General features: G+C 42.1%; 2 protein-coding genes across 3 annotated transcripts; one reads left to right on the top strand and one right to left on the bottom strand.

Moving 5' to 3' along the window:
• Positions 1-19093: 19093 nt before the first annotated feature.
• LOC110735154 lies at positions 19094-43890 on the bottom strand. Its single transcript, XM_021915320.1, has 10 exons — positions 43727-43890; positions 42301-43049; positions 41839-41869; positions 40808-41660; positions 39474-39768; positions 39149-39373; positions 28085-28258; positions 27362-27568; positions 19872-19985; positions 19094-19653 (listed from the first exon to the last, which is right to left on the bottom strand). Exons 2-10 carry the CDS (start codon positions 42994-42996, stop codon positions 19309-19311), a joined length of 2940 nt encoding a protein of 979 aa, XP_021771012.1. The 5' UTR covers positions 42997-43049; positions 43727-43890; the 3' UTR covers positions 19094-19308.
• On the top strand, positions 20281-26941 carry LOC110735155. Of its 2 annotated transcripts, none has more exons than XM_021915321.1 (2): positions 20281-25749; positions 25830-26941. In XM_021915321.1, the coding sequence occupies exon 1, from the start codon at positions 21187-21189 to the stop codon at positions 23785-23787; it is 2601 nt and encodes an 866-aa protein (XP_021771013.1). In that variant the 5' UTR covers positions 20281-21186; the 3' UTR covers positions 23788-25749; positions 25830-26941. The 2 variants fall into 2 exon arrangements, with proteins under 2 accessions (XP_021771013.1, XP_021771014.1); XM_021915322.1 differs by lacking the exon at positions 25830-26941 and having other exon boundaries at positions 20281-25203; positions 25298-25813.
• Positions 43891-72089: the final 28199 nt, after the last annotated feature.

Below are 72089 nucleotides of genomic sequence, written 5' to 3'. Positions count from 1 at the left end.
AAAGTGGGTCAATACCAAACTTACATGTATATTGTGAAAACACAATATCTTACCCTCAACCTCTTTCCAATAATGCAAACAAAAACCTTCCAAATTCCTTTGCAAGACACTTATAGGTGAAGGACATTTCATGGCAAGGCAAGACATATAAATCTCAAGCACATAAAACTCAACAAGAGCTTACTTTCAAGTTAACATGCTTCTTCTCTTCAAAATTAGTTCAAGTAACATTTATCATGGTTTATTCATATGCTTCTGGATTCCTATCCACCATTACTAGAATACCAAGAAATCAATCCATCTAAACCTTTCAAACAAGAAATTAAACACGAGATGGAACTCAACTAGTTCAAGCTTTAATCATTATTCTTACCTTAGTTGATCCACTCATCAACTACACAGGCCAGACCAAAGCTTAAGAGACAAAAGCAACCACATGATCGATCAACCAAGGTTAATAAGTTAATACATGATATAAACTGTACTTGAGAAACTTCACATACATGATTTGTCGTATCAAAGTCACATAGACTTACACACATAGCTCATAGTTCAACATATGCATCACCCACACATTTACATACTGGTCACGCATACCATATGAAACGTACTTTACAGATAAACTTCATAGTTAGAAAACCCCACATCACACACCTTGTGATAATAAAACCCGACTCCTGTCAAAGTTTCAGGGAAACACTACTAGTAACTTGGGTGGAAAACACTTTACTAGCATAACAACCCGAACTATAAAGCTACCCCACATAGCAAATATTCACATGATATAAAATCAACATTGTAGACATAGAAACTTAATTTCCATTCTTACCGCATGTGGAGTCCATAACATTTAGACTTGTACAACCTTACTAGTCCTTGTCAAACCCCTTTCACTTTTGCTTTCAAGCACGGAGAAAACCCGATCACTTCTAGAACTTCTACAAGAAAAGTCAAATGCTAGTCCTTAGCATTTATACACATTTCAAGTTCAAAAGATAAGCTATACTAAAACCACAAGAATTAACAACAATAATTCTAAATCCCCTTTTTAGGCTAAAAGGGAACCTCACAAGCTTATCACAACACACTCCATGCTCAACAAATATTTTTCAAGATTAGGGAAATAACTCAACACACACACTATCAAAAGATACGAAATTAACAAAGCTACATAAATATAAAAGGAAATACACTAACATGATGTATCCCATCAATATTAAAAAGTCATTAGTGGTATCTTGCTAGGTATCACTAACGGTACATGAGTTGCAATTGTGCCTCGATTAATATGATTTTATATGGTGTGTTTGTTACTATTGACTTAGTTGTTCTTCTTGCCTTACTTGACTTAGCTCTTATTTAGTTAATTACTAATTAGGTTTCCCTTGCTGTCGTTTGACCTCTTGTGGGTAGATTTGAGCCCATACATTATTGAAAAGAACTGCTACAAAGGATGCCTCGAATGCTTGGAAGGGAATAGTGGAGAATATTGACTTTCTTCGCAAGGGCATTAATATGGCTGTTGGGAATGGTGATCGCACCTTTTTTTGGAAGCATTAATGGGTGCTTAATCACCCCATCTTAGAGAGGGCTGATCCAACTCCTCCTACTTCTCTACATGACCTTCTAGTGAAGGAGTTTTGAGATGCAAATACAGGGTGGAAGTATAGATTATTTGCGGAATATTTGGATGCTGAGACTCTTGATGCTATAGCTGCCCATGAGATAGTAGATGATGAAGATGCTATTGACTCTTTTTATTGGAATGGAAAAGCATCGGGGGTTTTTTCGATTGGTTCAGCTATCAAAATAATTCGTAGAAGCGAAGATGTGAGTGCTGACCAAAGAAATAGCTAGGATAAAATCTAGCAAGCTAGGGTCCCGCAAAGAATTCGTATGTTCTTCTGGCTGGCAGTGAGGGATCGTTTGATGACAAATTCTAATAGGTTCATTAGGAAGTTAACTAATGATCCTACTTGTGGCGTTTGTGGAACTGATGAGGAGAGTGATGAGAGGGGATTGAATTAGGTCGTTGGACTAACTATCCCTCTACCAAACAATATTTATATACCTAAACCTACACTAGACAAGTCTAATGGTAAGTAAAGAGTCGATCCGCAGAGACGGCTAAACTATCATCACACTACCACCAACTAAGCTAGGTCAAAGAGATATGACGAGAGAGAACTAAGAGTAAAAGGGAAGACTAACAACTAAGGAATAAGAAACTAAGAGATAAAGTCACTAGGGAAGGGGAATCAACCATAATTAATGTGACGAGCACAAGCATAGCAATTAGCATGGACATTCTCAATAAAATGCAAGGGGCAAATCTTAATCATCTAGGTTTCTCCCGAGCACGCTACACAATCAAGCACCCAATCCCGGCCGAGGCTCGTGATCAACTCATATGGTTCACTTCTACCTAAATAGCTCTTTTCCAAGCAACTAAATAGGGTAGCAATTAGATCATGCATTCAATTAGCCCAAGTGAAAGCAAGCATTAAACACACCTCAATGAGCACATTCAAATCATTAAGAATTAACCATACGCACCACTATACTAACACTAATCAATCGCAAACAAACATTATCGATAATTTAATTAGTCAAGTTGAAAGCATGGAGAATTGTTCAAAAACCTAGGTCACTCCCGCACACACTAGGCCATTAGACTCTCAACCCCCGCCTATAAGGTCGTGGTCAACTAAGCAACGAAATTCTTCTATTATACTAGCTCACTTCCGCACAACTAGCATAATAGCAATTAAATCATGATATCGATTGGCTAAAAAGACACCAAGCATTAAGCCCTTCATTCTTAGTTCAATACACCAACAATCCCAATCAAAACGTCAATAAAATGTTCATTTTGTACATTAATCAACAATCATCCCTAACCCTAGCTAAGAAACTAAACTAACATGATTGAACTAACTAGACGTAGAACTAAGCTCATCTAAACTAACAAAAATAAAGAAGAAAAATCAAGAAACTAAATAAAACCTAACTAGCAAGAACAAGTAAACTAAACCATTAAACTAAATAAACAAGAAATTAGGGAAAAATTAAACTAAGCACAAAATCAATTAAGCAAAGCAATAATTAAAGAAAGCAATTAAATTTGGGATAGAGAAAAGAAAACTTATTGGATAGTTGAAGAGATTAATCCTCCATTGTCACATTGGAGCTTCAACTCTCAACCCTCCATTAAAGCCTCTAACTTTCTCCTTCTAAACTACTCTAATCTACATTACAACCTAAGAAAACAAAGATTAAAGACTAGATTAAGCCTAATCTAATTGATAAAAATGATAGAGGAAGCAAGGGGTTTCATCCCCTCCAAGAGGAGAGAGAGAACACACCCCAAGCTGTTGCCCTCTGTTTTCTTTTGTGAGCTGCATGATGTTGTTGTAGCTTCTGCCTTCTCCTTTATTTTCTTTCTTTTGTTGGGCTTTTCTTGGGTGGAAGAAGAAGGCATTGGGCTGGAGAAGTGCTGAAGTTGAGCGCTCTCTCCTTAGGTGTGAGAGCCCTCTCACGAAGCTGGTAGAACCCGCGCAAGCTCATTGTAGAGGGCTGACAGCATTTTGCATTTTTAAATGGCCATAAATTCTGTTCTAAGAAGCCTCTTGGGTCGTGAAACCTACCGTTGGAAAGCCCTTTAAGTCTAATTTCCAACGCAATTTGAATCACCTCAATCCAGTGTGTAGAGTAAAAGTTATGGCCGAAAGAGTAAGAAAGAGTCTGTCTGCGCTGAACTTACGGATTTTCAGACCCTCTTCGCCGCGCTCGCGGGTTATTGGGCCGCGCTCGCCGGCCTTCTGGCCGCGCCCTCTCCTGGACCTCTCCAAGGCATCTCCAGAAAACTTGGGGAGGTCTTTTGAGTCTTAGAGAGCCCTTTTAAAGGCCTCTTACATGGCTCCATAGCGCTTGACTTCTCGAGGCTCGTGAATGGCTTCCCGAACTTCCCTCTTCTCTCGACTTCCACCTTTTCGGCCTACAAAACATAAGAAATATCCCAAAAGTAGTACAAATAGGCAAATAATAGGGGATTACGAAGGATTTAGCGTAATGATTGGAAAAACGGGGAAAACTGAGCGAAATAGGCTTAAATAGGGAAATGACATGGAATTGAGGCCTAAATAGAACATAAATGCCACTTATCAGAGAGCATTGATCATATTCTTAGAAGGTGTCCAGCTGCATGCGATGTGTATTCGGCGTAAACTTGGATGGAAGGAAGAGGAAGTGCGTGGGTCTTTGCCTTGCCAAGAGTGGTTATTATCTCATTTGACTTCCAATCAGACGACTGCTACTGAGTTTAGGGCCACTATGTTTGGGATTTGTTGTTGGTGGTTGTGGAGTTGGAGAAATGAACGAGTATTTGCTCGTGAGGTTTGTTTAGGGTAAAAATTACCCTAGACACGTGGCCCAATAAGGGCCTGACACGTGTCACCTCCCTATAGCAACTTGGGCATCCAACCAATGGATGCCACGTGGCATTGTACCCCCAATGGGGGAGCAGATCCTCATCTGCTATATATAGAGGAATCTACCTCATTTATTGGCATTCATAAATACACACACAAAACCCGAGCAATATTAATTGCGGAATCTCCCGGAATCCAAGGGAACCAGTTTACTTTCTGCACGTAATCTCATCCGGAATCATACTAACTTGACCTTCGGAGGCGGAACTCCACCCAACCGGAGTTTCGTGGTTTTGCAGGTACAGACGTCAGGCGTGCATTCCCGGTGCTGTAACTCTCCCGTAGGACACCTTAAAAAACCCCAAAACATTTGGCGCCGTGTGTGGGGAGAGTACCACTGAGATGACATCTGTAAATGTACCAATCGTAGAGGGCAGCCGGCCCACGACTGACCCTGAGGTCCATACGGACCACGAAGGCGGAAGTGGGGACGACTACAATGTCGAAACCTATATGGCCCTAGACGGGTCTTTCCGTTCTGGGCGTACCCGTTCCAAAGAAAGGAAGGAAAGAGGTCAATACAAAGCTTGCCCCAACAACCCAGGCGGTAAGCATCCTGGACAATCCCAGGCGGCGGAGGGGTCTGCCCCCGTCACCAGAGACGAGCTCATGAACCTCATGACTAGTTTCAAAGGGGAAATCACGGACATCATCAAGAAGTCAGCTGGCCCCAGCAAGGGCCAGTCGGCCAAGAAGGCTTCTGTGAAGAAGCCAATTAAAGGTCGGGTGCCTACTCCCCACCCGAAGCCTAAGGGGGTGGATGGGCCCCTAATTGACCTTTCAAAAATTCGTTTCCCTGAATCAGGGCAGCGAAAGGCCATCCGACAAATACAGCTGGATAGGTCAAAGAAGACCTTCTTTGATGCCCGGTTGTTTATCCAGGAGAAGAGAGGTCAGAGCATGTCTCAGTCGGCATCTACGTCGACCTACCCAGACAGTTTCCGCAATTCTTCGATTAAGCATTCGGAAACCCACCCGAGGAGTCAGACGCACGGCACGTCCGTTCGTACTGCTCCATGTGATCCACCAGGCCCCATATGTGCCCCATCAATCATATGGAGCCGGATCACCCTACATGCAGCTGTCTCCCTTTGGGGGAATGGCGGCAAACACCATCCAGCCTATGGACTGGCAGCTCCGGCTGCTAAACCTAAGGGAACAGCCTTCGGCTTTCTCCCGGGAAATAACCGAGGCAGCACAGCCGGCCAAGGTTAAGAACGTGTTGGTAGGTGCCTACGACAGTACCACCAACCCGGAAGACCACTTGATGGCCTACACCAACCTCATGTACCTACAGGGGTTGGATGACGCTGCCTGGTGTCGATGTTTCCCAGCTACACTGAAGGGCATAGCCCAATGGTGGTTCGGCAACTTGTCGGCTGGGTGCATCAATAACTTTAAGACGCTTGCATATTTGTTCGCGTCCAACTTCTCCATGAACATCCCGGCCAAGAAGACCAGTCTCGACCTAGGGGCTATCCGGCAGGGTGACAAGGAGGGACTTCGGTACTATGTCAGGCGGTTCAATCTGATGAGAATTCAGATACAAGGACTGTCTGACGAAGTTGCGTACACAGACTTCTTCAAGGGTCTGAAGGATGGGTCGACATTCAAGTTCGACCTAGTCCGCAAGAGGGTTGCTACCCTCCAGGAGGCACTAATGGAGGCTGAAGCCTACATACAAGCAACGGAGCTTTGTGCCGTCAAGCACTCGTCAGAACCCAGGCGGCCTGACATAAAAGAGAGTCGGTTCCAGCAGCTGGCCAGAAAAGAAGAGAAGAAAAGAAAAGAAGTCTGGGCAGCTGACTGCCCAGGTCAGTCATCCCAGAAGAAGCAAAAGAAGTTGGAACCGTATGTCCCCAAGTATGAGTTCAACAAGGACTGCTCCTCCATCCTCATGGAGATAAAAAACAGGTTGACCATTGAGAAGCCGGCTCCTTTGAAGAGCGCTGTCAAAAATTGGGATAAGAGAAAGTATTGCCAATTTCATGAGGACATTGGCCATGACACCAACGGTTGCTACAGCCTAAGGCAGCTATTGGACCGTTTGGCTGATGAGGGGGCTTTGAAGTCCTATCTGACGAAGTCCAAGGGTAACCCCAAAAACGGTGGACAATCGTCTAAGAAGCCGGTGGTGAGCTCTGACACAGATGAGGAGCATATCTACACCATTGCAGGCGGCTTCGCTAGCGGTTGTCCCACCATCCAGGGTTCCAAGGACAGCATCAGAAAGTTGTCCACCTCAGAGGACGAGGGCCAGGCGTCGAAAGACGTCTTCCCAGAGGTCTTCATCTTTGAGAAGGATAGGGGTACGGTCAGGCGGCCCCACGATGACCCCATCGTCATCGAATATAAAGTTGCCAATCAGCGAGTTGGCCAGATCCTTATCGATACCAGGAGCTCGTCTGACCTGATAAGCTATCGCTACTTGGCGAAGCTAAAGTACAAGCCCAGCAGTATGCACAAAGCTCCCCACCCCCTAGTCGGCTTTGGAGGTGGGGTAGTGCATCCGGTGGGCAGGATCGACTTACCCATCCGGCTGGGAGGCAAGGGGGAAGGACGACACATGGTCGTCAAGTTTCTAGTAGTCGAAGAGCTGACTGCCTACAACTTCATATTGGGGCGTCCGGCCCTCAATGAGTCCAAGGCGGTAATCATCCCCTTTCTCATGTTGATAAAATTCGAGAGGGATGATGGGTCAGTAGGCTCCCTAAACGGGGACCAAAAGGCGGCTAGAGAGTGCTATCTCTCAGACGTTAGGACGACTGCCCATGCAGCCGACCCTAGCGAGGAACCTACTGACCTCGATGACAAAGAAGCCGGGCCTGTCCATAAGGCAGGCGGTACAAAGAGAAAGGCGGACCAATTGGCCCCCGCCAGAAAAATGAAATAGCAATCACTAGCCAGGGAAAGGCCGGACGACTCCCGACCCCAGTCGGCTGGTGAAAGCCTTGATGTCGTCCTGGACGACAGCCGTCCTGACAGAACAATTAAGGTTGGGACGATCGCTTTTGAAAAGTTGGGGGCAGACTTGCTCCAACTTCTGAGAGAGTTCAAAGACCTCTTCGCTTTTGAAGTGGAGGAGATGCCAGGCGTCAGCCCGGATCTAACCGTCTAAAAGCTAGCCGTTGATCCCAAAATAAAGCCAGTTAGGCAAAAGAAGAGGGATCATGGCGAGGAAAGGTCTCAGGCGGCAGCCGCCGAGGTCAAAAAGCTCCTCGACGCTGGGTTCATTCGGCAATGCTACTACCCGGATTGGGTAGCCAACGTTGTCCTTGTCAAAAAACCGAATGGTACCTGGCGGATGTGTGTAGATTACACAGACCTGAACAGGGCATGTCCAAAGGATAGCTACCTCCAGCCGTTGCTGAAGTGCGTTACCCCAGAAAGGGGAAGATAGGTGCTAGAGGATCTGCATGCGGGCTTTTATGCTTCACACATAGACAGTAGAACTCTAGCAAAGAGAGCCAGACAGCAAGGCTATTTTTGGCCTACTCTTGAGGCGGATGCCATGGACTTAGTGAAAAGGTGTGACAAGTGTCAGAAGTTTGGCCGGCTCATACACCGTCCGGCAACCGATCTGACGGCTATCTACAGCCCGGTTCCCTTTGCAAAATGGGGCATGGACATCTTGGGTCCTTATACACCCGCCTCAGGCGGCAGAAGATATATTCCGGTGGCTGTAGATTACTTCACTAAGTGGGTTGAGGTCGAGGCGGTCAAAGGCATCAAGACAAAGGACGTCATCTCCTTTATTTGGAGAAACATCATCACCCGGTTTGGGGTGCCTATGTCTATGGTTTTTGACAATGGTCATCAGTTTGAAACGCCTGCCCTCAAGGATTGGTTGGGAGATCAGGGAATCTCGCATTGTTTTGCATCTGTTGGCCGGCCCCAAGCAGACGGTCAGGTTGAAGCCTTCAACAAACTCATCTCAGACGGCATAAAAAAGAAGATCGAAAGAGCCGGTGGCCTATGGGCGGATGAGTTACCTCACGTCCTTTGGGCCATCAGAACACTGAAAAGGGGGCAACCGGTGAAACCCCGTTTCTCATGACATATGGCACTGAAGCGGTTTTGCCAATTGAACTCTATGAGCCAACACTCCGAGTCATGCTCTATGACGAGAAGGCTAACTGGGAGGCCATGCGCCTAGCATTGGACTCACTCCCAGAACGCAGGGGCAACGCTGCCTTGCGTCATGAGATATACCGTCTGAGAATGACGAGGGCTTACAACAAGAGAGTATGCAAACGACCTCTCAAAGTTGGGGACTTCGTACTACGAAAAATGGAAGCCACTTGCAGGGCAAATGAGCAAGGGAAGCTGACCCCCAATTGGGAAGGCCCCTACCGGATTTATGATGAAGTCAGAGGCGGCACCTACCGCCTGGAAACCCCAGACGGTAGAAAGCTACCTAGAACCTGGAATATAGATACCTTAAAGATGTACTATTTCTAGGGAGATCATTTTTTGTAAATAGAGTAAATGAATGAGAGAAATTCTTTATTTCAATTTCTTTTTGTACACCAAGGTCCCAATGTGAACAAAACATATGGGCATCGCCTAAGTCCCAATGTGAACGAACACATACGGGCATTTTCTAAAACCTACTTGTGTAATGCACAACCAGGCATCCGTTTGCCCAAATTGAAAGCGAAATGCCAAGTATCTAACTTAGACGTTTAAAGGCACCGAGCCAATATATTTAAACCGCCTGTTCTACCCATGAGCAGGCATCCGGCAACGCCCTTCCGGGTGAAATTGTCGAAGAGAACATCTCCCTTCTGGGTGGTACATTGTTCTAAGCGTCAACTACTCGGACGGTGTTAACCGACTTGGTTAAGTTTGTTATCGTTTGATTGACCTATTGCGAACAAGCTAGCCGGTATTTACCCCAGGGTAATACAGACGGCAGATATAAATCTTGTGGGGCAGACGGCTATTGCCAAAAAGCAACTCAGCCGGCAACTACGCCCAAAACTAGTGGCACTTACAAAAGATTCACTGGCTGCTACCCCAAGGTACCCCAGTCGGCGAAACTACATTTTAAGTCACAACCACTGTGGCCCCAAGGCAGTCCAGGCGGTAAGGCAGAATTCTGCCACCAATCGGCCTTGACTCACAATACAAGCGGTCGCATAGACCCCCGATTTCATTCTATCGCTAGCACAACTTTAGCGGAAATCAGCGCCTTAGCATGCGCCTGACCTATCTCCGCCTGGCCTAAAACCTGTTAAATATTGCTCTGGATAAGTATGGGCGGCTATTTGCTTAGTTTTTGCACTAAACAACCACCCACCCAGGGGTAGGCATGCATAGTCAACACATCCGGCAATATTATGCAAAAAAAAAAAAAAAAAAAAGAGCAAACAATGGAAAAAATAGAACAAGTGTTGCAAAGATGACCGACTCAGTCGGCATATAATCATATTAACATCAAGATTGTTCAATTGTTAGCCGGACCCCTTTCCGTTAAGAGATACAATAAAAGCACACGACATGCAGGCCGGAAAATTAGAAGACAAAGAGCTTATGGCTGAGGCGGAAGCTGATCCGGGTCCTGCGAGGTGGCTCCTGGGGCAGAAGGGATAATCTCTTCTTGATTCTCTCCCCCTTCTGAGTCGATCTCCGCCTGCATGGCCTCGATCTGTTTCCGGACCCACTCCTCATAAGGCTCTGGAGCCGGCTGCTTCGATTCCTCGGCCTCAATGGCAAGATCAGCGTATTTGTGGGCGAGCTCCCAGACGGTATACTCCGTGTCTGGATGAACCAGGGACCAAGCCTTTTGCATTCGAGTGACGCAGTCTTGCTCATTCTCTTCGATGAGCCGACTCTGTTCAGCCTCTAGCGTAGATTTGAAGTTGTCGCTGGCCTTGGCCGCCTCCTTCTTCAAGCGGACATTGTCAGCAAGGAGAGTTGTATTCTCCTTCCTGGCCAGCTCCAGAAGTTGGGAAGAGTCGGTCATGCTCTTCAGTTCCGCCTCAGCATTCTCCTTCGCCGCCTAGAGGTTGAAGATCTTGGTGCTAGCTTCATTGAGAGCCTGCTGCAGAGCTTTGATGGAGTCCGCCTGTTTCATGATTATGCCTTTAGTCTCTAATTCATGCATCATCATGGAATATTGGGAAACGTTATGTGCCTCAGACGCATCCCGTTTAGCCCGTCTTACCTCCTCGCATTTGCGGGCGTAGGCCTTCTTCAGCCCCTCCACGCGCAGCATTGACTGCAAACAACCCAAGCGGTGTTAGAAGAGGTCAGACGACATAATAACTTGGAATAAAGTGAGAGCATATACCTCAGCCAAGCCGACCATAACTTGGTCGGCATTGAAGGTATTGACCCCGGGGATCGCCTCCTTCTCATCTCTCGGAATGGCCTTCAGCATGGCCCGGGCGTACTACCTACGTTCATCAAATTGAGTGCTAAGCTTACAGACGGACAAAAACTCCTCGTCTCGAAGAAATTCGTGCTTAGGCACCCAATTTCTGGGTACACTTATTAACTCCCCATTGGAGAGGTGTGTTGTAGTCTGTTCGAAGAATTTAGACTCGATTATTCGCTCGTGTATTGCTAGGTGTTGCCGTCCGAAAACTTAAGATTAGGGTCGTATGTATAGGCTAGGGTGTGGACAAGAGACATCGTGCAAGAAATAATTGCACCGCTGGAGAATTACGTGTATCGTGGCATAGTGCGTATGCCGTGACGTGACGCTTTTTCCATCACATGGTGCGTTGCGCCGTGGCGCGGTTCATTGTGTTGTGTTATGGTGCAGCGCAATTTCAGCAGAATGTTTTAATTATGCTAAAACCATTAGATTACGAAGATAATTATTCTTGACAGCCACTCTAAACACGTTTTCTACTTGTTACAAATTAGGGTTAGGTCAAGGCTTAGGTGATTGGGCTTGATGAAGGTTGTGTAGATGGGTTTAGGCGGGTTTTGCTAAATATGAACGAAAGGGAAAAGGCTTGAGTCGACGTTTGGACTAAAAAGGATTAGATTAGGGAAAAATTAATTGGGCTAAAGGATAGAATTTCAAGCAATTCTTAGTTTTATTGTGCAACTTGACCAATTAGCGATAAAAGATCATTCATCACTAAGTTTTAGATCGAGGAGGCACGATTAGGTGTCTACAAATATTCACCTACACCACTTTAACTAATATTAGTGTTCTATACATAAGATTAAACATAGTCATGTTGGTACTTGCTAGAATCGTCTTAATTTATAGTTTTCGTATATAATTTTTTTTATACTTATTGATAATTAAAGAAATTATCGGTCAAACTCATATGTTAGGTTGGCAAATATGCCGGTCAAATTGCATACGTTTATTATAATGTTCTTGGTGTTTTTCTAAGTTGTACCTTTTCTTATATTTAATATTTTTTTTGTTTTGAAACTCATTTGATGATGCTCTGACATCCATTAGTAATATGACATTTATGATGACACTTTTCATTTTAAATTGATTAAAAAAAAGGTACGTCTTAAAAAAAACAAAGAACCAAAAGGGCAAAAAAATGGAAAAATTATGTTTGTATCAGCAAAATTAACAGAATTTTTAATGTCATGTTAGTAGTGTGGGCATAATAGATACGTAACATAAAATATAAAGATATTTTGTTTAACTTTAAAAAAGTAGTGGTACAATGTAAAATAGTGAATAACACAAGGGTACGACGTAGACAAATCCAAAAAAAATTATTAAATATATATAAAAAAAAAAACTCTAACCAATTACAATGCGACATGTGTCCAATTTAACCTTTCAAACAAGTTAAGGCTTCCAAACGGAGGGTGTGAAACAAAAGTCATGTGCGGTAATGTAGTCATTTCAAGCGTTGTTTTAGAGATATCTCATTAAGCTGTCAAATAATACCACTGGAGTTTGAGTGGTATAAAATACACTCTGTGGTACAAACTACATTCTTAGCAGTACTTTTCATTAGAGTTTCATTGGAACGAAATATAGACTTGATCAACGGTAGTGGACCCTATAATTTTTGGACCGTTTTGCATGTGAATATATGTCTAAAAAATATAAGTAGGGTCCATATCACTTTTTTTTCTATTCCTATCTCTCTCTTCCTTGTACCTTTAATATTTTTTTAATAGTTATGAGACATGGTGAAATTGTCTTCCAACACCCCATTTATACTTCCTTCAAACAAGTTACCAACCCATCACATTCTATTTTAAGCATATTGTCACGACCCACACATTCCACCCCTCACTAGGGCCACTGGACGGGAGGCAACAATCGTGGCCAGGGTGAATGCCCTTGGTGCGCACTGGCTAGGCCAGAGACACCCTCCCCCTATAGAGCTTTATATTGCTACTGTGCTGTCACCCTAGTGAACACCCAAGTGACAGTAACACAATAATGGGCTATTTGGGGACCCAAATGAAGTCCGATTGAGCCCAAATTTGGGGGTCCACCATTTTTAGGCCCAATGAACACCATGGTGATGTTAGATTTTGAAGGAGAAGTCCGGAAGGTTCCAGAATACTCAAGGAGACTCGAGATGCATCCGGAAGCTTCTAGAACCTCCTAGGACATCCTTGAATCATCTGTAAATTCTAGAGTTGTGTAGATAATTCTAGAGTCCTGTACATAGAGGGAATGTACTAAAGAAATGTATAGAATACTCTAGAAAGGATTAGATCTAGAACCCTCCATTTGAGGAGGTTAGTGAAGGTTCTAGGCCATGCTTAGAACACTATAAATAGGGGACTTGGCCTTCATTTGGAGGCATCTCAGAAAATACTTGTAAACACTCTCTCTCAAGATATAAAAGCATCCAAAATATTTATATCCTCTTGTGTTCTCAACATTCCTTAACTTTCGTTGCACACTCTTGCTTGAAGCATTTCGGGGTTAAGCCTTGACTAGCATCCGAGGGAGGGAAGTTAGTAGGCTAGCGTGCATAAGACTAGGGGAATTAGTTAGCACGTGACAACGTGGTATCAGAGCAGCTACGGTCGCGGGGGACTATAGTACTGTTGAGCTTTGTTAGCAAGTTGTGAGCGAAGGAGCAAGGACGGCAAGGACGCTAGTGCTTCACAAACAACCGAGGGCTATGCGCCTGAGGCTCTCATTCAAGCTGTCCAAAAGCTTGAGAAGCGAGTGAATAAAGTTGATGAGAGATCGGCCAAAGCCGAAGTTGCTGCTTGCGACATGACCGATTCTGTCGGCAAGGTCGAGAATGAAGTTATTACGCTCAAAGGGCAGTTAGGGGAACTAGACAATCGTCTAGAGGAGGTATCCCTTGATGCTCAATCACTCGCTGATCAGGCTTTTGAGAAGATGATGGGCGAGATGGCGAAAATGCGTGAGGAGTTCACGGGGGAACTCCTTGCTTTGAAGAAGGAGAATGAGCTCCTCAAGGAGGAACTCACGTTGCTAAAAAGGACCAAGGTGGCTGGGGGCGCCACCATTCAAGTCGATCCTAAGGTGGAAATTCCCAAGCCTCCAAAGTATCATGGAAAGAGGGATGCTCGGGAAATTGACAACTTCCTATGGAGCATGGAGCGATACTTTGAGGCTGTGCACTTGGAGGAGGATGCCTCCAAGATTAATGCTGTCACTATGTATCTCGGAGATGATGCCATTCTGTGGTGGAGAAGGCTTGAACAAGACATCAAGAGTGGTTCATGTTCCATCCTTACATGGGACCAATTCAAGGAAGATTTCAAGAAGCAATTCCGCCCGCATGACGCAGCCAAGGTCTCCATGATGAAGCTGCGTGAACTCAAGCATAGCAGCACCATCAAGGAGTACATCAAGCAATTTACAACCCTCGTGCTCGAAGTTGATAATTTGCCAGAGGCTACACAACTTATATATTTCATTGGAGGGTTGCAACGATGGGCTCAACAAGAGGTAGAAAGGAGGAACGTTCAAACACTTGCTGAGGCCATCGCAGCTGCAGAGTCCTTGGTTGATTACAGGGGCACAAGGAAGGAAGGGCGTAGCAACGGCAGCAAGGGAAAAGGTGGGGGAGCTAAGCCCACCGATCGAAGCAGCACCAATAGCAACAAGACGGTGAAAAAGGACAAGGCAAAGGGATCATCGTCGTCTTCTTCATCATCTGACAAGCCCAACAACAGGGGCTGTTACTTGTGCGGAGGGCCGCACTGGGCAAGGGATTGCCCTGGGAGACAGAAGCTCAGCGCCATCATAGCTTCGGGCGGTGAATCGTCGGGGGACGATGCACAAATGGGGTCATTGCGCCTCTTTAGTAGCGTACGGGCCACACCAAAAGCTGAGGAGAGCACCAAAGTGGTCCAGGTAAGCACGTTACCTCGCCCGAAGGGCTCACTTATGTTTGTTGATACATTAGTGAATGGGAGAGCTTCTAAGGCACTCGTGGACTGTGGTGCCTCACACAACTTCATTACGGAGAAGGAAGCAATGAAGTTGGGAATCAAGTACACCAAGGAACCGGGGAGGATCAAGACGGTCAACACCTCGCCCGTTCCTATCCTTGGTGTAGCGCATAAGGTGCCTATTTGTCTGGGACAATGGAGTGGCACCATAAATCTCACAGTCGTGCATATGGACGACTTCTCTTTGGTGTTGGGACTTGAGTTCATCGACACAGTAAGGCCCTTTTCTTTTGAAGCGGACGGGTCAATTATGATAAAAAAGGATCAAGGGTCATGGTCCGTTCCTGTCACACGAGAAGAAGTTGAAGCCAAGACAATCTCAGCAATCCAGGTGTCCAGGGGGATCAAAAAGGGACAAGAGACTTTCTTGGCTGCATTGGTGGAGGAAGAGGAGCCCCATGGGAATGAGGTTCCATCAGAAATCTCCGGAGTCCTTGTAGAGTATAAGGATGTGATGCCTCCGGAGCTACCAAAGAGACGACCTCCTAGAAGGGAGGTGGATCACGAGATTGAGCTGGAGCCAGGGACCAAGCCTCCAGCCATGGCACCATACCGCATGGCCCCACCAGAGCTCGAGGAATTGAGGAAGCAATTGAAGGAGCTGCTGGAAGCAGGGTTCATTAGGCCCTCAAAGGCACCATTTGGAGCACCAGTACTATTTCAACGCAAGCATGATGGTAGCTTGCGAATGTGCATTGACTATCGGGCTCTCAACAAGATCACTGTCAAGAACAAGTATCCAATCCCGTTAGTCGCCGATTTGTTCGATTGACTCGGCAAAGCACGGTACTTCTCCAAGTTGGACCTGCGATCGGGGTATTGGCAGGTACGCATCGCCGAAGGGGACGAAGCGAAGACGGCATGCGTGACCAGGTATGGTTCTTATGAGTTCTTGGTGATGCCTTTTGGACTCACCAACGCCCCTGCTACTTTTTGCACCTTAATGAATAAGATTTTTCGGCCTTTCCTTGATAAATTTGTAGTCGTCTATCTCGACGATATCGTCGTGTATAGCGACAACTTACAAGATCATGTGGAGCATTTGAGACAGGTGTTCCAGGTCTTACGAGAGAACGAGCTTTATGTGAAGCAAGAGAAGTGCTCGTTCGGACAGGAGGAGGTGTCATTCCTGGGACACCATATTAGAGCCGGAAAGATAATGATGGAGCATGACAAGGTGCAAGCCATCAGGGAATGGGAGGAGCCCAAGAACGTGTCGGAACTACGTTCTTTCCTTGGGCTCGCCAACTATTACAGGCGGTTCATCATGAGCTACTCAGCACGGGCGGCGCCATTGACTGACTTGTTAAAGAAGAAGGCACAATGGTGTTGGAGCGACAAATGTCAAGAGGCCTTTGATGACTTGAAAGATGCCGTCACCAAAGAGCCCGTATTAACACTGCCCGACTACTCAAAGCCATTCGAGCTACACACTGATGCCTCAGATTTTGCTATCGGAGGAGTTCTCATGCAAGAAGGGCATCCAGTGGCCTATGAGTCACGTAAGCTCAATGACACTGAGAGGAGATATCCAGTGCATGATAAGGAGATGACAGCTATCATTCATTGCTTGCGTGTCTGGAGACATTATTTGCTTCGGAGTCGGTCCACCATCTATACCGACAATGTTGCAACAAGTTACTTCCAAAATCAAAAGAAGCTAAGCCCCAAGCAAGCTCGATGGCAAGACTTCCTGGCTGATTTTGACTACGCTATGGAGTACAAGCCAGGGAAGGTGAATGTAGTTGCTGATGCTCTAAGCCGCAAGGCAATCTTTGCTAGCGTGAGCAGCATAGCTAGCACCCTCCTTGATCGAATCAAGGACGGTTTAAAGGAGGATTCTATGGCCAAGAGTTTGATGGACTTGGCTAACGAGGGAAAGACCCGACGCTTCTGGATAGAGGATGGGATACTCTACACCGTCGGACGTCGCACCTATGTGCCTAAGTGGGACAACCTTAGGCGGGACATCATGAAGGAGTGTCATGATTCATTATGGGCTGGTCACCCTGGGATACAGCGGACAATGGCACTCTTGGAGGAGGTATACTACTGGCCTCACATGCGGGACGATATAGAGGCCTATGTGAAGACTTGTCTTGTGTGCCAACAAGACAAGGTAGAGCAACGTGTGCCAGCAGGACTCTTGGAGCCCTTGCCTATACCAGAGAAGCCATGGGAAAGCGTCTCAATGGATTTCATATCTGCCTTGCCCAAGTCAGAGGGGTTTGGCTCTATCATGGTAGTAGTTGATCGCTTTTCCAAGTATGGGACTTTTATACCGGCACATAAGGATTGCACAGGGGAGCAAGCCGCCAAGTTATTCTTCAAGAATGTGGTCAAGTACTGGGGCTTGCCAAAGAGCATCGTCAGCGACCGTGATCCAAGGTTCACCACCAAACTTTGGACGGAGCTTTTCAAGTTGCTAGGGTCAGGTCTACATTTCTCCACAAGCTTCCACCCGCAGACGGATGGGCAGACAGAGCGAGTGAACGCTTTGTTGGAGCTCTATTTGAGGCATTTTGTGAGTGCCAATCAACGAGATTGGGCAAAGCTCATAGACATTGCCCAATTCTCCTTTAATCTGCAGCGGTCCGAGGCAACCCAGCAAAGCCCCTTTGAGATAGTCATGGGTCAACAACCCTTGACTCCACAAGCAGTTGTATCGGGCTACACGGGTAGCAGTCCCGCTGCCTACAGATTAGCTAAGGGATGGCACGAGCAGCTCGACATCACCAAGGCTTACTTGAATAAGGCCGCTAAGAAGATGAAGAAGTGGGCCGACAAAAACAGGCGCCCATTGGAGTTTCAAGAAGGCGACCTAGTCATGGTGAAGCTCTTGCCGCACCAATTCAAAGTCTTCCGCAAGGTGCATAAGGGGCTAGTGCGGAAGTATGAAGGGCCATTCCCGATCATTAGGAAAGTCGGGAAAGTTTCCTATAAGCTTGAGCTACCTCCCAAGCTGAAAATACATCCGGTGTTCCATGTTAGCATGTTGAAGCCTTACCATGCCGATCTAGAGGATCAGACCAGGGGTAAATCACAACGGGCACCTACGGCCGTGGTAGCATCATTTGAAAGGGACATCGAGAGCATCGAGGCAAAGAGAGTCATAAGGCGTCGAGGTGTGCCAAGCTACAACGAATACTTTGTTCGTTGGAAGGGTCTCCCGGACAGCGAGGCCACATGGGAAAAAGAAGAAGATTTATGGCAATTTGCGGACAAGATCGAGGCATTCGAGTCGGGATCTTGACGAGGGCGTCAAGACTTAGGTGGGGGAGCATGTCACGACCCACACATTCCACCCCTCACTAGGGCCACTGGACGGGAGGCAACAATCGTGGCCAGGGGGAATGCCCTTGGTGCGCACTGGCTAGGCCAGAGACACCCTCCCCCTATAGAGCTTTATATTGCTACTGTGCTGTCACCCTAGTGAACACCCAAGTGACAGTAACACAATAATGGGCTATTTGGGGACCCAAATGAAGTCCGATTGAGCCCAAATTTGGGGGTCCACCCTTTTTAGGCCCAATGAACACCATGGTGATGTTAGATTTTGAAGGAGAAGTCCGGAAGGTTCCAGAATACTCAAGGAGACTCGAGATGCATCCGGAAGCTTCTAGAACCTCCTAGGACATCCTTGAATCATCTGTAAATTCTAGAGTTGTGTAGATAATTCTAGAGTCCTGTACATAGAGGGAATGTACTAAAGAAATGTATAGAATACTCTAGAAAGGATTAGATCTAGAACCCTCCATTTGAGGAGGTTAGTGAAGGTTCTAGGCCATGCTTAGAACACTATAAATAGGGGACTTGGCCTTCATTTGGAGGCATCTCAGAAAATACTTGTAAACACTCTCTCTCAAGATATAAAAGCATCCAAAATATTTATATCCTCTTGTGTTCTCAACATTCCTTAACTTTCGTTGCACACTCTTGCTTGAAGCATTTCGGGGTTAAGCCTTGACTAGCATCCGAGGGAGGGAAGTTAGTAGGCTAGCGTGCATAAGACTAGGGGAATTAGTCAGCACGTGACAATATGCTCTCCAAAGGTTGTATCATTGTGGACTAATCAAAAGTCGTTTTAATATTAGAAGTCCAGCTAAAGATCGTTTTATTCTAAATATTTTTTCCATAACAAAATTCATAATGCTTCTTAAACTAATGCTATATTATAAATAGTATACATTGCCCTGTGGCAACATGATAAATTTAATGAATAATGATGTCAACCATAACGGTTCTATTTCCATATTATGACCAAGAGGCCAAGATGAGCAAGATTGAAAGTACATACTACACCCTTGATTTATACATTGCTCCGTGTCATTCCAGTGGTCACAACAGGGATTTACCTACAAACTGTTGAGTGGAAAAGGATCTTGCTACACAGTTCATACATCTGTACAGCTATACGCAATAATATTCACGATTCTACTTCATCCCAAACTTTGCGAAGGAGTTGGTATCTGATGACATTGTTTTGGTGATTTTGCAACATTTTATGATTTTCTTTTACTTGAGCAGGAAATGACTGGACACCCTCACTGAGCATGGTTTGGAGTGGTGAATCCAGTTCATCTAATTTATCGTCACTAGTGTTTGACCTTCTAAGCACTGATCCACTTCTTAGTAACTGGGATGGGCTTTGTCTTCCTAAATTTACCCCAAGTGCACTTGCTAGTGAATATGGTGTCGGAGGAGAATAGGATACTACAGGTGCTGTGCAAGGACAATTCATGATAGACCCTTCATCTTCGTCATGAACACTCTGCAAAAAATAACATTATTAGCAAGTTGAACTGCAGATCATTCTGCGAGAATTCAGAATGTGTTGCAGCCTCTTGTAGCTGACCAACTTAATTGCATGTGCTCCTTATAAGATGTCATCACACATTGACAACCAATTAAAAAAGCAGGTGGGAAAAGAAGATAAGCAGGTAATTGAAGGTGGACATTGAGAGGAAAAATATGTTTTGTTCGGCTAACCTGAGCATCCAATGCTTCAAAGACGGCAGCTGGGATTTTGTCTGAGCAAAATTCATCAGAAACAAAATTTTCAAGAATCCTTTTAATGATATGGGCACCAAATGAAGGGCATACCTGCAAAGATAGAAATTACCAAGGTCCAGAGCTTGATTGCAAGAATATGATAGTTTCAAAGGATTTTTTCCCAAATTAAGCTTTATACGGAAATTATTTACGAAATTGGTCTCGTGGCAAAAGTATTTCCCAAACTAAGCTTCTGAAGTGAAACGCTGTCTCGGACAGCGTTTTACACTCAGTTTTTTTTTAAAAAAAAATCAAGACATAAAACGCTGCCTCAGGCAGCGTTTTATGGTAGTTTGACTTTTTTCAAAAACTTCGTATTTCATACCTGTTTTATACAAATAAACGCTGCCTGAGGCAGCATTTATATCTTTAAATGAAACGCTGCCTCAGGCAGCGTTTATTGTACAAGCATAAAACGCAGCCTGAGGCAGCATTTTTATCTGTACATTAAACGCTGCCTCAGGCAGCGTTTCTTGCGGGAATTATAACGAATTCCAGGCCTTTTTTTCTCAATCTCTTTCACGCAATTTACACTCTCTCTCTCACTAACTCTCATTGTCAGCAACAAAGAACCACAGCCGTTGCCAACGCCTCCCCTGCCGTACCGCCGCCCCTGCCGCCGCCAAAGTGGACGGAAGTTATTGCCGGCATTGTCTCACTCACTCTTTAAATCCGGGTAAACCCTAAATTCGTAGTACATTGTTGAATTTTACATTGAATAGTTGGTAGTAGATAGTTGTTGTATGTTGTAGCAAATTGTGATGTAAATTTTATTAATTTGTTGCTAATTAGTAATGAAATGTGATAAATTGTTGATAATTATTGATGATAATGTGGTACATTGTTGAGGAAAAATATAGACGAAATTGTTGATTAAATTGTCGACGAAATTGTTGATGAAATTGTCAATGATAATGTGGTTTGTTTTTGATGAAATTCTTGATGAAATTGTTGATGGTAATGTGGTCTATTATTGTGAAAAAAATGATAAAATTGTTGATGGTAATGCGGTATTAGTATGTTGATAGTTGCATACGGTACTAAGAGTTTTTGAAATTGGTGATGAAAATGTTGATAATGAGAATGGACTTGTTTCATTGTTGTCATATTAGCTACATATGTAGGTTCTCGAAATTTGATATAACTTTCCATTATCGAAGCTATGTATGTTATGTATTGTTAAATTAGGGTTTTTTTGACGTTGTTTTAGAATTCGATTATCCTTAAATGTGTTTTGGTTGGTATGTAGAATATGGCTTCACAAAATGTAGTGTTGTTATGCCGGTGGGGAGGTGAAATTATGTGCGATGGATCAAATGTTGAGTACAGTGGAGGGAATATGGAACTTATAACACTTGAACCGAACATGACTGTGAATGATCTGATGAATGAGGTTCACAGTAGTATCGGCTCAAACCCAATGAATGCTGAACTGAACCTTAAAATGAGGTGTGAGACTGGGCATGGGGTTCAAGTGTTACATGTCTCCACAAACAAACATTTAAAAGCTTTGAGAAGCATTGTTATAATGAAGGGTGTTCCCAATGAGATATATGTAGAAACAGTGCCTATATGTACCCAACAAAGTACTTGGGCAGAACAACATCCTACATATGTCTCCGATTACAACACCGCGTCCTTCCAAGGCCCTTCAAACCACATTCCATCGAATGAATATGGGATGGGAACTTTCAGTCGCTTGCTGCATGATGATCAATTTCAGATGCCGTTTAGTCCTCATATAGCATCACCTGCACATGCGGGGGGCTGTGTGACAATGTTTGGCCAATCCGGTCCTTCAACATCAAACACCGTGGCTCCGTCACCGATGCGAGAAGAGGTTCAAGAATCACCGTCTCAAGAAGACCCGAGTCATTTTGATAATATTGTAAATAACGAATTGTCGGTGTACGATGTGTATGCGGATACAGATGATGAGGATGATAATGGGGAGGAGTATGATAGGCTTGATGACATGGATCTTGAAGATGGGCAGATGGAAATTGATGAGCCCTTGGTTAGAACTGCAGTACCCTGGTTTAGTCAGATAAATGAGAATTATGAAGTTGATGAGTATTGGGCCAATTCAGGGAGTCATACATCATTTGTTCCAGGGGGAGAATTCGAGAAGGGGATGTACTTTGACAGTAAGAAAACGCTTCAAGAAATGGTGAAGATGTATTCTATACAGAGAAATCAATTCTACACCACAGTCACCTCAAATGAGAGTGTCCTTCATCTGCGTTGCAAGAAGAAATGTGGATGGTCTCTAAGGGGTACCAGGACAAGTGAGCACTCGCGTGGCTTCACCATACTCACATACAAAGGTCCGCATCGGGAGAACTGTGTTACCGAATTACTATCTAATGATCACCCACACTTGGATTCGTCCATAATATCTGAGTTTGTGAAGTCCTTTGTGCAGAAAGATCCGACTCTAAAAGTTGAATTCATTCAGGAACTCATCTCCAAGCAATTCCATTTTGAAGTTCCGTATAAAAGAGCATGGTATGCCAAGGACAAAGCCATCACTCAAATTTTTGGGGATTGGGAGAGTTCTTACAGCAGACTTCCTCAGTTCATGCAAGCACTGCAACAGTCAAACCAGGGAACCGTAGTCATATGGAAACACAAAGCTCTAGTGGAGGGTAGGTATACCAGCAACATGGAAGTATTTGAACGAGTGTTTTGGGCATTTGGTCCTTGTATCGATGGTTTCAAACATTGTATGCCTGTTATCTGTATCGATGGGACGCACTTGTACGGGAAGTATAAAGGAACACTTTTGGTTGCTACAGGTGTGGATGGAAACTTCCAAGTATTTCCACTAGCATTTGCGTTGGTTGAGGGGGAAAACATTTCCAGCTGGTCTTGGTTTATGAGCTGTCTTCGGGATAGAGTTACGCAACGAGATGGCTTATGTGTTATATTTGATCGACATGCAGGGATTATTGCAGCAATGAATGATCTTAACATTGGATTCACTCAACCCCGAGCCTATCACAGGTTTTGTGTTCGTCACTTGGCTTCAAACTTGAAATCTCACGTGCGAAGCACCATCACGAGAGATACGTTCAAGGCTGCTGCGTACCAAAGACAAGAAAGAAAACTGCAAGCTGACTTGTTTTCGATTGGTCAGGCATGTACGAAATCGTTACAGTATATTGCCCAAGTGTCGTTTCCTACGTGGTCTTTGTTTCACGACGGTGGTCGCAGACATTGGATATGTACAACAAACTTCTATGAGACATTTAACAATGTTTTGAAAGGTGCTCGGTTCATGCCAGTTATGTCCCTTGTTGAGTTAACTTTCCACAGAGTTAACAGGTACTTCACCTTAAGAAGAGAATCAGCTGAGACCAGGGCCGAACAGGGACTTGCATATCCCCCAAAGGTCACTGCTATTTTGGAGAAGAACACAGCAAAAGCAAGATACCACAAGGTGGATGCCTATAACAGCCATAGACACACTGTTAACTTCCAGTTGAGAACCTGTACATGCAACAAACCCCTGATATTCCACCTTCCATGCTCTCATGTTCTAGCAGTGTGTGCGACTTATTCACTGTCCGAGAGGCCGTGGGTGGACCCTTTCCTGCAATCGGATGCGTATATGAACACGTATGCACCACAGTTCTGGCCTATTCCATGTGAGACCACTTGGACGCAGTACATAGGACCTAGACTCATCCCGGACGCAGAGGAAAAGGTCGGCCAAAGTCAAAGCGCATACGCAATGAAATGGATGACACTAACCGACCTAGGACTAAATGCAGCCGCTGTCACCAACAAGGTCACAATCGCAAAACGTGCCCAGCTAGATCAACCGAAACATAAGCTTGTATTTGTTTAGCTATAGTAGTAGAACAGTAGATTCATGTAGTAGTTGATTAATGACGTTATGTAACATTTGTAACGCTTGGATTATATTTGAGATTTGGTGACTTATATTTCGTACTTGTCTTTTACCTGTGACAGTCATGTCAATTTCATTGACTAGTAATTCTGTTTTTTAATTGGTTTGGCCATATTGTTTTGAATGAACAGATATCATGGTCGGACACGATTGGATACCAGGACCACTTGACCCTTCTGTCCTTACACTGCAGGATAGACATCGGAGTGTTGACATATGGGAGCAGACGGTAATTTCTCACGTGCCATTTCATATACAGATTTGTCTTGTTTTTTTGTATACCTGACCCTTATTTACAGTTTTTAAATGAATTACCAGGTGGACATAGCGGAAATGTTGGGGTGCAGGCACTTGAGGTCCGGTGGGCAGTCGATCCACGCGTTCTTCAGTACGTCGACTGGGTTGGCTTTGGTGGTATTCATCGCGTGGGCTACAGAGAAATAGATCGAGGGCTTATCACAGCATTAGTTGAGAGATGGAGGCAGGAGACACACTCCTTCCATCTTCCTGTGGGGGAGGCGACAGTCACGCTGCGGGACGTCGCGATACTCACACGCCTTCCCATCCATGGGAATGCGGTGACAGGAGGTGTGGTACTTGACCCCGCAGGTTTAGTAGGTCGGGTTTTAGGGGTTCAGCTAGAGCCAAACGAGATCAGGGGCAGCGCGCTGAGGACCGGTTGGCTACGCGACACTTTTGGACATTTACCTCAGGACGCTGACGACGCCACAGTGCAGAGATACGCCCGAGCTTACTTGTTCCTGCTCATCTCGGGCGTGCTCTTTGGAAATAAGAGCGGAAGCCATCTTCAGATTATTTACCTGCAGCTGTTAGACCACGACTGGGATGAGATCCGTGGATACAGTTGGGGTAGTGCTTGTTTGGCGGTCTTGTATCGCCATCTGTGTAGAGCATCACAGCGTGGAGCACAGCTGATTGGAGGTCCTTTGGTTGTGCTACAGGTAAACCTCATCATTATCCTTAAGCCTAGTTTGATAATGACTTGACGTTATTTATGCTTTACCTTTTATTTGATTTTTAAAACAGCTATGGGCTTGGGAGCACATCCATGTAGGGAGACCAGGTAGGCCTGTTGTACACCGTCCAGGGCAGCTGGACCAGGACGATCAGTACGCAGCATACGATGCTCCCCCGCTCCCTCAACCCGATCAGGCATACGGTTGTAGGTTCGTAACATTATACTTGTGTACTCAAATTTTGTTATAATTAGCTAGTACAACTTCTTAAATAATTTGTTGCCACAGGTGGGTGGTTCCCAGACTAACACATGCGCATACAGCGAGAGGTCTTCTCTACTACCGTGACGCCCTCGATCGACTCTCGGATGAACAGGTGGAATCTTGCACTAAATTTGTAATCGTTTGTTTACTCTTTATACTGTTTATTGGCATTGCCCTAACCTATTTACGATATATCCTTGTTGCAGATGACATGGGATCCCTATTCTGCTGTGTTGGTAGAGGCCATGCCGGAACACTTGCTCGAGCATCGTGCTGAGTGGCTTGCCAGGACCCCCATGATCTGTTTCGAGGTCGTGGAGAGCCACCTACCGGACCGAGTGTTGCGACAGTTCGGACTTCACCAGCCTATCCCCATGCCCTTGCCCTATCCCCATGCCCTGTGACACTAGTATTCGCCTCCACGGCATTGACCGTCGTGGAAAGTTGGAGACAAACTGGGCAGGAGCATCATCAATTCATTGAGCTTTGGGACTAGCGGTTGGAGTCCATCGTTGACGGTCACCTGTTTCAGGGTGTTATGGATCCGCGTGATCCTTACATGGTATGGTACACGCAGATTACACGCCTTTTCATCAACCCTACCTACACCCCACCGTCCACGCACTACCATCCAGCTTATGATGTTATCAGCGGACTTGTGAGTTTTTTCAGTTTCTTGTTTTCCAAAATTATTTGAAATTCTATATCATATTACTAATTCATGGATGAATACTGCAGGCGGGGGATATGGGTGCGATGGTTGATGCACTTTCAGATGCCTTAGCAGCCGTACCCACCAGAGCCCAGGTTGAGCGGGTGCGAGATATGGGCATACATAGCTTGCAGAGATATGGCCATGGCCATCTCGTCCACCCCAGGGACGATCATGACCCCAACTCCTTCCATTCACAGTTCGACTTCGGACTGAGTAGTGGTGGAGGTCATACTTCGGGCTCCACACAGGCACATGATTACTTCATCCATAACACCGCTCCCGGCCATAGCCAGGATGACTCATCGTCTCGCCAGCTGACTCCTCCACCGTGGAGACCCATTCACCACCATTCAGCATTACACGAGGCGTCCGAGGCGTGTTCGTAGACGGACGGAGGACACACAGGATGGAGATCAGTTAACTCCAATACATGAGTCCGGATAGTATTAGTTAGTTGATCCTTTTGTGGTACTTAGATATTTAACAATGTTGTATATAACTCTTACATTATTAATACAAGAAATGTTTTCTAAATGACTCTGTACAATTTGAAGTTTATTTCCCTTATTTGTCTGAATTTGACTTTTGTTAGTGAAACTATATCTTTTATATCCGTTATATGTATCAAGCAGCATATATTTGGTCTCCTGCACTTAAAGTGCTGTTTCACGATGGTTATCATGTTGTTGGGGTTGTTTCCAGTGTTTGATGGTTGTCGGTGGTGGTCGATGGTGGTGGAAAGGTTGGGGCTGGTGGTGGGAATGCTCTTGCGTTGTTTAGGGTGTTTTATGGTAGTTTATGGGTGGTTGAGAGTGGCGGCCGGTGGTGGTGGGGGAGGTGGTTGATGGTGGTGGGGGTGGTGGTTAATGATGGGGGTGGTGGGAATGTCCTTGCGTTGTTTAGGGTGTTTTGCATTGCATAGGGGTGGTCGAGAGTGGCGGCCGGTGGTGGTGGGGGAGGTGTTTGATGGTGGTGGATGGTGGTGGTTAATGATGGGGGTGGTGGGAATGTCCTTGCGTTGTTTAGGGTGTTTTGCATTGCATAGGGGTGGTCGAGAGTGGCGGCCGGAGGTGGTGGGGGAGGTGGTTGATGGTGGTGGATAGTGTAGCCTCAGGCAGCGTTTTAGGCTTCAACATAAAACGCTGCCTCAGGCTGCGTTTTATGCTTCAAATAAAACGCTGCCTCAGGCTGCGTTTTATGCTTCAACATAAAACGCTGCCTTAGGCTGCGTTTTATGCTTCAACATAAAACGCTGCCTCAGGCTGCGTTTTAAAGCCCATATACATATTCCAGTATAATTTGGCAAAATATACTAGTATATTTTGCCAAAATACATACCAACAGGTCAACAAGGTAAAACACTGTCTGAGACAGCGTTTTACTTCTTGATTTTTTTAAAAAAAAAAACTGGGTGTAAAACGCTGTCCGAGACAGCGTTTCACCCCAGAAGCTTAGTTTGGGAAATACTTTTCCCACGAGACCAATTTGGTAAATAATTTACCAATAAAGCTCAATTTGGGAAAAAATCCAGTTTCAAAAGTGTAAAAGTACAAACCTCTCTTCTGATTGACTCATTCAGTAGCATGTCTTTCGGAAGCATCATAAGATCACTCAATGATTTAAGCAGAGAGAACGATTTGAAGGATGAATCATATTGAAATCCCTCGCTGTCATCATCTTCCTTATCCTCCCTTTCATCTTCTGGTGCATCATCATCATCCATGCCAAATAGGTCAGATAACCATCTAGACCAGTTTCCAATCTGCCATATATTCATGAAAGTGAATGTTTTTTAAACCATGTCATCAAAGTCAAAAATTTGTACCCTTTCGTTTAATAGAAAAATGCTACAATATACTGCCATAGTCAAACCTTATCAACTTTGACCCTTGTTTACCATAAAAGACTTTTTAACAATATAATCACAAAGATGTCTTCAGATAATAAGTACATAACTCGTCATCTATAGCAACAAATTAATGGTCAAAGTTGACAAGCTTGAACTATTAGGCAAATTTGGCCTAACGGCTCAAAATGGGCATCGTAAGTCAGTATCTGGAAAGTAATGCAAGCCAGAAAGGCAAATCTGTCCAGGACTGCCTATTCTGAAAGAACTTGTCGGGAAAAAAAAATATATATATGAAGTATCTATTAGGATCTATTGATAAAACTAGATAGGAGTCCATTTTCAGACAGAAAAAGCTCAGCAGATACAGATTATTAGCAACTACTTGAAGCAGAAACATAATAATATACATAAAGTAGAAAAGCTCCATACTGCGTTTTTAAGCTGTGCACCAGAACCAAAGCTTGATCTTCCAGCTGGAACTGGGAGAACCTTCAGAAAGGTAATAGGATCAGAAACAGGATCAGTTGGAATGTCATCAGCAGATTCTCGAAGAATAGCATTAAACATGGCTACATCCAACCTTGCAACACATTGTTCCATTATCTACACCCATGATAGTACTAAATCAGTCAAGTCAGACATAGAGCATAAAATACCAGAAAATCAGCAAAGAGATTAATGAAATTTCTAAAATGATACTTCATTTTCTAATAGTTGCAACACACTTTTTCATGGTGTTTAAGAAAAGTGCGCCACACATGACTTCACACTTTTAATAAGGATAGTAGTGTAAGTTTCACACAAAAAAAAAAACCCTATCCAATTATAGTGTGTTGCAAGTATTGTGACATTTCTATATTAGGGAAGTATTGCCAATATTAAAAACATGGAGGAAATATATATTTTATTACTACGGTGCACGGTGCTATGAAACTATGTATATTGGTGATACATATGTATGTCATATTCACATTAATCACACACAAAAGAAATGATAAAGACTTGAAACTAAAGACTCTGCTGACAATTTATTAACGAATATTTGAAGTGTTGGATAAAAGGGGTGGGGGAGAAGAGCATCACTCACACTAGACATGAATGAGGGGACAAGGGCTTGTAATAGGATGACTTATAAACAGATAAAGATCCTTTTCCTCTGGACATTGAATGTCAGGTATAGCAAATCACAGAAAAAAGAAGGTAATGTACACTGCAATGTCCATGGCAGAAGAAAAGCCAGGCAGGAATATCCACTGTTGAGGCTGCCATGGTATTTAGAGCAAAGGTCTTTTATAAGAGGTTCTTGCTTCAACCAGGAAGGGGCTTTTTTAGTCACTATCTATTGGCATCTACTATGACACTATAAAGATAAATTGGTGATTACCTTGGTCCTACCGACTAGAAATAAAACTATTAGGATAGTACTATTATTAGCTTAGATGGTACTGATGTGGTACCAACAAGGTTTTAAAACAATACTAATATTAAAAGTGCACAAATAAAAAGAGGAACTAGGATGGGTTATTGACCCATTGACTTGTCGGGCCGTCGTAGTGGGACGTCTTTGGGAAAAAGAACTTGAATAGAGTAAAGGCAAATTTTCAAATCTGGTTGTGGCTAAGACTTTGAAGGACATTTGGTGATGGACTCTAAATATAAGTTTTAGTCATAAGCAAAACTTTTGTCCTTTGTAAACCAGTATAACCCTGTTGTAGCTTTCCTCTCCGCCAACCTCTACCTTTTCAAGTACGAAAAGTTGTACATTGACTATACCAAAGGAAGGCGGGATTGACAAAGAGATCATCGAAGGCGACATAACACCAGTGACATTCTTAATAAATCAAATGTTATTAACAAGTTTTATAGTAGAAAATATTAAGGTGATTTTAGTATCAAATAAAGGTAATGCTTCTACCTTTTTGTCAACACATAATGATCACTTGATTTGATTAAAAGCTTTGAATGATAATAATTTAATGGAGTCATAGAAAACTCTAAGTGGTGTTACTTTATAGAGCAATTTAATAGAATACAAGTTTTGTGCTCACTTTATGATGCGGAAGCATTAGTCTAGTGGAAAATGAGGTACTTTCTCCATTTTTTTTTCAGTTGTATCATTTGCAAGAACACGAAATCCTAGGTAGTTATTAGAGATGAGAGAGATAGAGAGAAAGAAAAACAAGGAGCCATGTGATATGAGAGAGAATTTATTAACTAAGTGATGCATCTAATATAAAACTTCCTTATATTGAAGGTGATGCATCTATAAAGGAACAGAGGAAGTAGAAGAAATACCACATGTAATCCACGTGAACCTGCTAAAGCTTTGGGTGGTCTAACTCTCGAGTTTGAACATCCTCAAGCTAGAGTAGTATCCTTTTATTTTGCCTAGAATAAAGCTCCAAGGGTGATTGTGCACTACTCAATTTCAAAAAGCAATATCTTCATCACTACAAAGATAATTCAAACGATTCTAATTGGAGATGAAAGTAGAATCCAAGAGCTATACATTGATAGGTCATATTCTTAATTTTGAGCGAGAAACGAAGAAGTTATGAACATTTGAAGTTGAGTTGTTATGTGAGGTCTTTGAAGCGCCCACTCGTCATTTTGAAGCATTTTGGAAGAATGGTGGAATGACTGCTCTATATTGTGACTGGCGCGTGCCCCCTTTTGCAAGTCACCTATATATAGGTTGGTATTTGATGTGAATCAAGAGGGAAATTCTTTTAAAGAACCAATTACATTGATTTTGAGTCCAATAGGGTTCGAACTTGGAGGGAAAAGTCAAGGATGGGTCACTTGCTTGGTTATCAAGGAAGAAGGAAAGGAGTTGTTACCTTCTGACGAAGACAGCAGCGGCGACGAGCCGACCTGGGTGCCACGCGTCGGTTCCCCGGCTCTGGCATGAGCTGGGTTACACGCCGGTCAGGCGCGTGTCCTTAGTGGCGGCGCGTGTGGTGGTCTGACGGCGGCGATACAAAATGGAAGAAATTCCATCCTTAGTTTTTTCTAGAGTTTTGCGTGCAATTTTTTACCTTTCACTTGAAAGGGTTTTTCTTGGTTTAAGCACTTAGGATAAGATTAAAATACTGTTATTTAGTTGCTATAAACTTCCTAAGGTTATTAGGAAAGTTTTTAGTTAATTAGAGTTTGATTAGGATAAGTTTTCCTATTCTAGTTAGAAGAAGTAATTCTATTCTAGTTAGGATACTTGGGGAACAAGGTTAGGGGTTTATCCTAATTCTTGTAGGAGTACAATTAGTTGCCTCCTATGTCTATAAATAGGGGTAATTTTCGTGGCTTTAGATAGATAAGAAAATCAGATTAATTTCAATACAAATTGTTTAACTTTGTTTAAACTTTTCTTTGCTAGTTTTCAATTCAAGGAGTTGTTTTGATATTTAGAACGTTCAATTCTTAGTTCTAGGAGTAGTCTAAGTTTTGTTCATAAAAATACTTAGTTCCAGGAGTGGTCTAGGTAGTTTGAATAGGCATTAAATTCGTTCCAGGAGTGGTCGTTTTCAAAGTCATATCCGGTTCGTTCTTAAATTGTTCGATTTTCTTAGGAAATTCGGAAGGCTTGTGTTACTTGTGTGATTTTAGATTCTTTATTAAGTTAAGGGGTTTAAATCCACATCAAATTGGTATAAGGTTTCAGGGGTTTTTGATCGTTTTATAGCTCGTTCAAATCGCACTTGTTCTCGGAAAATCAGTTTTTTCCGTCAACTTCTGAAGGCTTGTTCTCCTTCGTTACGAGATCTTTTCAGGTGATTCTTTTTTTGAATTTGGGTGAAATTTTGTCTACTTTCTGCCTGTAAAATTTCAGAATTTTTCGAGTTCTTTTGCTATAAAACTGGACTGTTTTCCACAACTGTGTCAGTTTTGGTCCGATTTGATACTTATTGCTCTTTGTGTGCGATTTTGTTCCAAGTTGTTTTGTGGGTTATTCCTGTGTGTTTTGGGGTCTTTTAAGTCTGTTTGTTTCACATAATTATGGAGGAAGTTATAAAAAAACTCGCGGATGATTTCGCAAGGTTACAAGATAGTACGGAAGAACGTGTTAATGCTTTCTCACGATTATTGCTTGATAACAAGAAAAAGAAGAAAAAACATGATGATAGTGATAGTGATGCTTCTAGTAGTGATGATGATAATAATAATAAGCATAAGATTGATGATAGAGGTATCAAGCTTGATGATTTTACGGGTCTAGGAAGCCCCGAAGATTTTCTTGAGTGGGCGAGACAATTAGAGAAAATTTCAGATTATAAGGGTTTTGATGATACTAAACGTCTCAAAATTGCTTATATTCGACTCACAAAGAATGCGGGACTTTGGTTCGATAATTTAAAGGCTCGACGTGCTAGAGCAGGGAAGGATAAGATCAAGACATGGACGGTTTTGAAGAAGAAGATGCGTTCTAAATACCTTCCACATGATTTCGAACAAATCCTATACATGAAACTTACTATGTTGTCACAAGATACTAAGAGTATTAATGAATATATTGCTGAATTTGATAAACTAACCTCTCTTTGTGATTTGGAGGAGAAAGAACCATTGCGGATTGCTCGATTTCTCAAGGGTCTTAATCGGCCTATTGCTAAGAAGATTGAATTGAGTACTTATGAGTCATTCAATGATGTGTGCAAACTAGCTTTGAAGATTGAAAGTCATTGGCTCGAAAATAAGAACACTGGTGCAAAAAGTTTTTGCACCAAGATCTGGAAGGAACCGAGACAAACAAAATTTTCAACAAACCTTTCAAAACTAGTTCCCACGAGTACAAAGGAAAAAGTTCGAAAAATGGAGACAAGAAGGTCGTTAAGGTGTCCAAAGAAGAATTTGAAAGCCGAATTATGTGTTTCAAGTGTCAAGGAAAGGGACATAAGTCGGATCAATGTCCTACGAAGAAGGCTCATATAATAAAGCAATATCGACAAATGGAAGAAGAAGAGGAACACATAACCTTCGAGTGTGAAGATGAAGAGTTCGGAGATAAGGTAATGCACACTGATGAAGAAGAAGAGGAGGAGGCTTCTCCCGAAAGTGATGATAATATACTTGTAGTAAGGAAGATCCTTCATGCCGAAGCTACCCCCAACAACGTGAAAGTTTGTTTCATACTCGTTGTAAAGTAGGTGATACCTCATGTAGGGTGATAATTGATAGTGGTTCGTGTACCAATGTAGCGTCTATAGAGATGGTTACTAAACTCCAACTTCCTACAAGAGATCATACAAAACCATACAAGTTGAGATGGCTTGATGATTCGAAGGGACTTCATGTGAAGAAACAGGTGAGCTTTTCCATTGGCAATTACAGGAAAAGTTATGGTGTGATGTTATACCTATGAGTGCTTGTCACCTTCTCTTAGGAAGACCATGGCAATTTGATCGACAAGTTACACATGATGGTGTGTCCAACACATATTTGGTGAAGGTGGGAAACAAGAGGATCAAACTTCTTCCTTTAACTCCTATTCCATGCCGCTTTAAAGATAAAGAAAAGGGGAAGCAACTCTCGAATTTGTTCTTGAATGCTAAGGACTTCGAAAAAGAAGTTGAAGAGGGAGCTACGGTTTTTGCTTTGGTGGTGAAAGAGATGCAGCCTACTAGTTCTTCAACGGATAAGCATGTAGGGGAATTACTAAAAGAGTTCTCTCGGATGAATTACCTAAGGGTTTACCTCCTTTGCGTGGAATAGAGCATGTTATTAATCCTATTCCTGGAGCTCCTTTACCTAATAAGCCAACATATAGGTGTGATCCTACGGCTTCTCAAGAACTTCAAAGACAAATAGAAGAGTTGATTGAAAGAGGCTATGTTCGTGAAAGCATGAGCCCTTGTGCAGTTCCAGCCTTACCAGTTCCAAACAAAAATGGTACATGGCGAATGTGTCTTGATTCAAGAGCGGTCAACAATATTACTATCAAGTATCATTTTCCTATGCCTAGATTAGAGGACATGCTTGATGAGTTACATGGTTCTACCATATTTTCAAAGATTGATCTTAGAAATGGCTATCATCAAATGAGGATCCGAGAAGGAGATGAATGGAAGACAGCTTTCAAGACTAAGCAAGGTCTATATGAGTGGATGGTTATGCCCTTTGGTCTTTGCAATGCGCCTAGCTCTTTTATAAGGCTTATGAACGAGGTACTTAGACCCTTCTTAAACAAATTTATTGTCGTTTACCTTGATGATATATTAGTCTATAGTAGAGATAGAATTGAGCATATTTCTCATCTTAGAAAATTGTTTGAGACCTTACGAGAACAACTATGTGGTAAACTTGAAAAATGCTCATTCATGGTCCCTAGTATTTCTTTTCTTGGATATATTATTTCGAGGAAGGGTATTTCGGTGGATCCTGAAAAGGTAGCTGCTATTTCTACTTGGGTGGCGCTTAGAAACATTCATGAAGCACGTAGTTTTCATGGTCTTGCATCATACTATAGAAGGTTCATTAAAAACTTCTCTACTATTATGGCACCTTTCACGGAATTGATGAAGAAAGGGGAATTTTTGTGGACTAATGCGGCACAGCAAGCCTTAAAACCATCAAAGAAAAATTGTGTCATACTATGGTTTTAGCTTTCCCAAATTTTGATAAATTGTTTGAAGTTGAATGTGATGCAAGTGGAGCAGGTATAGGTGCGGTTTTAATCCAAGAAAAACGGCCTATCTCTTTTTCTAGTGAGAAGCTAAGTGGCGTAAAGTTGAATTATTCTAACTATGATCGTGAGGTTCTATGCTATTGTTCGTGCCTTATAATTGGTCTCATTACTTAAGACCAAAACCTTTTGTGCTACATTCGGATCATGAAGCTTTGAAGTTTATTCATGGACAACAAAAGTTGAATTATAGACATGCTAAATGGGTTGAGTTTCTACAATCCTTTACCTTTTCTTTGAAACATAAGGAAGGTAAGGCAAATATTGTTGCCGATGCATTGTCAAGAAGATCTTATTTGTTAGCTATAGTGGATGCTAGAATTATTGGTTTTGATCACATCCTTGATTTATACACAACCTGCTGGATTTGGCGCAAGAATACAAGGATCCCTCACACAACTTTGTTCAGGATTCTTGTTTTGAGGAAATAAACTTTGTATTCCACAATGTGGTGTGCGTGAGTTACTTATTAGAGAAGTACATAGTGGGTGCAATTGCGGGTCACTTTCGTTCACAAAACAGTTGACATGCTTAGTGAGTATTTTTATTGGCCAAAGATGATTAAAGATGTTCAAAGTGTGATCTCGAGATGTGCTACTTGTCAAAAGGCGAAGAGTTCTTATTCTAAGGGTTTATATACTCCTCTTCCGGTAGCTGATTGTCCTTGGGATAGTGTTAGCATGGATTTCATCATTGGACTACCACGAACCCAAAGGGGAAAGGATGCTATTATGGTTGTAGTTGATTGATTTTCGAAGATGGCTCACTTTAGTCCAATGCACAAAACCGATGATGCGCAACATGTAGCAGATTTATACTTCAAGGAAATTGTTCGTCTTCATGGAGTTCCTGGAAGCATAGTTTCGGATCGAGATTTAAAGTTCCTTAGTCACTTATGGAAGTGTTTGTGGCAACTTTTTGGAACAAAGCTAATGTTTAGTACTTCTCATCATCCACAAACCGATGGTCAGACCGAGGTCACAAACCGAACCTTAGGTACTTTTCTAAGAGGATTGGTTAGTAAGACTCAAAAGGATTGGGATATGCGACTTTGCCATGCGGAGTTTGCTTATTATCGTTCTCCTTCATCTACTACTCAACAATCACCTTTTGAAATTGTTTATGGTGTTAATCCATTCTTGCCTATTGATTTTCTACCATTAGACAAAGAAGACATTCATATTGATACTAAGAAGCGGCTTGAAGTTTTCAATAAGACATGTGAACAAGTTAGGGCAAAAATTGAGAAGATGAATAACTTGTACAAAGCTTGGTCCAATAAGAAGCGCAAGCATTCGAGCCGGGAGATCTTGTTGGGTTACACCTGAGGAAAGAAAGATTTCCAAGCAAAAGGAAGAACAAACTCGTGCCTAGATCCGACAGACCTTTGAGGTATTAGAAGCATATGGTGAGAGTGACAATAAACTTGACTTGCCAAGTGAGTATGGTAATGTAAGTGCTACTTTCAATGTTGGTGATTTTCTCCTTATTAGATGATGTGAATTTAAGGACAAATTATTTTGAAGAAGGGGAGAATGATGTGAATCAAGAGGGAAATTCTATTGAAAAACCAATTACATTGATTTTGAGTCCAATAGGGTTCGAACTTGGAGGGAAAAGTCAAGGATGGGTCACTTGCTTGGTTATCAAGGAAGAAGGAAAGGAGTTGTTACCTTTCAACGAAGACAGCGGCGGCGACGCCGACCTGGGTGCCACGAGCCGACTCCCCGGCTCCAGCATGAGCTAAGCTACACGGCGGTCAGGCGCGTGTCCTTAGTGGCGGCGCGTGTGGTGGTCTGACGGCGGCGATACGAAATGGAAGAAATTCCATCCTTAGTTTTTTCTAGAGTTTTGCTTGCAAGTTTTTACCTTTCACTTGAAAGGGTTTTTCTTGGTTTAAGCACTTAAGATAAGATTAAATTTCTGTTATTTAGTTGCTATAAACTTCCTAAGGTTATTAGGAAAGTTTTTAGTTAATTAGAGTTTGATTAGGATAAGTTTTCCAATTCTAGTTAGAAGTAGTAATTCTATTTTAGTTAGGATACTTGGGGAACAAGTTTAGGGGTTTGTCCTAATCCTTGTAGGAGTAGAATTAGTTGCCTCCTATGTCTATAAATAGGGGTAATTTTCGTGGCTTTAGATAGATAAGAAAATTAGATTTATTTCAATATAAATTGTTTAACTTTGTTTAAACTTTTCTTTGCTAGTTTTCAATTCAAGGAGTTGTTTTGATAATTAGAACGTTCAATTCTTAGTTCTAGGAGTAATCTAAGTTTTGTACATCAAAATACTTAGTTCCAGGAATGGTCTAGGTAGTTTGAATAGGCATTGAATTCGTTCCAGGAGTGGTCGTTTTCAAAGTCATATCCGGTTCATTGTTCTTAAATTGTTCGATTTTCATCGGCAATTCGGAAGGCTTGTGTTACTTGTGTGATTTTAGATTCTTTATTAAGTTAAGGGGTTTAAATCCACATCAGTATTGATGTAAAAACAAATGATCATTTTGAATTTCATGAGAATGACTCTCTTTATCTCGTAATTTATATGGTTATGTTTGAATCTTTGTGGTTTTTATCAATCTACCTAAACTTTGTATGTTATTGAGATTGAGATCCTTGATTTCATCATTTTTTGTGGATAGTGACTCAAGTTACTAGTTTTTATTGATTTTTTTGCTTTTCCACTAAAATTCACAAGCTCATTTTTATTTGAAAGTTTGAGTTTGAAAATATTGAGACGAAAATTTATTGTTTGTGGGTTATTTCATACCAAGTGGTATCAAGAGCCTAGGTTATTAGCCTAGTAAGGTCCTAATTTTGAATCATGAAAGATAGATATCATTATAAGAGTGATGAAGACTTTCATGAAGATTTTAGGGTGGAAGCTCTAAAAAAGAAGATGGATAGACTCCTTGAAACATTGAAAGAAAAATGGATTTATGAGAAGCCCTAGAAGGAGGAGGACTCTAAGTGTCGAACTTTACGATGAAAAGGATTCTCAATTCCCTCACTTGAGTGAGGACAACCATGGCCAAGACATCCCGTTGAACCTTCCCAACTTTGAATGTAATCTCGACCCTAATGAAGTTCTTTATTTAATAGGGTTGGAAGTATGGAGAACATGTTTGACTGGAAGGGGTATAATGATGAAAAAAGGTGTAAATTGATTGTCGTTAATTTGAAAAAACCATGCTTCTTTGTGATATGATAACTTTAAGTACTGTAAAAGAAAAGAAGGAAAATAAAAAATCACTTCTTCGGAGAAATTGAAGAACATATGCATAGGGCTTTTGTGCCTAGAGACTATTTGCAAGATGCTCACCTTAAGTTGAATGTTCTTAAACAAGGCTCCATGTCGACTTTTGCCATTGAGCTTACTTGTCTTACCCTTAGAAGCAAAAGGGTTCTTGAAAGTAGGTTTTGCATACCCAATATGCATTACTCGAATTTGTCATACTTCCCAACAAACCTCACTTACCTAATATTTTAGTTCGTTCAACTCCCTCTCCTAAAACTCCATGATAGTCAAAGCAATGCACTTAAATATAAAGAAGGGAGTATATGTTTCCCATATGTTGTAAAAAGTTAAACTTTTAACAAATTACCTTTTTCCTTATTTTTTTTACATTTTTTTTGCATCAACCAAATAATTACCTAATCTGTCCATTATTATGAATCTACACTTCCTCCTTTTTTTTGTTATAACTAAACAAACACTGAACATAGATAATTGATGTATGTGAAGAAAGAAAAAGAGATTGCTATAGACCTTTTCTATTCCTCTTACTCTCATTGTAACCCCCTTTATTCATTGTAGTTTATGAGATGTTATTTTCATGATTAATTGATCATTGATTGCGAGTTACCAAGCATCTCTTCATAAGCAGGATGAGAAACAATTCTCATCAATTTCATGGTTGATTGCTCATTGATTTGGGTACCATTGTGATTATTGTTGGCATCCCTAGAACAATATGTTAACTAAAAATGACTTTTACAAGGAAAACAAAATAATCTAAAAGCAAAATTTTATAGAGTAATAATCTCTCTATGTTTATGTCTTTCAATTCCATTTCTATGTATAATCAACAACGAAAACAAAATAAGATTCTAAAAGTTGCAAATATCCTTCCTAATTTTCTACGTAACAAATTTAATTGCATATGGTTTGTTGAGCATTTAGATTTACTATAATTAGCTAGTGGAGAATTAGTTATTGGTGTTTTATTTTAACACTCCCCCTCGTCAATAACTTTCTTTTACTGATGCCATTGAGATTAAACCAAGCTTCTTTTGCAATTCTTCAAACTTGATTCCACTTAAACCCTCGGTGAATATGTCTACCACTTAATTTTCTGAATGATAGGTTCCAATGTTTATCTCATCACGTAACACCTTTCCTCTACGTAGTGATAATGTAATTCCACATGTTTAGTTCATGCATGAAACATAGAATTTTTAGCTATACATATTGCTGACTTATTATTGCAGTATAAATTCACCAGATAATCAACTTCTTGTTGAAGATCTCTTAACAATTGTATCAACCAGCGACTTTATATAGATATTTATATCAGTTGTTGGTTTGGTTATTTCAAATTAATGTTTTCAAAATATCAAGTTTTTATTTTTTTGTGAACAAATATTTATAGAGATGTTAAAGTTGAGCATTGACAAATGTGAAAATCAAAATGACGCATGAATTGTAACAAAGGTAGTAGGTATGACAACATCCAAATAAACTACAAGCACATCCCTGCAAGACAGTTTATTTTCAGTCTTCATCGGAATTAAGATTGAAGCAGGTAAACTAACCAATTTGGCCAGCACTGGCAAGCAACCACACTCATGACCTCCAGCTCGGATAGGACAAAGCCTCTCACAAGCATCCTTGAAAGCCTTCTTCCAAAGTTCTAATGAGAAGTTGACTTGCTCTTCATCACTAGAAGAGGATGACCTCCTATACTTTTTCTGAAAGCCAGAATCCACTACTTTTTCAATCATCTGAGCAGCTGAAGACTGCATGTGTGGAGTCAAAGTCTGATGAAAAAGAACCCAATCTGGTCAACTCTCTTGAAAAACATTAGTCACAAGAGTACGAGGAAAAGAGAGAGAAAGAAAGGGGTGAACAGAAAAGGACCTGCCACCAAACAGATTCTACAACTCGTGAAAAGATCCAAGATTCAACTTTTTCTAATGCGGACATGAATGCATATGGATCAACCCAATCTTGGGAACTTCCATTTACAGCAAACTTGTTAGCTTGCTTGTCAGAAGAGGAAACCTTCCACTTCAGTACTGTTGATTTCTGATTGATTCCCTTTCTAATTCCTATATCTGCTAAAGAGCTAGCAGATACTGGAAGCTGTTCTTCTGAAAAGGCCTCGGTGAGGATCGCTCGGAGCGCAACACAATTTGACAACCAGAAGGTCAACCTGCATTCATGAGAGTGCAAAACTACAGATAAGTTCCAAGAAAAGAAAAAAAAACCCTCATAATGAATAACATATGTTGAAAACGCTTTTATAAGGAAATTGACAAATTACATCATCTGAAAAGAAATATAGTGCGGAAACTGTAGCCCAATCTGACTAGTAGTGACATGCTTTCAACTTTATTCATTGTACAAGTATAATTAGATTGACAGGAGTCTAAGGTGCATATATTTCTCAGATTTGATGTGAGTCATACAACTATAGAAGGTTCACATGAGCCGACATTTTAAACTGTGATAGACTGATGCTTGCTGGACTATCACACACACCCTTAACACAGAGTACAGAGGGAAAAGCATTGAATCTTTGATTGAAAATATTGAAAAGCAGGGGTTTGTACAAACTAGCAACTTTAGGATGCCAATCTCTATTAGTGACTATAGGTCACCACCCTCAAATTAGTGACTTGAGGTCACAAACTAACAATTTACTCCAAAACTCTGCCTACCTTCTCCTTTCTCCTTCCCCCTCTATATATACTAAAGCTAAAGACCATTAACTTAATAATATTATACTTCCCAAATAGCCCCTCCTAAGGTTAGTCTATTACATAAACCTACTAGTGAGAATTTTTATGGTGCATTGGTGCTCACATCATACCCCACACAAAGATACCAAGCCTTATAAGGCTTACATCCACAGCAAATAATATCTGTACAATAATTACATGACCATAATGAGACTACAATCTAACAAAAGGTAGGAGGGTCAAAAACCCTCAACTCTCGACTGACTTATAACTTCACAACCAGATGTAACGATTTTTCAGTCGTGAATCTAGTTACATTGATACAGTCATTACAATCTAAGTTAAGATTTTTCAGTCGTGAGTCTTTTAGGGAAATTCTAGGCAGTACCCTTGTGCTATTGCATTCTGCATTTTATTTGATGTTCACAAGGTACTTGCTTTATTGCCTCATGTATTTTTGAAAAAGCTATGTTTTTAAGAAATGCAGAATAGAATGTCACGTAAATGTACCTTGGAACATCATTTCCACAAGCTTTTGCCACAACAATTAATCCTGAAACTGCACTTTGAGCTGCACTTGCTCTCTTCATTCCTGTACCGGCTTGAAGATACAGTCTAGAAAGGCGCCTTGCTGGCGCATGAACCTTATTAATGGAACTTCCATGCTCTGCAACCACTGAATAAAGAGAAACCTCAAGCGCAGCAGCTTCTCTCAACTCTCTCTCCAGTATTTCTATCCTTTGTCCTAGTCCCTCGAGTTTGTCATCAGAAGAGGTACATACTTTTTCAGCTGGATTGGCTTCCTGTCTCAGAATATTTCCAGAAAAACCTCCAGTGGGGCCGCTGCCTCTAGAAGATTCCGTTGAGGATCTAACAGATCTCACATGCCTAACTCTATCCCTAATGAGAAGCAACTCACTTCCAGACAAGACTTGTTTTTTAGTTGCATCCAGTGAGAGCTTATTGTACGATGCATTTCCTAATATATGTTTTTCCACTTCCAGCATTCCCCCTGCCTGATCATTTTTCTCGTTCTTGTCTCTATCTTTGACGTCTACACCATCAAAATCAACTGTAGGCGCAACCTCAATACAAAATTTTCTTTCTGGAATCTTCGATTTTTGCTCACTTTCCCTAGTGGCTTGTATTTGATAATCATGTTCAGACTTGAGCTTCGCAGGTAGTTCAACTGGAATTACTATAGCAGTAGATATAGGTGGAGATTCATTTGTTGTTGAGATAGCAAGAGTTTGACCTTTAAGACCATCAACCTCTACTGCAAACTTTTGACTGGTTTCATGCACTTTGTGTGATGCAGAAGATAACTTTTCCAAGTTCAACTCTGAGTCCAATTCAGAGGTGTCTGACAAAAAAGAAGATACATTATATGGCTTCCCCTGGTTATAAGATTTTTGTAAACAAAGGATTAGAGGAAGAATAAATAAGATTTTCACAACTTCCGCAATTTTTGCATGATTCATAATTTGACTCTGATACTATGCGTCAGTTTTGTAGGCACACCATGGTTTTCCATTGCATACCTGTATGGGATTTTCCCCTCTTCAAGCCAGTCTGTGAAAGAGGAAGAAAGATAAGTAAATAAAAAATAGTATATAAATTGTATGATAAAAGTTAATTAGCTACCATCCCACAAGCACAGCAAAAAGCCACAGCAAACATTTTTCAACAGAAAAAAATAGATAGGACGATATGCTTTAAATAATTCCATACCCCAAAACATTCCTCTACCCTCTACCTAACGTTGCATATATCTTTAAGAATTAAGATAACTCAAGTTTTTATATCATATGTATGAGAGAAAAGCAACATAGCATAAACAGGTATCTTAAACTTAACTACAACTACAAAGATTGGAAATGCAGGAAAGACTATATTAGAAAAATAAAACGGAGAAAACAAAGATTGCAACCAAGCAGATGAACATTCAGCCATAGACATTAATAAGGAACCACAAATATACTACCAAATTTAGAGAAAAGTACCTCATTTTGTGAAGGTGAAGCTCCATTTGATTCAAGAGCAGATAAAGCAGTAAGTGAAGAGTGTGACGAAAAATCATCATCAGTAAAGGAAGCAACCTCAGCTTCATCAGCATACTCCTCACTCATTAATGCCGAAATTGAGTCCCCTTCATTCTTATCAAGTGATGTTTCTTTGGCTAATCTACCTCTCAAGGATATACCTGAGCGAACCTTATCATATGCCTGGATTCTAAAGTATAAAATTGGTTGTGCTGTGTTCCTGAAGCTCCGGGTACAGTTCATGGGAACACTTAAACTCATTACCTCTTTAATGACACCATAGTCTGCCAAGTCCACAATTGCTGTACCAAGCAACTGTCCTTTCACCGTCTTATCCCTGCGAGGTTCATATAAGTTGAATTTTAACAAGTTCTTGTGAAACATATCTGCATCACCACTTTTAACTGACAAGTCTCTTGACAAAGTGACAGGAACTCTAAACGATTCGTTGATTAAAATCTTTCCATCCTCGATTGAAGGAGCCACAGAGCTAGTAGACCCAGAATTGCGCTCACCATTTTCCCATTGTATCAAGACAGAACGGACGGTTTTTAGTGATTGTGTTGGAGGCCAAGGCTTAATATCTTGGATATGAATCACATAATCAACCTGAATACTAGGACCCCTCCTATACTTGTTCCTTGTACCCAAAACCATTGTTCGATTGCACTGCTGTCTGTAACCTCATAGGTCAATTACATAAAGCCGAACTGGTTTAAACAACACCAAGATGACAATAAAAATGATTATTAGTTAGATTATTTCCAATATCACAAGAAATGCTAAATCAATGTCATGATGGCAACATAAAGATACAAATCCAGTAAAAGTAAATGCATTACAAACAAAATTCAGTCAGTTGCATATCACAATATATAAATAAGTTCAAAAAGCAATCCTACTTATATGAATACTTTCGATGATGAAATTTATCAAATTAGACCCAGAAAAAATATATGAAAATAATTAAAAATACCAAAATGAAGAAAAAATAAGCACCTGAAACAAGAATTCGAAAGGCAAATTAAAAAATAAGCACTGCAAGTTTGAATCTTAACAAATTAACTAAAAATTATCAAAGAAAGCAGTAAAGTATTCAGCAAATTAAAGGCATAATTACAACTAGTATTTCAAGTAAACTGAATACTAAACAAATAATTATATAATTTATTACCAACCCAATGTAGATCTACACGAACAGAGGAAGAATTTGAGTGAAATATACTTAAAATGCTAAATATGTCACAATAAACAGAAAACGAACATGAAAATTAAACAGTGGCAAGTACTCTTAACACTAAAAAAGGAGGAATGTAATTTATGAACAATAATAAAAATGGAAAAACATAGGTGTAAGTGGGAAAGAAGTAAAATAGGGAGTACTCACCAAAAATGAGAGTGTTGTTGAAAATGGCGTAATTTGGGAGGAATGAGAGTATAATGGAGTGAAGTACAAACAAAAACAAACACTAACATAAAAAATGAGATGGTAGAATTTAGGACAGAATGTGACTTCAACAGTTCGATGATTATTCTAATCCTTTAACTTTGAACTCCGTACGAGATAGTGGAAGTAAACAGTTGAACGTTGTTGACTGTTTGAGTGAGAACAAATACCGAAGTTTGTAAGGGTGGAGGGTGTTTGGTTCGGGTTCGGGCTTGCCCCATTTTCTTAACATGTCATAAAAACAAATACTTCATCTGTTTTTTTTAGTGAGGAGTGATGGACCCGAGATGGGCGCCCATGCCCAATACCAAGGGGCAAAAAAGTCATTTCGTGTGAAAGTACCTCAGTAATACATGAGTAGTTACTGTATGTAAAAAACAAGGTTTTTGTAGTTACGGCTGTAATTCGTAGTTATGGCTGTAAATATTATTCTCTCTCTCTCTATTTTGCTAGAATTCTCACCAGAAACCTAGCGAAATTGAACCCAAACGTAGCGAAATCGAAGCCAATCCCTAGCGTAATGGAAGCCAATCCTCGCGGAATCCTAACGAGGAAAGACAGATCTTTCTATTATCGTGAGATAGGACTCGTCTCTGAAGAGCTGAAGTTTTTGAAGCATTATTAGGATTGCAATTCGGAATACCACGGACTAGTTAACTGTACTGAAAATTCTCTGAAATTCCTGTTGCTTGTGCCATAGGCGGCCGAAGGGGAAGAAGGTGAAAAAATGGGTGGTAGTAGCAGTACATATATAATATATAACAGTAATGAACTTAATATTAATATAACTATATTATATATAACATTTGAATAACAGTAATTAACATATTGTTCACAATTTGAACTTAACACTTACACTAACCATTATAAATACACACTTCAACTTCATGCTCCTACTCAATTTCTTCCAAGTTTTTCAGGGAACCTTCACCAACCTCCATTGAAAATACTTCTTGCAAAACAACAACCCCAACCCCAACCCCTTTAGCTGTTTTTGACAAACCCTAACTTTTTCTGATTTTAAATAATTCCAAATTCACTATACCTGATTTCAATTTTGAAGAAAACAGAAGTTTTTGAGGGAGATCTGATGATTTCTCTAGTTTTTACTGCCGTTTTCCAGCTGCTACTGCCCTAGTATTTTCTCTCTCTAACTTCTACACTCCAACGTCGGGAAATTTTTTGCGGAAACAACCCAACAATGTTACCACAACAGGGTTCTATTTTTTTTTACCCTACAATAATAGCTTTTACCTTTTCTAATATCATTCCCTTTTTTAAATTGTCAGAAATTAATTTTTTATTAAGGTATGGGGCAAAGCTGTCTTATACAAGGTAATGGGCTATACTTCCTCTTTTTTAGTTGCTACACTTTTTAATTTTGTGTTGTGAAATAAAGGGAATATGAGAGAAATTGAGGAGAGAATATATCAATCTATTATTCCATTGAGTATGGGATATATATACATGTACAATAGCTAGGGTTTTCTTAGAAAACACTAAACCCTAAACCTAGAATATTCCAGAGTGTACAGGAACATAATGGGCATCCACAAATATTTCATAACACTCCCCCTTGGATGTCCATTATCGAACACCGGGCCTCATTAAAACCTTACTACGAAAAACCCTATGGGATAAAAACATAGTGAAGGAAAAAGAGTACATCATTCTTCGTAATATATTTGCAATGCTACCTCATTAAAAACCTTACCAGAAAAACCCAATAGCTTGAGATCTTCTAGTGCAATGAATCCAATATGGTTGGATATCTTCTCATATGTAGTAGAATATCATTCCTTATCTTTGATCCTCCTAAATTGAATTTGCATCTTTAAGTCTTCACATGAACATGTAAAGTGTCTTCATTTCACCATATATACACGTGTTTATCTCTATATCATTCCAAATCTCTGTTTAATTAAAGTTGCCTTAAAAGTTAAACTTATGCGGTTATGCTTTCTTTTGGAGGTTGTGAATAATAGAAATTGATGATCATTATTTGATCAAACATTCATTAATAATAATTTGATGGCAACACATGATATTATTAATGCCGTTCTTCAATCTCATACGAATTATAACACATGTAATTAAATTATATACATGGATCATGGTTCTTCTGGACCACAAGAAAATTTTCTCACGCATAACGGCATAAGTATCCCGTTGATATCCTTAAGACGTTTCATAATTGACATGATAGTTTTCCTGCAAATACAAATAGTAAATCTCACTAACCCTCATATGCTCAAACTTCAGGTTTAGCTGTCAATCATGTAGTCACATATATAAACTTTTCAAGAGTTTGATAATAATTACAATATTCAAAATATAAAATTTATAAGGCTGGGTATTTAAATATGTCATATATAAGTTCTTCAGGAACTCTTCTTACATGATTCATAACATGCTATTAAATTGACGTCAATAATAATTTCATCACAAATGTAAGCCCATTGGAATATAATAAATATCTCTTTGTAAGTTTCCATCAATTTTGTAAGTAAGTCTTACTATACTTTGGACGATCATTATTCACACTACCACAATTATTGTATAGAAACTAGTGCATGCAATATGAGATATAGAAATCATGATAAGATATTGAATAAAATATACAATGAGTAAGGCATTTAACAACTTCCTACACATGCAATAAGTAATCCATTAACCTATGGAAAAAAAATGATATCTCCTTCTCTCTCTAGTTTTTTCTCTCCACTTGGGTGACCATCAGAAAATCTCCTTCTCGCCTTGGCGAGGGGGCTCTGGGAGTCTCTTTTTGCGGGGATTAAGATCTTTCTCCTCAAATTGCTTTGCTTTTCTTTCTTTTTTTGCAGGTGTTGCAGCCAGCTCTTGTTTTTGTCTCGTGTGATCTTGCCTTACTCATGGCAACTTCCGAAGCCTCTCCCGATGCATCTGATATAGCCATGGAGGACCTAGCAGCCGCTCTAATGGATGGTAGCATGGATATCCATGCTATGGTGATTGACTCCACCGCAGCTCAAGCCACCCTACCTAATACTACTAAATTGCCTCCTCCTACCCCTGTAATCCCTACTCCGACCATGTCTTTTAGAGAAGTTGTGAAAGGTTCTTCATAGTGGTTCTCTGAAGCTCGTGACATTGTTGTCTCTTCTCTACAATGGGAAGATGATCACGCCCCTATTCCTGACTCAAGCAAGGCTGTCTCAAGCAAGGCTGTCTCATTCCCAAAAGATACCCTTACAAAGCTTCGAAGTCCATGGAAACTAAATTTAATGGGCAAATGTCTAGGAATATTAGTTAGACCCTCTTTTATCACCCAAAGGGTTCGAGCAATGTGGCGTCCTAAAGGTAATTTGGAAATCATAGATCTCGGAAAAGACGTCTACCTCTTTCGGTTTTTAATCATTTATGACTATGAAATAGCTCTTCTTGGGGGACCATGGTTCGTTCTTGACCATTATCTCATGCTAACCAAATGGAAGCCTAATTTTAGGCCGTCCATGAATCCCTTTAACAGAATGACGGTTTGGGTACGATTCCCCGAGTTACCAGTTGAGTATTTTGATAAAATTGCTCTATTCGAAATTGCAAAAAAAAGCCGGGAATCCCATCAGAGTTGATTATGCAACCGATCATCTTACTCGTGCTCGATATGCCAGAGTTTGTATCGATATTGATCTTACTACTCCGTTAGTCACATCCGTCTGGGTTAGCAATGGTTGGCAACAAATTGAATATGGAAACATCCACTCGCTTTGTTTTAACTATGGAATTTTTGGTCATTCCAAAGATAAGTGCAATGGGATAAACAAAGGTAAACAAGCCCTAACCCAAACTTCCATTCAGCCCAACCCATCTCCCTCCACATCCACTACAAGTCCCCCCCACTTGGAAAACCCCACAACTTCTGAAAACCAAAGTCAACAATTGGGCTTCACTAACTTGTCCAATTTTTTGGATAATAAAATTAAAATACCCACTAACTCATATGGTCCATGGACCATTGTCTCTAATAAGAAATTTCCCACTAAGAAAAATACCAACAAAAATACAACCCACCAAATCCCAAAGCCAATCTTAAATAAAAATAAATTAACCACAAAAGACACCTTTAATAAAAAAACATCCTTCCCAAGAAAACTCTTTTCAAGTTTTGAACTTTAATGGAGCTCAAGAAAATATTCACTTTTCAGAAAATATTTCTGAAAAATTATCCTGCAAAAATATTTCTATCCAAGAATGTGAAGTCTCTTGCGTGCACCCTTCATTAACTGCAGCCAAACACCACAGACAATTACGCCACTTGGCAATGGAGGTGGAAACACCAATCAATGCCATGGAAACCCACCCAAATTCTCTTCAACTCCCTGTTTTAAACCCAACAAAGACAACTACTCCCTTCATTGGCACTAATTCTTTAACACACAAATTACCCACAGCTACTCAAACCCAGAAAAACAAGCATGGACAGAAAATCAACCAAACCCCCGCCTATTCCACGCCGGGGTCACGACGATTAGTCACTCAGTCACCTCGCCGCTTCAACGGCAGCAACTCTACACCTCAAAATCATCGACCCTCGGAATATCAACAAACACCGACACCACTCAGTCAAAGACACTAACCATCGACACTTCACACTCAAAGCCACCAACCACCGACGAACCAAACCCTTCAGCCTCACCCAGTCTCAACGGCTTTAGGCCTGAATCCGCCAACTAAGGGGAAGCGAATTTCGACCCTCCCCTCAATTCGCCTCCCATTCTCACCATATCCACCTCGTCTTCAGCCACCATCACTGCCTCTACCACTAGGGACCACCATCATCACCCCCCGAAAACTCTAGAGGAGGTTTGGTCCATAATCCGGGCCCATTCACCTTACACCCGCTACTGGCCGACCAACCTAATCCTTTGGGCGTCGATCGACACCCCTCCAACACCAGCAAAAATATCACTCATGCACAACTCTCTCCTTCAATTGAACCTTTCAACACTGTTGCAACCCCAATCACCAATACCCAAATCATCGACAACTCCATCTCCCACCCCTTACCACCACAGATAATACGGAGCAAGACTCAGATTCATTTATTAAACAATTACCCTCTTATTCTTCCTCCTCTTCCGGCAAATTTTCCCACAATCCCTCTATCATTAGATCCCATAGAGAAAAACGTAGAGTTACCATAAAACCTTATGACTATGTTCCTGACTCAAAAGGAAATAGTGGAACTGAAATTCAAAGTCAACTTCTTGGAATCGCCGTTAACGATTCGAGTAGTACATGCAATGATGTCGTCACTCTCAATGATAGATGTCAATTTGATGAATCAAGCACCGAATTAGGCGGATTGGGAACAAGCACTACCCCCAATCCCTCCTATTGAGCGTAAAGCTGATGATGCCTTTATTCCAAATTTCCCAAATATTTTAATGAAAGTTGTACTTTGGAATTTTTGGGGAGAGACAAGGAATGACTTTATACCACATGCATGGAAATCATTGCTACTCATAAAACTTCTGTTTTCATCATCCTTGAAGCTAAGAGTAATAGTATTCGTATGCTCAAGTTACCAGACTCCTTGGCTTCGATGACTTTCAATTTATCGAACCTAATGGTTCAAGAGGCGGGATTTGGCTAATGTTCAATGCTGGGGTTGAATTAATTCTTTACCAATCTCCTTTGATTAATTACTTCCATGCTTTATTTAAGATTAAGCCCAATAACTCAGAAGTGCTTTTAACTGGCATTCACGCCTCTTCCACTCCTTTGGAGAGACACAAGTTATGGACAGAGCTTCATAATTCCCTGCCACCTGATGATACACCATGGCTGGTCCTTGGTGATCTACACGAGGTGACCTCTCCTTCTGAAAAAATGGGAGGAAGGAATTTTAGGCCATGATGTGTGGCGTTTATGCCATCGTTTCACCTTATTTAATTAGAGAATTCCCCCGGATTTGCCACTTGCTTCTGCCTTTTCTTACTCATTTTATCTCGATTTGAGTTACTTTAGCTCCCTCTCGTGTTTTCCCTTCCCTTTTTGTCTTTTCTTTTACTTTCACTTCCTTTTTGTGTGTTTTGACAGTTCCTAGCGCTCGTGGGCGATTCTTGGATCATTTGTTGGAGTAGAGTTGCTAGGAAGCTTGCTAGGGGAGTGGAGATGCCAGGATGGAGAAGGCGCGCAGCAGCGAAGGGCCGCGGGCGTGGGGAAGATAGCCGCGGGCGCGGACAAGGCTTCAAGCGAGCTAACCAAACTTTCTGGAGATGCCCAAGAGATGGCTAGCCACGGGCGCGACATCAGTGGCCCGCGAGCGCGACACTTTTAGCCGCGGGCGCGGCACTGCGTGTTTGGCGCAGCTCGTACCCAGCTCGGAGAGGGCGCGGCTGCTGGCTGGAGAGCCCTCTGTCTTGCCCATTTCTCCTTATTTTGAGAGAAGACTATAAATACCTCTTTGCTTGAATTTTCAAGGGGAACTATTCCATTAGCATCAAAAACATTTCTTAGAGAGAGAAAATCTAGGTCTTCTAGAGAGAGAAAAATACTTATTCTTCATGGTTTAATCTTTGTAATCAAATATTGAAGCTTTCCTATAGATTGTTGTTACTACTTTGATGATTTGGTAATCTTTAAACTTTATAATATCAATCTTTACTTTTGTTTCTCTAGTTTTTGATTTTCTTGGTTTTATTGTTCTTACTTGAGTTTTCCTTCATAAATATTCAAGCTTTATTGGTTTCTTTGATTTTCTTTTGGTTTAGAATCATGCTAGATTTTATTGTGATTAAATATTTGCTTAAGTTAGTTACTATGGCCATTCCTCTTCCTTTAGCTTAGATTATTAGCTAGGGAAGGGGTGAATATCTTGTATACTTGAACTTTTATTGATTATTGATAGGAGTTACCTTGCGTTGATGATTTTGTGATGAAATATATTTGGAGTTAGTGTGTGCACCTCTAATCTCTAAACCCTAATCCTTGATTGAATGCATGAGAATGATTTAGTCTAGGTGAGATAAATTTCATCAACTTGCTTGAGTAGTTGCATGAGAATGAACTATCTTAGGTAGAGTTTTCTACCCCTTGGTTAATTTTCTCATTGGTTTTCTTTAGTATTCGATTCTCATGATTGAACCCCCTCTTCCTAGTGCTTTTGCCATTGTTATCTCTTTAATCTAGTCCTTTTACATGCATATAGAATTGCTTTTTCTTATCCCTTGTTTTTAGTTTATACTAGACTCAATAGTAGATAGTTTGCCTATAGGATTTCTCATACCCACATCTCAGCACCTCTTTTTGTTACTAGCAATTTATCCTAGATATCATATTAATTGTGCTAAACCCCCGTTTCCTTGGGAATCGACCCTACCTTACCACTATCTAAAGTAAAATTGATAGAGTTAGGATAAGAGATATAAATTGTAATTTTGATCTAGGATAGTAGTCCAACGAACTATTGTCCACCGATCAAAATTTTGGCGGCGTTGCCGGGGAAGCGGCTTGTTTTGCACTCTTATTGCGATATTATTGGATTTGTTGCTTTTTGCTTTGTTCTTTTTCCACTTGCTAGTCATTGCTAATTGTTTGTTTAGCTTTGGTGGATGCAAAGAAGATCTCAAGGACCACCTACTCACAACATTGATCACGAAATCGACCGCACCTTGAGACAAGTCCGTAGACTTTATCAAGAAGAGGGGCGAGGTTTTGGTGCTATTTTTGATAGTGAGAGTGATTCTTGTTCCTCACATTCTCAAGGCGACGAAATGGCGGGACAACAAGTGGATGTTTTATTTCGTGAGTTCTGTAATCCGCAGGATTATGAGCTCACCGGTGGGATATTACTACCCGTCACGGAAACTAATTTCACCATCCATCCTCAATACACTAGAATGGTTCAAGCGGAGCAATTCTCGTGTTCTCCAAGTGAAGACCCCATTGAGCATCTTGATAGATTTCTTGAACTTTGTGCCATAATACAAACCAACCAAGTTTCTCAAGAATACATTCGGATGCATCTATTCCGACAATCTCTTGCGGGGAGAGCAAAGAAGTGGCTCAAGCAAGTCAAGTCTATTTCTCTCACAACATGGAGGGAAATTGTCCAAGCATTCTTGAAAAGGTTCATCTCCGAAGAGAAAACCGCCGACATGAGGAGGAAGATTGCATCTTTTGAACAAGAGGCGGATGAAAGCCTTAGTGAAGCTTGGGAGAGGTTTAAAGAGTTGGTGCAAGCATGTCCTCACCATGAATACAATCAAAGCTTACTCATGAGGTTCTTCTATGATGGCTTGGAACCGATGTCTAAAGCTAACTTGGATGCGGGGACGGGTGGACAATTGATCAAAATCCCCCAAAACCAAGTCAAAGCGACAATTGAAGAGGTAGTGAAGAACTACTCTTGGGGAGGTAGAAGGAGGAATGCACCTAAGAAGGGTGGAAAGTACGAGTTAATTTGTATAATTCTAGATTACCTGGTAATTATCCCTTCCGTTGCAAGGCGGCTTGGCTTGAGCATGCCCAATTTAAACCCTATTTTGATAATAACTGGTCTTTTAATGGTAATGATTTTATTCAGGGTAGAAATATTTTTTTGTAGACTATTAAACACTGGAGCTTTAATGTTTTTGGTAATTTAGATAGAATAAAAAATACTTAAATTAAGCGTATTAATGGTATTCAAATTTCTGTATCCAAAACATACTCCCATTTCCTCTTTCATTTGGAAAAAGACCTTATTCATCAGTTAAATGTTATTTATAATAAAGAACGAATTTCTTGGGCTCAAAACGCTGGTATGGATTGGAGAAAATTTGCAGATTATAACACCAAATTTTTTCACCTCTCAGCCAAAATAAAACATTCAAAAGGAAAAATTCTTTATTCAAAAGATGATAATGATGAATGGATTCATGACCAAAATACCCTAAAGGAATTGGCCAAGAACTATTTCCAGAAAATTTTCTCCTCTAATCTTCATTCCATAGACCATGAATTACTTGCTAAATATAGATGCCCCAAGTATATAGACCATGATTTCGCTACTAATCTTGGTTCCTGCCCATTGCCGGATGAGATTAAAACCATCCTTATGGTAATGAACTATATCAACTCCCCCGGGCCTGATGGTATTCAAGCCATCTTTTACCAAAAAAATTGGGATTCTATTGGCCCTAGTATTTCTAAATTTGTCTTAGATTGCATCACCAATGAATCAATAAATAATTCAACCAATGACTCCTATCTTTGTCTTATACCTAAAAAGGACAATCCTTCTTCCATGAATGAATTCCGGCCTATAGGTCTTTGCAACTATTTACAAGTTAATCACTAAGTATATTGCTACTAGATTAAAGCCTCACATGGACAAGTTTATTAGTCCCTTTCAATCTAGTTTCATCCCTAATAATAGATCCATTGATGAAAACATTATCATTATCAAGGAAGTCTCCCACCTTTTCAACAAGTCCTCTAAAAAAGCTAATATTATGGCTCTTAAAATCGACCTAGCTAAGGCTTTTGATAGTATAGAATGGAGTTTCATAGAAGATACCCTAAGATATTTTAACTTCCCTCCTAATATCATCAACCTAATCCTAAGCTGCATTTGCACCCCTTCTATGTCTGTTCTTTGGAACGGGTAAATCATTTCTCCTTTCAATCCCTCTCGGGGAATTAGACAAGGATGCCCCTTATCCCTTATATTTTTGTTCTTTGCATTGACCATTTATCTTCCGTTATCCAAGAAAAAGTTAATTCTAAAACTTGGAAGCCTATGAAAATTGTTAAAGATATTGAGCTATCCCACCTTTTCTATGCGGACGATGTTTTCCTTTTTGGGAAAGCTAATATCGATAACATTTCTGTAATGATGGAATTTCTAGAAAATTTTAGGAAACTCTCTGGTCTTTCGATAAATATCTCAAAATCCTCGATTATTTTTCCAAAAAAATGGACTTCAACATTAGGAAATCGATTTTCGATCACTTTAATATTAAGAATACCACCTCTTTTGGGAAATACTTAGGTATTATTATCAGCCCTAAAAACTAAAAATTGGGGATTATTATGACCTTCTCGAAAAAACTACCTCTAGAATTAGAGGTTGGCAAAGTAAATTCCTTAATATGGCGGGTCATTCAACCCTTATTAAATCTGTTTTAAACTCCTTCCCTATGTATGCTATGCAAACTAACATACTCCCTACTTCCCTCACAGAAAAACTTCAAAAAAAATATTAAACGGTTTCTTTGGAATAAAGTGGATAAAGCTAGATATATCACTAGGACTTCTTGGAATGTTGTTTGTGATCCCATAAACTGTGGTGGGTTAGGAATTAGAAACCTAAAAATTTGGAACCTTTGTTTCATGGAAAAATTAGGGTGGAAAATATTAACTCAACCTAACAAACTTTGGGTCCAAATTCTTTCAAAAATGTATCTAAAATATACTTATTTCTTAGATTGCAACTCCAACCCTAACCACTCTCTTATTTGGAGAGACATCCTTTAGGGTAGAGAAGTTCTAAAAAAGGGTTTAACTATCCATATTGGTAATGGTGAAGACACTTCTCTTTGGTACCACAAATGGGTGGGGGAAACTCCTCTTTATCTTAATGAAAATGTCAAAATCCCGGATTCCAAAGGCCATTGGAGGGTCTCCGACCTTATTAGGAATCACAAATGGTCCCTCCAACCTATTGCTCATCTTATTCCCAGCAACATCATCCTTAACATAGAAGCCATCCCCCTCCCCACTCTTCATTCCACTAAAGATAAGCTTAGATGGACTCTCCTTAAACTTAGTTCCTTCACTATAAAATCTGCCTATCATGCTTCTACTCCTTCTCCCACTCTTCACACTATCTTCCTTCAAAATTTTTCTTGGTCTACTTTGTGGAAAATAAATGCCCCTTTCAAATATAAAACGCTGCTTTGGAACATAGTGAGAGACATCCTCCCAGTAGGACAGGTCCTTGCTAGGAAAATTCCAAACTTCAATCCCATATGCACTAGGTGTTCCTCCCCTACTGAAGATTTCCTCCATATCTTCCGCGACTGCCCCAATTCTTCAGCTTTTTGGAGCCTTATTTTTGAAAATCATCTTCCTAATGCCTTTAATCTCCCTGAATTTTATAACTTTGATTTTCAGGGTTGGATTTCTTTCAACCTAAAACAAGATAACTCGTGGAAAACTCTTTTTTGCACTTCTATCTGGTACTTATGGTCTATCAGATATAAGATGGTTTCACTCATAGTATGGATTCTATTTATACTTGTTTTAATAAGTTCCAATCGGACTATGGTATTACCTTGAAATTGGCACAGGTTGTTGTTGATCAACCCTCTTCTGGTACTTCTCCATCACCAAAGGTGTGGTCACCCCCTCAAAGAGGCTACTTCAAGCTCAATACAGACGGCTCTTGGGTCTCTTTAGGTGTGGCAGAAGCTGGAGGTCTCATTTAGTGCTCCAAAGGGAAGTGGCAAATTGGGTTCACTATGAAAATCAAAACTCTTGGACCTGCTTCATCCAAACTGGTTGCAATTAGGGAAGGTCTCATTACAGCTTGGGAGAGAAACATCCGCTTTTTAGAACTTTAAACTGATGCTAAAGCTCTCAAATATATGCTAGAGAATCCCTCCTACTACATGGATCATGAATTGGCGAACATTATCAATGATGTGGCTGCCTTGCTCAAACGAGAATGGAATGTCACTATCCTTCATGTTAAGAGAAATGCTAATGTTCTTGCTCATGGCCTAGCTGAAATGGGGCGACGAGAAGGAGACGACTTTCACTTCACATCTTTTCTCCACCAGGGCTAACTTCTGCTTACACTAAGGAGTTAGCCTACACCTTGGATTTGATTCATCCCCCAACTAAGCTCTTTTGGGTTGCTGTAGTTGCTGGGTCTTGGCATGACCACCCAACTAATCCTACTACTTTTATTATGCATGTTTACTTTCTAGTTTTTAGCTTTTTTCTCCTAGTTCGTAGTAGTTTCAGTGGGTTTGAGGTTAGCCTATTTTGTTTCATTAGGCTGCCTACTCTCTTGTTTGGGTATCAAACTCTGATTTTCCTAGATGATTTTATACATCTAGTTGTAATATAATTGCTCTTCGGTTTTGTTAAAAAAAAATCCTTTAGCCTATGACGGATTCACGCATGTACATGGACATAAGACTCAAAATAATGCAAGACACTGTACAGTGTGGATTTAAAAATCCATATTTCATTGGACTTCTTGTCCATGATAAACTTTTGATCATTATCATTATGTTGACATCAAAATGGACATATATTTTAGATCTCTTATTCACTAGTCCATTTTATCATGCATATGCATATTATTCGTTGGTTCCATAGGATATCGGTATTATAAAATTTAGGAAGATACAATTTCACATGCTATTTTACAATGATATCTGAATACATCTCCAATCGGTACCATTATAACCCCCTTTTTTTCATATCATAGGCTATCCATAGATATCTATACCACCTACCTGAGGTATTTCTCACACTATGGTATTAATATATTATTATTTTATACTTTAAAAGTATCAACTGCACTATCTTGCCATATATCACATATTTATATTGGAATTGAACATACAACTGAAGTAGGGTGAACTAGGTTATTGACTAATCCTCCTTAGAGCCAAACAAAATTTATAATCACTTAACAAACCTAAATACAAGTATAGAGGTAAGTCAAGGGTCGAATCACTGGGAACAGTTATGCTCAAGTGCTTTCAATGTGCGCCTAAGCTAGGTCAAAGCCAAGAGTGAAAAATAGGGTAACTAACCCTAATCAACTACCAAAACAAAGAAGCAAACAAATGAAACACTAGGGAATGGGGATCAACAAGTAATCATGACAATTGCAACAACTTGGGAAGGTTAAGCTTATCATGAAAGGAATAGTGTCCTTCTAACAAGTGTATTCTTCCGATAGAGGGTTCAGAATTATTACAGAGTTAATTCTTCAGTAAGATCAAGTGATCGGAATGCCTAGGTGGAGGCCGCTTCCGATCAGTAATATCAAGGTACAATTGATATTACAGCTTAATCTTAACTGAACCCTTTGGGTCGAACCCAATCGAATCACCAATCCGAGACAACGAATTAATCCGAAAGGATTTAATGAGTCCATAGTTTTTTTACGAATACAGACGTCGGATATCGAGCCTAGGGCGTCGAGACCGAGCGTCGCAAAATCACAAAGCGACAAGTATGAACATAGCCTTAGCACCACACTGGCCTAGCCATGTGGGTTGCTAGGCTAGACTGGGCCTAGCACCATGCCTAGGCGCACCATACGTGCCCTAGGATGGCTGGGCACCATCACAGCCCAAGCAGCATGCCTAGGCGCACCATGCGAGTCCTAGGATGGCTGGGCACCATCGCAGCCCAAGTAGCATGCCTAGGCGCACCATGTGTGCCCTAGGATGGCTGGGCATCATCGCAGCCCAAGCAACATGCCTAGGCGCACCATGCGTGCCCTAGGATGGCTGGGCACCATCGCAGCCCAAGCAGCATGCCTAGGCGCACCATGCGTGCCCTAGGATGGCTGGACACCATCGCAGCCCAAGCAGCATGCCTAGGCGCACCATGCGTGCCCTAGGATGGCTGGACACCATCGCAGCCCAAGCAGCATGCCTAGGCGCACCATGCGTGCCCTAGGATGGCTGGGCGCCATCGCAGCCCTAGCACCATGCTGGGCGCGCATGGCAGGGCCACACGCACCAAGCACGACCGGTGCTAGGCACTGGCGCATGTGCTAGTGCGTGGATACCTCGTAGCATCGCCCAGCACGCATGCTAGGCCCTTGCGTGCGTAGGCGCACTGGTTGGGCTAATAAATGCGTGTGGCGCATGTGCGGGGGTGCGAGGCTGGTGTGTGGGGTGCGAGGCTGGTGCGTGGGGTGCGAGGCTGATGCGTCTAGTGCGAGGCTGGTGCGTGCTATGCGAGGCATGTGCGCTGCCAGCCAGTGCGTGGGCTGCTGGGGGCCAGCAACAGCACAATGTGCTAGCAGCGCTGGGCGCTAGCACACAGCACCAGTGCCAACATCGCCCAGCAAGCACTAGCTGCCAGCCCAACAACCATAGCACGGTTGTAAGGAATAGTGTGGGGACCAAATCTACCCCTTGGGGAGCAAGGCATATGGTCTCCCACCTAACCTTGGGCACTACTCCTTTGCACATGATCATGCCACTTGTCGCAATATGATTTAATTGATTATTTATTTAATTTGGAAATTAAATAAATCATTGATTTTTCAACTCTCCCACATTGGTGGGAGATTGAAAACCAAGGACCCATTTCCCTATAAATACCCTTCAAGGGTGTTGGGATATGAGTAACCTTGAGTGGAATTAAAAAGGCAACTCTTGTAATTAGAGTAAACCTTTGATTCGTGAAACTCATAGTTTTGTTTATCCGGGTCTTGACTAACCTTCAAGACTTGGGACGCTCGGGTCGGGTCGAGGGTACGATCCGTCGGAGATCTCGTAGTTTCGGGATTTTGAAGTAAGAGCTCTTCAGGAGCGAAGCTCGCTACAAAGGTATAATTCTTGTTCTTAGTCTTGCTTAATTATGTTTATTATGCTTGTTAATTGCTTTAATTAAGGGGCGGATCTTGGGGGGTTTCCTTCCGCGTAGTCTCGGGTCACTACGAAACCCTACAGCGATATCGGAGCCATGCTCCTTTTAATTTTTGCAATTACTTATTAATTAAGGTGTTTTAAAAGAGTTTATTTTTCTGGTTCATGTTCTTCTAATTAGATTAGAAGTTTGAAAAATATGCGCGAATGTTTTAATTTCAACTTATTGATTACATGAATGGGTTTTCACTTCAAATTCTTTCAATTGTAGAACCATGTCTGCAAGTAACTCAAACAACAACCATATGTGCCCGGAACTCCCCGAGAAGTTGGCCTTTTCCTTAAACTTGGTCAACTTCAAGGAATGGGAGGAGGAACTCAGGAAAACTCTCCGGAATTGTTCCTTGGAGTTCACTCTAGACACTCCCATTCCAAGCTTCTACTCTAAAGGAATCATGACCGATGAGGCTCATGAAGAATGGTCCTCCAGCTGCAAGAAAGTCTCATGACTTATGGAAAATTCCATCCCGGAAGATTGGAAGGAAAGTCTTACCTCCTATCTCCCGGACATGTTCCTTAAAGCCCTTGAGGACGTTGTCAATGTAAGAGTCACCAAGAGAGACAATGGCAACTATGATGGACTCGTGTTTGATTTGAATTGGTCACTTTCAAACATGAGGATTAAACCACCGCATGAAGGTTGTCTTGCCAAAGAAAGGCGCCGGCTTTGGACAAAGGTCTACAATGCCAAGTTGAGACGCGGCATGCCCCTCCGACCTCATGTGCTTGGAATGACTAGACTCTTCAAACACATGCAGCTTCTCAGAATCCCATTGGAAGATGAGATGGCGGGGCATATCTTGCTTGCTTCACTCCACTCGGGCTATGATGCATTTAGAGTGCATATAGCTACGGGAAAGGAGACACGCTCCCTCAAGGAGGTGGTGCAACTTCTTAGCCAAGCCACCACCTATGGAATGACCAAAAGGCCCTTGAGAGCTAAGAAGAAGGAGTTCAAGAAGGTCAAGGCAAAGATGAGATGCTTCCATTGTGGCATGCAAGACCACTACAAGAGAGAATGCATGCTCTTCAAGGAAGAGGGGAACATTCCGACTACCTTAGGTATCTTCCTAAACACTTGTGAATTAAGCTTATCATAGGTATTGGATACCAAGTATGACTCACTTTATGTTGCCTTTTCAGGGATCTAGTGAGAAGCTTATCAAGTGTTGGTGCAAGAGCAAGAAGACGACGAAGATGGTTTTTCGGTCTACTTGCATGCACATGTTTTGTCTTTGAGATGTAATTAAAACTAATCCTAGTTTTGTCATGCCTTTTGAACAATATTTTGATCGATGGTGTTGGACACCAAGATGTTTGAAATGAAAGACTTCTAACGTAGTTGTTTCAAAGATTGTCTTTCAACATATGTTCAAATTAAATTGCATGCTTTACACAAAGACAATGGATTGATACCAAATGAACTAAGCCATCTTAGAATTCACTTTCATTGACAATAAAAGATATGGCTATATCTACAATAATGTCAAATAAATCTGAATCCTTTGAGAAATTCAAAGAATTTCAGAAAGAAGTTGAAAATCAACTTGGTAAGAAAATTAAAGCACTTCGATCGGATCGAGGTGGCGAATATTTGAGCCATGAATTCGACGATCACTTGAAAGAAAATGGTATTCTTTCAGAGCTGACACCTCCCGGAACTCCTCAATGGAACGGAGTGTCCGAACGGAGGAATCGAACCTTGTTAGACATGGTTCGATCAATGATGGGTCTTAGTGAACTCCCTATCTCTTTCTGGGGACATGCGCTACAAACTGCAGCACTAACACTGAACAGAGCTCCGTCAAAGGCTGTTGAAAAGACTCCATATGAATTATGGACGAAGAAACCTCCAAGGTTGTCTTTTCTTAAGATATGGGAATGCGAAGCATATGTCAAAAGATTAATTTCAGACAAACTTCACCCCAAATCGGATAAATGTTTCTTTGTGGGATACCCAAAAGAAACCAAAGGGTATTACTTCTACAATAAATCAGAGAACAAAGTATTTGTTGCTCGTGATGGTGTCTTTTTGGAGAAGGATCACCTTTCCAAAATGACAAGTGGGAGGAAAATCGAACTCGACGAAGTTCGAGAGGACGAGCAACAATGTCAACCTGATAAAACTGACAATCTAGATGCTTTGGAAGCATCTAAGAAGATTGGTAAGAATCAAATTGACAATGAAAATGCTCAACCAATTACCCTTCGTAGGTCGCAATGGCAAAGATCTCAGCCAGACAGACCTCGGTATCGTCTTAACCGATGATCAGGACATCGTAGTCTTGGATGGTGATGAGCCAGCGACATACATGCAAGCTATGAAGAGCCCCGACTCTGCAAAATGGCAAGAGGCCATGAGATCCGAGATGGACTCCATGTCTGAAAATTAAGTCTGGGACTTGGTGAATTTGCCCGAGGGTTATACACCTATTGGTTGCAAATGGATCTTCAAAGTGAAGACAGACAAGGATGGAAATGTATCGATATACAAAGCTAGACTGGTGGTAAAAGGTTATAGACAAATCCACGGGATTGACTATGATGAAACTTTTTCACCAGTTGCAATGCTAAAATCCGTCCGGATCATCCTAGCGATTGCTGCATATTACGATTATGAAATATGGAAGATGGATGTCAAAACCGCCTTCCTAAATGGAATTTTGGAAGAAACTGTGTATCTGACACAGCCAGAAGGTTTTGTCGATCCAGGCAACGTTGGAAAGGTTTGCAAGCTGAAGAAGTCCATTTATGGACTGAAGCAAGCCAACAGAAGTTGGAATCTGCGATTTGATGAAGCCATTAGCAAGTTTGGTTTTATCAAGAATCCAGACGAATCTTGTGTATACAAGAAGGTCAGTGGGAGTGATATTGCATTCCTAGTCCTGTATGTCGATGACATACTTCTCATTGGAAACAACACAAAATTACTGGAGTCCGTAAAGGGCTGGTTGGGAAAGTGTTTTTCAATGAAGGACTTAGGAGAGGCACTATACATATTGGGCATCAAGATCTACAGAGATAGATTTAAAAGGATGATTGGATTAAGCCAGAGTACTTACATTGATACGGTACTGGCTCAATTCAACATGGAAAATGCCAAGAGAGGGCATTTACCCATGTCCCATGGCATAACTCTCAGCAAGAAACAGTGTCCACAGACACCTGTTGAGCGAGAAAGAATGAATCAGATCCCATATGCTTCGCTGATCGGATCGATCATGTATACCATGATATGTACAAGGCCAAATGTATCGTATGCCCTGAGTGCACCGAGTCGATACCAATCGAACCCAGGAGAGGCGCATTGGACTGCGGCCAAGAATATCCTAAAGTACCTGAAAAGGAATAAGGATAAATTCCTGTTGTATGGAGGCCACAAAGAACTGGTTATTGAAGGTTACACCACGCTAGCTTCCAGAGTGACAGAGACGACTCGAAGTCACAGTCAGGATACGTATTCTGTCTGAATGGAGGAGTGTTTAGCTGGAAGAGTGCCAAGCAGAGCACCACTGCAGACTCTACAACTGAAGCCGAGTACTTGGCCGCTTCAGAAGCTGCCAAGGAAGCTGTTTGGATTCGCAAGTTCATCAGCGAACTTGGTGTTGTACCCTCAATCAAGGGGCCGATAGACCTCTATTATGATAACAATGGAGCTATCGCTCAGGCCAGGGAGTCGAGAGAACACTAGAAGGTCAAACATGTGCAAAGGAGATTTCACATGATAAGGGAATGGAAATTTGAAGGTGAAATCAGAATTTGTAAGATTGGCACAAATGATAATGTGGCCGGTCCTTTGACTAAACCGCTGCCTCAGGTGAAACACAACAAGCACATTGAGGCGATGGGAATCAAGCATGTTAGACTGGCTCTAAAATTCCCTGTACATGTGTTTTAATTAAATACGATGTTTAATGTAAGACACTGTAATGAAACCATTCATTTATGAAGTAATTAATTTTTGTGCAAAATTATCATTCACTCCATTACTATTTAATTGTGGTTTAGAATTAAATAATGAGTCCATTCGATTTACGGAAATATTCGAAACAGGGTATTAAGACCATGTCTTGGATAAAGAAACACCTGTTAAGTGAACATTGAATATTTAAATCGAAAATTGTCCCTAATTGAGGTCATCTAACAGATAGACGATTGATGACCGACGTAGATTAGTGTGTAGTATGATTTACAGCACCGTTTCTTATGCTGCGAGGACGTGACAGTCATAAATCATTTGCACTGGTACAGTTTGGAACTGTACTGGATAAGACCTATGAGAGTACTTTAAGAAATTTCAAAATTGTCATAAGTACATTTCTCATTATGACTATCGGAACCTGTTTCCTCCGACCATGAGTATTGTGAAGTTTTCTTGTTTGAGTACTAGACTCTTTGATGTTTCCTAACGTCTGCCGTAACTGGGGATCATAACGAGAACACTCGGGAGACTAAGTCCTCTTAGTAAGAGGAACTTACAATGCAAGACTGGGATTGTCACCCTATTAATAATAGGGAAATGTTTTGTTGTTTACAAGGCCGCTCGAAGAGCGAGACTGTGAAAATGCATGGCCGTGCTCAGACGGATTTTAGAAATCATCTGCTTATTGACAGTCGAACTCAGAGATCGAGAAACACTTCTGAACGTAATAAGGATGACGATGAACCTTACCTTATAGTTCACGAAGTAACATTAAGAGACATAGGAAATGGGATATACACTGTATGCACACTTGTCCGGAAGGACAAGTGGGAGATTGAAAGGAATGGTGTCCTTCCAACAGTGTATTCTTCCGATAGAGGGTTCAGTATTATTACAGAGTTAATTCTTCAGTAAGATCAAGTGATCGGAGTGCCTAGGTGGAGGCCGCTTCCAGTCAGTAATATCAAGGTACCATTGATATTACAGCTTAATCTTAACTGAACCCTTCGGGTCGAACCCAATCGAATAACCAATCCGAGACGACGAATTAATCCGAAAGGATTTAATGAGTCGACAGATTTTTACAAATACAGACGTCGGATATCGAGCCTAGGGCGTCGAGACCGAGAGTCGCAAAATCACAAAGCGACAAGTATGAACATAGCCCTAGCACCACACTGGCCTAGCCATGTGGCTTGCTAGGCTAGACTGGGCCTAGCACCATGCCTAGTTGCACCATGCGTGCCCTAGGATGGCTGGGCACCATCGCAGCCCAAGCAGCATGCCTAGGCGCACCATGCGTTCCCTAGGATGGCTGGGCACCATTGCAGCCCAAGCAGCATGCCTAGGCGCACCATGCGTGCCCAAGGAAGGCTGGGCACCATCGCAGCCCAAGCAGCATGCCTAGGCGCACCATGCGTGCCCTAGGATGGCTGGGCGCCATCGCAGCCCTAGCACCATGCTGGGCGCGCATGGCAGGGCCACATGCACCAAGCACGGCCGGTGCTAGGCACTGGCGCATGTGCTAGTGCGTGGATACCTCGTAGCATCGCCCAGCACACATGCTAGGCCCTTGCGTGCGTAGGCGCACTGGTTGGGCTAGCAAATGCGTGTGGCGCATGTGCGTGGGTGCGAGGCTGGTGTGTGGGGTGCGAGGCTGGTGCGTGGGGTGCGAGGCTGATGCGTCTAGTGCGAGGCTGGTGCGTGCTATGCGAGGCATGTGCGCTGCCAGCCAGTGCGTGGGCTGCTAGGGGCCAGCGCCAGCAAAATGTGCTAGCAGCGCTAGGCGCTAGCACACTGCACCAACTCCAGCATCGCCCAACAAGCACTGGCTGGCTGGGATGCTGCTGGGCAATGCTAGATGGGAGATTGAAATGAATAGTGTAGGGACCAAATCTACCCCTTGGGGAGCAAGGCATATGGTCTCCCACCTAACCTTGGGCACTACTCCTTTGCACATGATCATGCCACTTGTCGCAATATGATTTAATTGATTATTTATTTAATTTGGAAATTAAATAAATCATTGATTTTTCAACTCTCCCACATTGGTGGGAAATTGAAAACAAAGGACCCATTTCCCTATAAATACCCTTCAAGGGTGTTGGGATATGAGTAACCTTGAGTGGAATTAAAAAGGCAACTCTTGTAATTAGAGTAAACCTTTGATTCGTGAAACTCATAGTTTTGTTTATCCGGGTCTTGACTAACCTTCAAGACTTGGGACGCTCGGGTCGGGTCGAGGGTACGATCCGTCGGAGATCTCGTAGTTTCGAGATTTTGAAGTAAGAGCTCTTCGGGAGCGAAGCACGCTAAAAAGGTATAATTCTTGTTCTTATTCTTGCTTAATTATGTTTATTATGCTTGTTAATTGCTTTAATTAAGGGGCGGATCTTTGGGGGTTTCCTTCCGCGTAGTCTCGGGTCACTACGAAACCCTACAAGTGGGAGTTCCGCCTCCGACGATTAAGTTAGAACGTGTTCGGATTAAAAAAGTGCGGAATGTAAATAGGACCAGTTTCCTCTTAAGAGAGGAATGATCATCCGGCTATAGCAAACAACCTCAATATCCGAGTGTAAACTCTCAAGTGTGTTTAATACTGCATTTAATGCTCTCACTGAATGTTTGTGAATATTTCTGAATGTGTTCCATGATGGGAACATCTCCCTATTAACAGGGTCTCGAAATGCGTGCCGCCATCCTAGGTTACGAAAACCTAGGAATGGTGGGCTATCTCGGGAATTGGGCCAGGAAGGCCGCCTTTTTCCCAATGATTGGAGATGCCACGTGTCAGCAGGAGATTGGTTCTCTGTGAACATCTCCTGAGGTGACATGTGTCACCATCTCATTGGGCCACGTGGCCCTAGGTATTTTTACCCAAAACATTTGACCCTCACGGGTGCCACGTGGCACCCGTGACACCTGTCAGGCGGTAATTGGAGAACGGTTTTTAACCGTTTGTCTTCTAGGGAAATTATGGGGATGCCCCCTGAATTACCCTTTTATATATAGATTTTTACCCCTCCCTTTTTTTGGACATTTCCAAAACTAAGAGAGAGAGAGAGAAAAATCCGTTTTTATAGAGATAAACTTTGATAACCGCCTGTATATCTTTCAGACAATTGCCTTCTTTTTCCATTAGATACAAACGGTAAAATGTCTGTGCTTTTGTTAGACAGGAAAACCTTTGGAAACCGCTTGTGCTGTTTGCAAGCAATTCTTGTTTTTCTAAGGGGTACATCCAGGTAACCGTCTGTGCACCCAACAGACAAAACCTCCCAGAACCGTTTGGGTATCAAAAGAAAGAGTTTTTTCCCGACAAGGTTTTTTTCGATCTCTTTCGAAAGACAAGGTTTTTTGAACTCTTTCGAAAGACAAGGTGTTCTCTGCGCTTGGAATAGTATCAGGTTATGCGGGGCTACGATTGATATTGGTTACTCTGATTCAAAATACAAAATTGTCACAAGAATTTTCTTCCTCCAAAAATTACGAAGCAATGACGGATCTACTCAAAAAGTTGGCAGCCGATCCCCTGGTACGGCTGAGTCTGACTGGGGGTGCCGCCTCTGGGTGCTCGGTCTAGATGGACGACTGTAGATCCGGATTATAGGGATGAGAGCACAGAAGAAGTGCTTCCTGAGGTAGAGCAGGCTGAGATGGCAAGGGGATCTCCTATGGGTGCACCCAACACTCCTAGTGATGGGATACTAGAGTCTGAGAATGGAGACGGTGAAGAAGCCGTCTCTGTACCTGACGCTGAGGAGCCGGAGGAGGCTGCTTCTAAGAGAGACGGGAGTGGGTTCGTCTCTGTGTCTTGGTCTAGCTCTGAAGAGAGCAGTAGCTCACTATCACCGGTTAAGGATAGTGAGGCAGAGGAGAGATCAAAATGGCAAAATGAAGGGGACCCTTTTCGGATCCATGTTTCTGCCAGAGACAGGGCAAACATGGAGAAGCACCTGGAGGTCTTCAAGTCCACACGTCCTCTTGGTGAGGGTTATGTCATCCGGGTGTCGCCTGAACTGGGAACCATAGCTTGGAATGATGACCAACCCAACGACAACAAGTATTTGGCCCATGAGGCGGCCTTTTTAGCAGGACTCCGCTTCCCCCTCCATGATACCATAAAGGCTATCCTACTAGGATATGGCCTAGGCGTGTGAAAGTTAACCCCAAACTCTTGGGTTAACATTCTAGGCTACATCGCCGCCTGTGAGATGCAGGGTCTCCATCCCGGCTGGGAGGACTTTGCCAATATGCATTATCTAAGCCGTAGTCCAGGCGGGTGGAGAACGTAGTATACCCTGACCACCTACCCCAAATACTTAATGACCCTAGACAAACCGTCTAAGTGGTCAGACTGGAAAAATCGGTTCTATCTGGTTTCTGCCCCTAAGAAGCAAGAGAACTTTGAACTTCGCACGTACAACCGGAGACCGGATTTGCTGGGGCAGAAATGTAGGTTTCCACAAGTCCCGGATGAGGACTATGAGAAAATAATAGAGGCGGGGTTTTTTGAACTTACAATCACCGTTCTCTCAACCGGGGAGTTAATAAGTGTACCCAAAAATTGGGTACCCGGACATGAGTTTTTAAGAGATGAGGCGTTTTTGTCCACCTACGGGTTAAGCCCTAGATTAGACAGACGTAAGTAGAGCATGCATCCGGCAATAATATGTTGCCTTTAGTGTTTTTAACTTGTGATATATTGCTTGATAATCTGATAGACGGTGACTTTTGCAGAAACTGCCAAAAGGATGCTTTCCCAAGACAAAACGCCTGGTCGCTCTGTAGCAGACATCCGCAAAGAGAATGCGGAGAAGAAGAGAGTCGCACTGGCGGCTAAAGGCCATGTATAAACCGCCTGTCCCCTTTTCTCTCGATTTCCTTATTTATATATGCAGTTTTAAACCGACTGTATTAATAATGCCTGGCTCTTTTAGGGTGTAGACAAGGAAGGTCACACTCCAAAATGATCAGACCAAGGCTTGGTGAAGAGGTCACCAGCTCCAACAAATCCAGGAAAAACACGTCTGCTCAAACGATTTCCAGGGTTCCGCTTGACAAGAACCATCTGACCGTTGGGGGAAAAAGTATTAGAAATGTCATTCTGGGGATTGTTGGGTTTTGTAGCGTCCAACACTACGCGGAAGAGAAACTCGCCCAAGACCCACTCACTAATTTAAGCAACTAAACATGCAATCACATAATTAACAACATAAGAGAGAGAAAGAGAAAAGACATTCTTACCCTTGACGCGTGCTTCGCTCGATTCACGAGCTCTTACTTCAAAGCTCGAGCCTCGCAAGTGCGACGGCCTCCTACGACTCGCACCCTCAACCGGACCCGAACGGTCTTAATCCCGAAGGTTAGTCGGGACTTGACCAAACACAACTAGAGTATTACGAACTTAAAGGTTTTCTCACTTTTCAAGGAGATTCCTTTTGAGTTCAACTCAAGTGATTTTTCCCAAACCCAAAACTTGGGTATTCATAGGGAATGGAGACTTGATCTCCCTTCTCCCATCAATGTGGGAGATTTGCATTTCCCACTATTTTATTTTAATCAAAACAAAATAAAAAATGTAATGCAATCAACAAGCTTCAAGTGGAACATGGAGGGAGAGAGTAGGTGAGGACCACCAAAAGGGGGGGGGACCAAATCACCTTGCTCCCCAAGCCACACACCAACCCCTTCGGTCCCTTCCCATTGACCGGCTGACCATGCCACATGGCTGGCTGGCAGCCTGCCTTGGTTGCCAACGCTGCCAGTTGGCGCCTAGCACCAAGGCCAGGCTGCCCAGCCACCACGCCCATGCATGCGTGCAGCTAGCAAGCCACACATGTGGGCTAATGCCTAGGCGCTACTATGTGCGTGTGCTGGGCTGCTGCCATGCGATGCCTAGCACGCATAACGTGCTGCTACTTGGTGCCCCAACGCTGGCACGCAAGCACAGCATGCAGCGATATGCTGGCCCAGCTTGGCTAGCAAGCACGCATAGTGCTATGCACTGCCTGCTTGCGATAATGAGGCCCAGCAAGCACTTGCGTGCTGCTGGCCTTGCGATGCTTACGGGCTGTGCTTGGCCATGCCAACATGTTGCGATGGCTGGTGCTGCTATGCTAGCAAGCACGCCCAGCCATGCTTGCACAACTAGAGCACACACACACGCATGACATGCACATTGCGATGCTTAGGCCATGCGATGTGCGTGTAATAGGCCATGCTAGGCACGCATGACAGGCATGGGATGGTGACCTCGCCTAGCCTAGTACTCGCATGGTTAGGCCAATGCGAGGCTACGGCTTGGCTCAAACTTGTCGCTTGCTTGATTCTACGTCTCGTCGAATTCTAAATTCGACTTGTCTTGTGACGCTCGATCTCGACGCTCTAAGCTCGATATCCGACGTCTTTGTTTGTAATACTATAATGACTCATCTAATCCTTCGGGTTGATTTTTCAATTCGGATCGGTTATTCGATAGGGGTGCGACCCGAAGGGTTCAGTCAAGATTAAGCCGTAATATTAATTATAAATTTAATATTATTGATCGGAAACGACCTCTACCTAGGCATTCCAATCACTTGACCTCATTGAAGAATTAGCGTTCTAATAATTTGAACCCTCTATCGGAATAATACACTTGTTGGAAGGACACCATTCCTTTCAGAGATTGACCCTTCTTTCCAGCGGGGTGCCTCTGAGGCATCGAAGGTGGCCAGCCACCTAAAGCTGCAAGCGGTTCTGCAGCGGCTGTAGGGGATTCAAACCCTCAGCCTTACCCCTTACCCCAAGGTAATATTGACCCCTTCAACTCTCCTTTTGAGCTGGGTTGGCCCATGCGGGTCAAGTCACATTCTTAGCTTCAATCAGGAGGATCTTCGGGCAGCCGGCGATGTTGGCGGGGCATATGTAGCTTTCTCACCATATCTAACTTCTGGTGCAGATCATTCTCCTCGATGGCCGGATGTACAGCAGTCTCCAAGGCCATGCTGAAGGTTGTCCCCAAGGAGGACAAGGAGGCCATCCCCGGGAATAATACATTCAATGTTGACCGCATCCTTGCTATGGTCTGAGGTACAATAGTTTCAATTACTTTCTTTCATGTGTATTCCCGGCTGCTTTTCTAACCATTTTTATTTATACAGACGATGCTGCGAGTAGAGGGGCTAAAAAAGTTGTATGCCGGGTAGCAAGATGAGGTAAGGTGGGCCAAAAGAGAGGCGTCTGAGTCCACTAATGTTGCTCAATTTTCAATGATAATTCATGACCTTGAAACTAAAGCTCAGCTCCTGTCACAGGCGGACTCCATCAAGCAGCTCAAGGCTGCCCTCAATGAGAATAATCTAAAGGCCTCAAATCTGGAGGCAGAGCGCGACAATGCTGAGTTGGAGCTGAAAAATGCTCAGGCGAGTCTCAAATCCTTGGAAGAGGCCAAGAAAGAGAACGCCACTCTTAAAGCAGACGTCGGCCGTCTGTAGAAGGAGATGGCCGCCTCCTAGGACAACTTCAAGCCACACTAGAGGCTGAGTAGAGCCGTCTCATTGAGGAAAATGAGCAAGACTGCGAGGACCGGATGAGAATGGTCTGGTTGCTTGTGTATCCTGAGGCGGATTATAACGTCTGGGAGCTAGCCTACAGATACGCAGATCTTGCCACCCTGGCTAAGGATGAGGGTCAGCCGGAGCTTGAGCCCTTCCAAGAGTGGGTCTAGAAGGAGCTTGCAGAGGAGGATGAGGATGAGGAGCTCAATGAGAAAGAGCAAGAGCCAGTTGATACTGACCAAGTTCAACCAGGGCAACCTGAAGGCGAGCTCCCATCCAGTCAGGACCAGACGGTGCCTCCACCTCAACTACAAAATTAATCTTATATTTGTTTTCGGCCTGCGTTCCATGTATGTTGATGTATCTCTTTCTTTTTTCGGATGTAGATCCGGCTACAATTACTCTCCTGGCCTTTTGGCCGGTTTTTTATAATATGATTTGTCGACTGTGTCGGTTTTGCTATATCTGCTTCAACTTTTCAATTTTTGCAATTTTTCAATGTGCATGTTTTGCGAAGTAACCTAATACATACGGTTTACCGGATGCACCGAGTTTATCTGCCCCTGTACGGGTGTTTGCTTGGTCCCAACCCAAGCGGGTAGTCGTCTAATAAGCATCCAGATGGAACGTCAGGCAGTCATTTACCGCATCTGAATCAATTCTCAGTATTTAATTCTAAGTTGGAATAACAGGCGGTTTTCGCTATGATTTTTCGGGTCAACCGGCTGTGGATTATCACTTGGGATAATCAGTCATTGCCAATTATTTAATAGCAAGCGGCCATTGGCCGTGTGTAGTGGTCATAACCAAGGAATGTTTTAGCTGCTAAGGTTATGACTTAGTTTAAATCTTCAATTGTAACCGTTTGTATTGCTTCTGAGCAAAGACCGGTTATATCCAACCAAGATACTAGTTTCTGTTTGCTATAAAACAGGCGTAATTGTAGTTATCCAGGTTTCCATTAATCATTCAAACGGCTGCGAGTTGTCTTAATCCAGACAATCGGTAGTCTCGTTTGTTTTCAAGTTTATAGAACAATGTGCCACCCAAATAGGAGATGCTCTCTGCGAAAAATTCACCCGGATGGGCGTTGCCGGTTCCCTACTCATGTTGGAGAAGGCGGATGTTTTAAGGTTATTTGGCCATTGGCCTCATAGATAGCTGCTAAGTATTGGACCTAGCTTGCATCTACTAATGTTTGGAGCAGACGTAAAATTTTTACAGGTTCGTTTGTACATTGCACAAATACGTGAAAATAAAGCATCTTTTCATTGATAAACTTTATTTACAAAAAATTTCAAGTCTTAGAAGTAGTACTTTTTTAAGTTGTCTACATTCCAAGTTTTGGCTAGCTGCCTGCCGTCTGGAGTTTCCAGGCGGTAGGTGCCGCCTCTCACTTCTTCATAGATCCGATAGGGGCCTTCCTAATTGGGAGTCAACTTCCCTTGCTCATTGGCCCTACCGGTTGCCTCTATTTTCTGTAACACAAAGTCCCTTACCTTCAAGGGCCGTTTGTGTACTCTTTTGTTGTAGGCTCTTGTCATTCTCAGATGGTAAATCTCATGATGCAAGGCGGCATTGCCCTTGCGTTTCGGGAGTGAGTCCAATGCTAGTCGCATGGCCTCCCTGTTAGCCTCTTCGTCATAAAGCATGACTCGAAGGGTTGGCTTATAGGTCTCAATTGGCAAGACGGCTTCTGCGCCGTACGTCATAAGAAACGAGGTTTCACTAGTTGCCCCTTTTCAGTTGTTCTGATGGCCCATTGGACATGAGGTAGTTCATCTGCCCATAGACTGTCAGCCCTTTCAATTTTCTTCTTAATGCCGTTTGAGATGAGCTTGTTGAAGGCTTTGACCTGGCTGTTTGCTTGGGGGCGACCGACTGATGCGAAGCAATGTGGGATTCCTTGATCTCCCAACCAACTCTTGAGGGTAGGTGTCTCAAATTGAGGGCCATTGTCAAAAACCATAGACATAGGTAACCCAAACCGGGTGATAATATTCCTCTAAATAAAGGAGATGACATCCTTTGTCTTAATGCCTTTGACCGCCTCTTCTTCTACCCATTTGGTGAAGTAATCAACGACAACTAAAATATACCTCCATCCGCCTATAGCAGGTGTATATGGACCTTGGATGTCCATGCCCCATTTAGCGAATTGCACTGGGCTGTGAATAGCCGTC

This window comes from Chenopodium quinoa, unplaced genomic scaffold, assembly GCF_001683475.1.
Source record: "Chenopodium quinoa cultivar QQ74 unplaced genomic scaffold, ASM168347v1, whole genome shotgun sequence".
Taxonomy (NCBI): Eukaryota; Viridiplantae; Streptophyta; class Magnoliopsida; order Caryophyllales; family Amaranthaceae; genus Chenopodium; species Chenopodium quinoa.
This window is presented reverse-complemented; position numbering and strand designations above follow the sequence as displayed.

Bases quoted from the DNA above. Each gene is read 5' to 3' on its own strand.
- LOC110735155 (XM_021915321.1), top strand. From the start codon at position 21,187: ATGGCTTCACAAAATGTAGTGTTGTTATGCCGGTGGGGAGGTGAAATT.
- LOC110735154 (XM_021915320.1), bottom strand. From the start codon at position 42,996: ATGGTTTTGGGTACAAGGAACAAGTATAGGAGGGGTCCTAGTATTCAG. The intron at 39,769-40,807 runs GTACATTTACGT...TCATGAATGCAG, and splicing joins TGTGGAAATGATGTTCCAAG to GTTGACCTTCTGGTTGTCAA. The intron at 19,986-27,361 runs GTTTGTACTTTT...CTATCTTTGCAG, and splicing joins ATGAGTCAATCAGAAGAGAG to GTATGCCCTTCATTTGGTGC.